Here is a 72,089-nt window from a genome sequence, read left to right on the forward strand (position 1 = left end):
GTTACTTTGATTCATCTTCAGTTTTGGTTTATGATTATGATTCGGTATGAATCTTATTCGGTTATTGATTTCGGTATTGGTTATACATTCTGCTTCGGTATTTGCAGTTAGGATTCGATTTCAATACTTGGTGGATTCCTGAATTATTTCAATTTTGGGATTCGGTTCCTGTATATATAAGCTACCGAATGCAATTGGCCCAACAATCCAAATTTACCGAATCTGCTGGCCCATAATGTTTTTCTTTAGTGGAATAACTGAATCTGGCCCAATAAGCTATTAAATATCAAAATCTGATGAGCCCAACAGGATAACTTCAGTCTAGTTATTGAATTTGATGGAAATTTTCATTGCTTGTCCCTGATAGGTTTCAAGGTTTTGCAAGACCAATCCAAATACCGAATCTGACTCAAATTTGACATTTTTTGGCCCCTGAAAGATTATCAAAATTCACAGGGCTGGTCCCTTACCGAATCTGGACCTCCAAATCATATTTTTTCCACTACTTTTGAGGCTCGGATTTACACGGCTTTTCTCATACACGTTATTTAAGATATTTTGGGGATTTTCTGAGCACGTCAACCATTTTAAACAATGAAGCTTTTTCTTCGTGCAAGCACCATTGTGGGGGAAATATGTATATGGTTGATGTGAGTATGAGTTCAATACACATACGGTATTGGACTCGGACTTCAAAGAGATAAAATCAAAGCATTACTTGTCTGACGAGTGAGCAAATGAATACCAAAGAGACTTCCGCATCCTTAGGGGAGTATTGGAGACATTAGGAACTTTGAAGGAGCCACATCAAGCTACCTTATATTGATACATGAATATAATGATTTATGAGATAATCACGCATGTGATTGAAATCTTACTTGATTGGCCAAGCCTCATATATATTGAGAGGGGAGTTTCCCCGTTTTTCAAGCCTAATAATCAAGGAAAGTGTTGGGGGAGGGTTAAGTGAATTCAAAGAAGATCTTTCTTCACTGGGGTATATCAACGTAGTTGAAAGCCGCAAGACTTCGTTAGATTTTCGATAACCATGCTTAGATCACGTAGGAGCCCACGAATGCTTTAAAGGGGGAGATTCTAAGTATTCGAGGTATTCTTCATCAACATGAAGTGATGCCATGATGAATGTCAAGTTAATGCGCATTTCCGCTATGCAAACTCAAAGATCGTTGAAAGGACAAAGAAATCACGATGAAGTTCAAGTCTCAGAAAGAAGATTGTTAGTGCGAAAATTCGAGGATGCAATGGAAGAGGTTGAAGTGTAATGATTGACCTCACCTTCATGGAGAAGAGTGACCAATCTGACACAATAATTACATCGACCGCAATATCAACACTTCATCATAACCTTCGGCCTAACCGACCATTAAGTCTGTCAACGGCTCATCGGTCATCTTTACCCGTTCATCGCCATTGTAATCACCACTGCTTCCAAGCTTACGGGAAACCTAAGCACAAAATGATCACACCATCACCAGAGTTAAATATTACACTAGCATGTATAAGAAGGCACCTGACGTAGTGTCATGCAGACTCCCTCCACTATCCATCGAAATTAGAAATCAACCCTTGGGTTCCATACACCCGATGTCACCCATCTCACCACAATAATGACCCGAAGTCATACCTATCCGACTAACCTTACAGTTTTGTAGGACCTACGATCTCATGAATATCAATGAATGTGAAGATTAACCATTAAGATTGAGAGAGAAAGTCAATCATCAAGATTGACTTTTCACGGCTCTCTTGATATCTCTACATAACAGTGGCTAAACTTAGTGAATCTAGGGAGCCTTGGATCCTTTATATAACCCTTATCTAAAGGATCCTCCATAAGGCTAGGGAAACACGTTTTACTCCTTTCCAGGGTTCTAACAATCTCCCCCAGGATCCTCCATAAGGCTAAAAACTAACTCCCTAGGAAAACATACAATATTACAAGGAAAGAATCAACAATTGCTAACTAACTCCCCCCTGTGATGCCCCATCAAATACCCTTAACGGCTTCGTCACTTGGTCCCACAGCTTGATCATCACTCTAAATGAATTTAATAAATAACCTTGCATTCTTTATTTAAAAATGATTTCCTATAAAAGAAACCTACCCAAAATATGTAAGTTTAGAAAAACCATCCATAAATTCTTAACCAAAAGTTGACCAAAACAAAGTCAACAAACACCCACAATTTAATGTTTCAAAATAGAATGCAAGTTAATGTTTAACAAAAGGTGCCATCATAAATATGTAGACTCTCTAAGCACATCGGAAGCAATCAATCATGAACCTGAGAATAAAACATGCGAGTAACTGTCAACAAAAATGTTGAGTGAATTATAGGTTTAATATTGCAAACAATATTTAATTTAAACCATAAAAATTTATGTTTGAAAACATAAAAACTCATCTTGGACCACAAAATTATATGCTCGAAAACATATAAAAACATTATTCCATTAACCCGTGAGCCACCTGGTAATTCATTTAACAACTCCATACCCTTAACAAACCAATATAAAAATATACACTGAAGAGGTGTATCTTCCAAAATACGAAGTACTAATACATTCCGTCTGTAACTGCTAGCGCGACTAGCACGAAATGGGGCTGTCAAGCCCGATAGATCTATCCATAGGATTCGCGTTCACCAGTAGAAACCAGTGATTAAAATTACCAGATTAGAGAATATTTTCGTTCGACTCACATTGAATAATTTAAACCAATTTCCACTTGTGTCCAAAATATAAAATAAATTGCATGTATTCTCATCCCAAAAGATTTAAAATAGAAAAATGGGACTATAACTCACCTTAACGTAAACGAAGTAATAACACAGAAAATGTGAACTGTAGGAAGTAAAATGATCAAGAATGATCACAACGCCGACCTATAAATAAAGCAGGTCGATATAAATAACTAACTTAGGTCAAGTCTTAGTATGATAGCTATAGTACTTGTTGTAAGTAAACATAGAACAACACTTAGTATGCTTCGGTTTGATCATGACAGCGTATAATACGTACTTTCTATTTTTGGAAGGTTTCCATTTTTGAAAAAATTTCTATTTTTTGAAAGTTTCTATTTTAGGAAAGTTTCTATTTTAGGAAAGTTTCTATTTTAGAAAGTTTCCATATTTAGAAAGTTTCTATATTTGGAAAGTTTTTAACTTAGGAAAGTTTCCTTAATTAGAAAGTCAACAATAGTCAACTGAAAGTCAAAGTCAACCTTGGTCAAACATAGTCAACATTAAATTTTAAAGTATAAGTTATAATAATAATATAAGTTATAATGTTATCTAAAGTCATAAATGTATATTATGTCATAACATAAGTTTAATCAAATTAAATTGAATTAATAAAGTTAACATAAGTTTAAATGATATAATTAATATAACATAAGTATTTAATTTATTAATTAAATATTAGTCATAACATAAGTATTATTAATTAATAATGAGTTTTTAATCATATCATAAGTATTATTAATTAATAATGAATTATTAATCATATCATTAGTATTTAATTATAATTATTAAACCATAAGTATTTAATTTTAATAATTAAATTATAATTAAATAATAACTAAGCCTTATAATAATTAAATAATTATTTAATCATTATTATAAGTCTTATAGTAATAATCTCATAACATAAGTTTATCATAAGTATTTTTCATTAATAATAAAATTATTATTAATCATAAGTTTAATTAAAAGTTTAATTAAATCATAAAGTAATTAAATAATTATATATATATATATATATATATATATATATATATATATATATATATATATATATATATATATATATATATATATATATATATATATATATATATATATATATATATATATATATATATATATATCATAAGTCTTAAATTAATTTAATTACTTTTATATCATAAGTAATTTTAATAATAATGTAAATCATTATTTATATCATAAGTTAAATGTTATAATCATAAGTTCTAATTAAAACATTCGCCGGGTCATATCTTGAGCATCGGGTGTCAGTTTTCGACGAGTCTTATATATATTCTCGTCTAACCAAACCAACCGAAACATTAGTGACCTCAAGAACACCCTAAGAACAGCCCCCAAGTCGTGACCTATAGCCATGAATCAACTTGAAGCTTTAATCCGTTCAATAACATGTTTTAGTCATACCGGGTGATCTGTGGCTCGGATTTCGATGAACCGAACATGAAAGTTCATACAATCATCAATCCTAACACACTAGTACACCCTAGAGACTCCAAAAATAGTCACAAAGTCGAACCAAAGCTGAACACATTCGTTTTTATATTTTAATTTCATGAAAACACCATTTTAATCATAACTTGAGTTCCGGGAATCGAAATAACATGAATCCGAGGTCTAAAATCAATGTCTTGATGAGAGGAACACATCTAGACACTTTAGTTTAACAAAAACATCAGTTAAGTTTAATGAAATGGTCGAATAGTCTGCTGTCCACAATCAATCAAATCGAAAACATGTGATAACGAGTGATTCTATGCATACAATCAATAATCTTACAACACACAAGCACTATACTATAATAATAATAATCATCATCAAAAATAGAAAAATTAAGTAAAAATCAAAAATTTAGGGTCAGGGTTTATACCCTAATCAAGAAATCAAGAAGAAGAAGCTTATAGATCGCGAAATGGAGAATCCGATTGTGTCACTAATCTTGCAAAATGATGAAGAATAGTATATGATCAAGAGGTGGCTAGTTTTTATGAGTAGGGAGGCTAGGGTTTCAGCTAAGAGAGAAGTGAAAGAGATGAGAGAATGTGTGTTAGGGTTATTAGGAAAATGACTGTGTAAAATGAATGTAAAATGGAATAAAATGCAAAATAAGAAAAATATGGATAAGGAGTGGGGATTTCGGCCAATATAGGGTCATGGGGTGGGCCTCACTATCCCAAAATATTATATTGATAATTTGGTTTGGACCGAAAGTTTGAACGAAGCCCAAAACGCGAAAACGCTACTACGCGATTGAATTTTCGGAGAGATAACGCACTTGCGACAAATAAAATATATAAACACTATATACAATCATATGACATCAAAATATCATATTTAAAATAATTTGGATTTAAAAATCCCAAAAGTTTGACCGTTGGTATGAAAACCGAAAAGATTCGCCGGATAGAAATCCACGACACGTAGAAACGTACAACTTTAAATATGAATACAAATATTCACATAGCACATAATAATTAATATATTATTACAAAAATAATAATATAGGTCATAGAAATGACGTGGCACGAATAACAATTAACGGACATTAAATAATAAACGGTAAAAGATAACGGAAAAAGTAGGGTCGTGACACCCCCCTCCCCCCCCGGAATGATGTACGGCCATTGATGAAGATCTTGAATCTTCACTATGAATCAACAAATGGTTCGTTGAGTGGAAGGTCGGGTGATCTCGACTGAGAAGCACAACTGATTAAAGAGAGTGGCATAGGCCTAGGCTTAGAAGCGTATGTAGGACTTTTGTGGGTTAGCTTTATGAATGATGAAGGGCTAATAATTGTGATTTATGGTATGAAGGTGCGATGGCATCGCGTGTACGACATCTCAAGTGATTTTGTATGTCGGCTCTGAGAGCCTGAAGTGAATTCGTGGTGATTTGGTGTATATGACCAACGATGAGAATGGTGATGTGTGTCGAGGAATGACAATTCCGCGGGGCGTTATCATCTTGGCGGTGAGAGTGTGGAGCTGAATCCTAAATGAGGGAGTTTTTACTGCCGCCCAAGGAAGCTCCGGTGGTGTGATGTTTAGTGAAGTGTTTGAGTATACCGTGCTAGGCCTCAATAGGGATTCGGAGTTCCTAATGAGTAAGAGTGACGGGTTGTTGATGCTGACTCGAGATCGTGCGTTACGATTGTAAGTTACGATTCCAGAATGTTATGCATGGAGTTTGTGACGATGGGATTGAGTGAAAGGTAAGTCTCCTTATGTAAGGTGGTCGTGAAGTACCAAGAGACGGTACGAGCCCTAATGAGAACACTTAAGATTCCAGAGAGAGAATAAAAATGTCATTACGGGTGCTCTCGTAATGTAAATGTGGGTTGTCGTGAAACTCGGATAGTAGTATTGAGTATGTACGAGTTCGATATTTTGGTGTATACTGTATTTTTCGTGTCGGGAAACGTGTTCGTGGAAATCGTCGGTGGATTTATTCCACTTTATGGACGATTGTGAGGCGGGAATGTCGGTTCCGATTGTCTCACATAGAGACATGCGGGTGTTGTATGTTTGCGAGGGTGTGTTCCCTAGTGATGCGACCTGTTGGTTGCATTGAAATGTCGAGGCCATCCTTGATGGATGGTCAAGGGGAGAGGATTCACCCGGCGTTGGTGGATATTTTTGTGGGTCGTGTGGTGAAGTGCGAAATTATTGTAATGATAATTCGCTGATGATGGGATTCTAGTATACGAATAGATTCCATGATAGTACTAGGGACCCGTCTTGTGTGGTTGTGTTTTAGGGTTTAGAGGGGAAACCCTGTGTCAAGTGCTGATGTGTTGTCTAGCGCGTGGTGTACTGTTGCCGTCCTGGATTAATCCAGAGACAGATGGTCGTGTGCAGATCAATTGATGGGAATGTTTGCGTTCCTAGTGTGATAATTTGGTGATACCGAAATTTCTTCGTTGAATGAATAACCCGATTGTGGTGACGGGGGAAGTTGGTTCTTGAATTAGAGAAAATTCATGATTGATAGGTTGAGTGGTGTGTTTATGAGCCGTTGAAGTATGGATTATTATCGCGGCATGAATCATTCTCGAATTGGATTAATGCAAGACTTGGGGAACGTCGTAGTGAATATAGTAGATCGCGTTGGGGGATTTAGTTATGGACGTGGCTTGTTGCAGATTGTAGCCCGAGGGAACCTGAAGGGATATATGATGTTCTACATATTTCCTAAGTGGGTATTCTTGGACGTTGAGTGTATGAGATACCGCTTGTTGCGATGATGCACGCTAGTGATTATTAGCGTGTGGTGAGATCCTCGGGTTAACGAAAGATGTTATGGGCGTCAGGCTTGGTTGTGTTCGTAGGATCATGGGGTGTGGTTTCTAGTTGTAAGTGAGTGTGAAGGCTTTGGAGCACTTACATCTTAGTAAATGATGAGGATCACGGGGACGTGATCCAGTCTAAGTGGGGAAGAGTTGTAACATCCTGTTTTTCAGATAGGAACGATGTTCCAGAAGCAAGAACGATGTTCCAGAAGTAAGAACAGCATCCCAGAGGTAAGGAACAACGTTGTGTAACAAGGCAAATTGTAAAACCTTAACAGAATGGGTCTAGAGGTCGTTTGGGGAACGGCGTTCCTCTTTATCGAACGGCGTTCCATTTGTTCACAGAACGACATTCCTGAAGCCCCAAAGCAGATCTTATCTTCATTTCTCACCAACCAAACCCTTCTTAGAGAGAGGAAGTGGGTTTTTAAAGAGAGAAAGTTGAATGGATGAAGAAGATGATGATTCTTGCCCAAATTGTAGTGGATCTTGGTGCATCTTGATATTTCTAGCTACCAGGACTTGTTTTGGTACTAAGGTAAACCCTATATTCTAAATTTAGTGGTTGATTCTTGGTTCGAGTTAGGGTTGAGTTAGTGTTGGGTTATAAACCCCATTTCGTATGAAATTGAGGGTTTTGTTGTATGTATTGTGTAAGTAAACTCGACTATTATGGGTTAAGGGTTAGATGATGAATTTGGAAGTATTTGTCATGGTTTGGGTGTTAAATCACTAGGTTGTAAGTGTGTTAGTGATTTTGATGTTCTTAAGAACATGTTTCTTAGTCAAAATGGGTGTTGACCATGAGTTGGGGTCAAAATATGAATTGAGGCTAGTGTTGGTGTAATAAGTACTTAAGTACTTGGTTTATGTTGTTAATTGGTGGATTAAGGCCTAATCACTAGCTATTAGTGATTTTGGATTGAATTTGACATAAGTCAAAGGAGGTCAAGTGTGATATGGGTAAATATTGCACGTGTTGTGGTTTTGGTGTAAGTAGCATTTTACAATGATCACTACCTAAGTAGTAATCTAGTATCGGGACCTCGGTTGTGTAATTCGTGTAAAGTATTATTTGGGTTAAATTGTACTTTGTAGAGTGAGTTTGAATTACCACCCGAAGTGGTAATTGGTTTGTGTCAATTAAGTGTTAAATGGGTGGGTTTTGGCGAGCAAGGTGTGATCCCTCGGTTAAGGGATGATTGTGTCGGATTCTCTTTTAGAGAATGTATATTTATGTGAATATTGTGCCTGTGGGAGATATAGGTGACTATTTGCTCGGATGTGTAGACGAAAATCGTGTTACATGACTTGTGCGGGCATTCCAAGGTGAGTGGAATAATTATACCTGTATATATATAGTGTATTTATTTGTGTGTTATGGTATGAACCAAATAGCCTGTAGTACCATAGCATGTTCGAAGGGGTGCTATGATGTGAACCAAAGAGACAGTAGCATCATGGTATGTGTGTTGTAGTGTGTACCAAAGAGCCGGTAGCACTATACCACGAGTTGTTAGCGTGTGAACCAAAGAGCCGGTAGCACCTTAGCGTGAGTATGACTCGTTGTTATCATGTGAACCAAAGAGCCGGTAGCATCATGACAAATGCGTAATGGCGTGAACTAAAGAGCCAGTAACGCCATAGCATGTGACGTATGGTGTGAACCAAAGAGCTGGTAGCACCATAGCGTGGGTATGGTTAAACATATTGTGTATGTGTTGTTTATTTAGAATTTTATATTGTGATGATTATATGATATTGGTGATGCTAGCTTTTTGTGAATTTTGAGTATTTAGCATTATACATTGTGATTGTATGCTAATTGGATTGCTAGCTCGTATGTGGTATTTGTGTAAGTGTTTGCAAGTAAGTAGATATATATGTATATGTATAATTATTGCATTCACTAAGCGTAAGCTTACCCCTCGTTGTTGTTAACCTTTTTATAGGTACCGTTTGATTTGGCGAAGGATTCTAGCTGTTAGAGTAGACGTTTTAGTGTCGCTTGAGCTTATGATGAGGTAGCTGTTGGATATCCGGACGTGGAATAGGAACTTGGTAAATCCCCGGAATTATGCTCTTGGTATCGGGTTGAGTTATTGAGTCTTAACCCGGTTTGTAGTGTAAATGGGTCGTAGTTACCCACTTGTTGTGTATTGGGTTAGAAGGTGTCGAATTGAACGATTTAGACTTGGTCATACGTTAAACATGTGTTTCATTGTATATTGGGTACGTTAAAACCAATGTTAAACGGATCGTGCATTTTGATGTATTTAACTTTGTTTATATATAAAAAAAAATGTTATCGTTTTCGGGTAAACGGATTTGGGCTGTTTCATGCTTAACAATCAGGCAGTACATAACATAAGCCCTGTACAGCTAATCGGGTCCAAAAGCATATTGGATCTCGAAATTGATTATGGCCACCCCACGATTCTTAGATTGTGATCCAGGTCTGCACGATCCATTAACTGGGGAGCAAATAATCAGTCGGCAAACTACCCCTCAAATAGTACATTCTACCTGCACTCGTACGTATATACTTCTTAGTCAAAAATACGCACGAACACCTGGCATTCTGGGTGATGCCCGAGTTCCCGATGTCTGAGGTTTATTTGTGATGGGGGTGCCAATATGCGCGTTCACATGAAGATTACTCATTAAAAAAAAGACTTATTCAATATTTACATATATGGAGTAATATATTTTCATATTCAATTATGCATATAAATATATATATATAGACACATACACTCATTATTAAGTAATTACCATATTAACTATTAGACAAAAATGATAAGTAGTAATCAGGGGCATTTTTGTCCTTTCACATTTTTCTTTTTTATTTTTTTTACTTTTTTTCCCTTTTCGCAAGTAAATCCTCCAACCTTTGTTCAAAAATTAAAACCGGCCCCCAAACAGGGGGCAAAGTATAATCATTTTCATAAAAAATCTTAACTAAACTCCACACAAATATCCAACGGGTCATATATTCTCGCTCGCAACGAGTTAAATTTTTCCGACAACATCGTTAAACTCGAAATAATTTTAGGAACACAATGTCACTAACTATAGGCAAAACGGACGCTTTTTAAAAAACGATAAATAGTTGAGGTACTTTTCATACACGTTGATTTTGCATTAAATTTTTAAAAGTCGACAATTCCATAGCGAAACGCGGAGATGTAAAATAAAATTTAAATCTTTGACGGGTTATACCTTTTAGTTCGACTCGAGTTGCGCTTCAACGACATGATCGTTAGCCACGAAATAATTTTACAAACTAAACGCAATAAAATACATTAAAAATCGAACCCCAGCACGAGATAACTAGTTTAAAATCTATTAAGCTAAAAAAATCACGGACTTGTAGATATATCAGATATTTAGATTTAGATATTTATTTTAAGAAAGGAGGAAATTTACATTTAAAATAGTAATATAGGTTTGTTTTTGTACAATAAACAGGGAACAGGTCACTCCCGTAATTACAGGGAGTCCATCATCTTTCACTTTCAGTCTCTTTTTTCTCCTGTTTTCTCACCGCCACTTTTGCACCCCCATTTTAATTCTTATCGCAGCTTTTTACCCACTCCCATCTCTTTTTTATTCACAATATTTTACTATCCTTTTCATCATTATTATTATTATTATTATTATTATTATTTTATTATTTATTATTTATTATTTTATTATTATTATTTTCTACTAAAATTTAAATCCATAAAAATTCAAGTTTTTTATTTTATTTCACAATGTGTTACAGTATTTTCTTCATCTAGCCAGTATGCAGTGTTTTTACTAACAAACTATTTTTCAGTTAATGTGTTTATTTTGTTGTTGATTTTAGATTTTAGATTAGACTTTTAGTATTAGTATAAAATTTTAGTATTAGTATAAAATATAAAATATAATGTGTGGTTTAATCGATTTAAACACTATTTCCGACGACGTTACGACGTCGTTAGTTCTCAACTCATCGTCATCGTCGGATTCTAATTACGCATCTCCGGTGCAAACTTCCAGTTCTCCGGTCGAGTGTTCGTCAGCCTTATGGCACGCTTGTGCTGGACCGACGATTTCATTGCCGAAAAAAGGAAACGTCGTCGTTTACCTACCACAAGGTCACCTCGAACGACAACGTCCGATAAATATCTCTCCCGTCCTCGCCGGCGCTAATCTCCGTCCACATGTATTTTGCCGTGTTATCGACGTTAAACTTCATGTATAGATCGTTACATATATAAATAGCTTGTTTACTTAAAATGATTATTACATAGGATTTCGAGTTTTTGGATAAATTTAATTATTCTAATTTTTAATTTTTTGTTAAATTAGGCTGAAGAAAGAACTGATGATGTGTTCGTACAACTTTCACTACTTCCTGATTCTCAGGTAATCTTTCATTTTTTATATTAATATATATTTATATTTTATATTTATATTTATATTTATATTTATATTTATATTTATATTTATATTTATGTATGAAAGTGTTTGTGTTCCAATTAGATTGTAAGAATTTTCTAAATGGTGAATTATGTATTTTGAAGTGATTCTAAGATAAATTTAGTTAGGTGGATTAACAAGAGGCAAGTTTTAGAAAGTTTTAGATCGTACCGTACGTATTTAACTAGTTATTAACTAAAGCTAAGTTGATTTAATTAACAGGTGGAGAAGGAATTGAGTGAATCAGAAGATGAAAATGGAGGTATTGATGAAAAAACCTCAACACCACACATGTTTTGCAAAACCCTAACAGCTTCAGATACAAGCACACATGGCGGTTTCTCTGTTCCACGTCGCGCAGCAGAAGACTGCTTCCCTCCCCTGGTACATTTCTCTGTTTACAAACTAGGAATGTAGATTGTGGTTGTTTATTGGAGTCAAATGTAATTGATTTTCTCTTGTCTGGTCGTTATGGTGTGGTCGCAGGGCTCTCTTGTGCTCTCTTGTGACGCCTGAACTTCATATATCATTCTTTTATTATTTTTAATAATATAATATTCGCCGGATAAACCCTTTACCCAAAAAAAAAAAAAAAGTATTTCACATTTTTCAATTTTGGGTGTTTGGTTAAAAATGATTAGGTCATTATATTATTTAAATGTGATATACATTTTAAAAGTAGATTATTCAACATCAGCTTATTAGCTAATTGTATTATCTACATATAGCTGTTTTAATTTTGATAAATTAAATTATTTTGGTAGGATTATAAACAACAGAGGCCTTCACAAGAACTTATAGCTAAAGATCTTCATGGACATGAATGGAGATTTCGCCATATATATCGAGGCCAACCACGGCGACATTTGTTAACAACTGGATGGAGTGCCTTTATAAACAAAAAGATGCTTGTTTCTGGAGATGCAGTCCTTTTTCTTAAAGGTGATGATGGAGTATTACGATTAGGCATTCGTAGATCAATTCAAATGAAAACCGCACCTGATCTTCGGCCCAATGATTTTGACTTTGCCAATGTCGTCAATTCCATATCTAGGAGAACTGCTTTCAGTGTCTGTTACAATCCAAGGTATATAAAAAGCTTACTCTCGAGTTTCGACCATGTAGTTCACTAAATAATGGAATTGTGATCTATAAATCTTGTTTACTTTTGGCAGGTGTGGTTTATCGGAATTCATTGTACCGTATCATCGGTTTATGAGGAGTTTTGGTAGTAACTTTGAGCCGGGAATGAGGTTTAATCTTCGTTATGAAAAAGAAGATGCTGCAGAAAGAAGGTGTTCTGGGATCATTACTGGGATGAGTGATATTGATCCTGTTAACTGGCCTGGATCAAAATGGAGGTCCTTAACGGTGAGTTTTTGAACCTTTCAACAACAACAACAACAACAAAACCCAATACCACATAAGTGGTGTATGGGGAGGTGAGATGTAGACGATCCTTCCCCTATCCGAGAATAAAGACAAGTCATTTCTCCACTCAGAGTGAAAACACTCTCAAAAGTAGAGAAAATCATCTCTCTCCCAGTTCGACAGATAGAGAGATTGCTTCCAAGTGGACCTCCTGCCAATAAGTAGGAATAAATTAAAAAACAAAACAAAATTAAATTAAGACGCCATGAAAATGGTAAAATCAAATTTTCATGGGTTTTAAATCCTGCATGAAATTTAATTTGGGCTCTAAGAGTCAGTCAAGTCGCCAATAAATCGTCGTTTGCTAATGTTTTATCGTTCCTGAGGTGATTGCTTGTTTTTTTTTTTTTTTTTTTTTTAATATGTGAATTGTAATTATCAGGTAAGGTGGGATGGTGGAGACGTTACAATGCAAAACAGAGTTTCACAATGGGAGATTGAGCGGTGTAACTCGGTTTCTGGATCTAGCAACATTTTGTCGCCCGTGGCGAAAAGGTTAAGGACCGATTTTCCGACTATCAGACCCGAGTTTCAAGTCCCTAAAGGTATTTTTTCAGAGTAATATCTATTTTTATTTCCTCTAGTGAAGTGCATAAAGTTACAGGGTTGGAAGTGTCCAAAGGGGTTGTAACATGTATCATTTTGGGTACATACATGACCGTCTCACTTAGGTATGTTCATCGGTTCGGTTGATTCAGTTTTGAAAATTTTGAAGGTAAAATCGAAAACTGAAAACCGAAATCGAACTGAAAAACTAATTCGAATTCGCATTCGATTCGGTTTCAGTTAAAACCTAAAACCAAGAAAGAAAAAAAAAATTAAAACCTAAAACCAAGAAAAAAAAAATCATAATTTAAGTAAAATAATCGTAACAAATCGATTTTAAATTTGACTTTTGACTTTAAAAAGCATCTGTCGTCGTCTATATATATTAAAAATGTTAACTAGTTCGTTTATCTTCTCAGATGGTGCTGGAGGAGCATTAGACTATGAGAAATCTATGAGACATCAGAAGGTCTTGCAAGGTCAAGAAATATTCTATTATAATGGAACTTATAACGGTGTTGGTGCCCAAAACAAGCGTCCCTCTGAAGCCATTGCGTATCATTGGGGGTCAAAAAACACCATATTATCATCCCCTTTAAAGAGCGATTTTGGAAACCTCGTTGGCTTTGGCCATGGTGAAACATTAAGATCCAATGAGGTCTTGCAAGGTCAAGAAATAATTATGAAACGTCAAAATTATAAAAATGTTTTGCCCTCAACACCTTTTATACAACCGTCATATTCGCCATCATCTGTATTACATTTCCAGAATGTAACCGTTCAAGCTCCTCATTCTCATCCCGTTAACGTTACCAATAATTTAGGGACACCTAATTTTTCTAGAGGATATTTGGGGCAGCATAACATTAGGCCACAAGAAGCGGTCTCAACGTGTAAAAGAAGTTGCAGACTCTTTGGTTTTTCATTGACTGATGGTACAAGTCAATGTTCATCTCCCTATGCTGAACAAGTTCATCCAGAAAGGCCAATAATGACTGCAAAATTAGGTGGGATTTGTGTTATGGTAAGTTAACTCTATGCTTGTAAAGTTACGTCTAACTTGGTATTTACTTTTTACAGGGAAGGGTTAAAATAGAGAATGGCATCTTACAAGGATTATGAAGATAATTAACATATTTAAGGTTTGAAATTTACTGGTTTTTTCTAATGTGACAGAATTTTCATGTTCTGAACTTAGCTATGACAATATGATCTTGTTGCAGGAACAATAGACCCTTGCTAAACGGACTATGGAATGGTTTTTGTGCTCGAGTTTAGGTAAATGTTGTAGGTATTTCTAGGTGTAGTGAGGTTGAGTTAGAGATTGCAGCCTTAAAAAACAAAGGGCTGCTGAATCAAAGATTTGTATTTTCATTTGAAACAAGATGTTTTTGAATTCTCATCATTTAGTGGACACGGCAAGTTAACGAGTTGTAATTCCTTGCATCCATTAATTTGCTTGAAATCCAAGGAACCAATGAGAGCGCGAAAATTACATGTGATTGAAAAAAAAAAAATTCAAAAAAAGTTTTTTTTTCTGAATTTTTTTTTTTCGAAATTTTTTTTTTTTCAAAATTTTTTTTTTCGAAATGTTTTTTTACAATCAAATGTGATTCTGCTGTCAGATTCAATCACCAGTGATTGTACAATTCAATCACATGTGATTGTGCAGGTAAATCAAATGTGATTATAAAAAAAAAATTTGAAAAAAAAAATTCGAAAAAAAAAATTAAATTTATTTTTTATTTTTGAAAAAAAAAACTTATTTGAATTTTTTTCAATCACATGTGATTTTTCTCGCCACATGGTGCGATCTCATTGGTACTTGGATCTCAACTTAATTTATGGATTCAAATAAATAGCATGAATTGATGTGTACTTTAGTGGTTTTAGTTTACTTAATTATTTGAAAGGGAATAAATATTTGGTCAATGTAAATTAGATCAAAACAGGCAACTTAATTAGATCAAAACAACATCAAGATCAGTTTAAAAAGCTAGAGGGGTAGCATAAAACAATAAATCATTGGTACGATGGAAAAAGATCATTTCTGAGACTCCCCACTGAAGCAGCAGGAGCTATAATTGGCTGACGTTTATGGCTGACTGATACGGAATTAATCACTTTCCCCCCGTAATTCTCAATTTAGAGAATTTAAAATTAACAAATTGATTTCATACAAGAGTTTAACAAGATCTCAACCCTTGCCAACAAAAACATAATCAAGAAAAGTTGTCTTCAAAGAATGCTATTAAGAATGTGAAGTTAAAGACAAAGCGGGGTGAAGATCTGAACAACAAAGAAAGTGCTTCAGATCAATAATCAAAAGATTTCTAAGTAATCAAGCATTAATGTCAAAATTGAAGATAATCATGTTTTAAGACCAAGTCTATCATCACATCATTGTGTTGTTTATTTTTCAATTTGCAGAACTTATTATTATTAGATGGACTCCCTATTAGACTAGTTATAGATTACATGTATTATTATTGGCTCATGTTCTATAAGGGCTCATTCTAGCCTATTAGGTTTTGTAGTTACTTATCTCTATTTATTGTAACCGATCAATTGGGAAATCAATAACAAAACACCTTTACCTGCTTACCTGATTACCGATTAACATGGTATCACATCGCCAGGTCTTATCTTCTTCTCCCTAACCCTAATCGCCTTTTACTGCTTCCTCTTCTTCCTCACGTCATCTTCTTCTCTATCATGGCAACCACTCCAAATTATGACAAACTTTACACAGTAACCTCGATACATCTCCTAATAGTCTAATACCCCTCAAACTCGATCTCACGAAATTGAATTACACCCACTGGAGCACTCTTTCACAAACCATTGCGCAGCCTTCAATGTTGCAAGCTTTCTTGATCAAACATCCACCTCAGACCCGCCATCGGAAGAGACAAAAAAAGTCGATGCTGTCGTATTAGGCTGGATCTATATCACCATCTCCAAGCAACTCTTGGAACGCCTTCTTAATACTCAACCGAAATCCTCATATGAAGCCTGGGAATTTCTAAAAAAAGTTTTTCTAGATAATAAACGCTAAAAAACAATTGTACTCACCGCTGAACTTCGGTCTCTAGATATGGGTGATCAGATCTTTATATTCACTGTCTCACTGTCAAATCTAGTCTGACACGTGTACGTGATGTGTGTTTTATACTCTAAAAATAACTAGTAAATATCACCCAATAATTATCACACAATACAGGCAACTAGTCCCGATCGTATAGCAATTTATAAGTAAAATTGACCAGTTCGTCCACAGAGAGTAGTTTTATCAGAAACTTTAACTTGTAATTATTCTACTAAAATTAAGGTTGTTTTGTTTAGAGTTTAAAAGCGTAATAAAATGAATTAAAATCAATAAAGACAAAGGTATCCACTTAGATTCAATTACTTCGGATCAGGATTGCTGTTAAGTTCATTTCAAACAATTGTAATGGTGGTAACACTATGATTATCTCTCGATTCTCACAGATTATCAACTAAATCATTAGCCCAACTCTCGTTGATCCTAATTCTCTAATCTAGTTACAATGTATTAAACAATATATTAATTTGACTTGAATTGCTTAAGTCTCCCTAAGAATTCCACAATTACTAAGTTCTATCACAGTTTAGTTACTAATTAATCAATTATACTGGTCTCCCGTATATAATCAACCAAAGGCCTAAGTTATTCACGTTCAATAAGCTAGTAAAGATCACCACTTACTCAACTCTCGTTGACTAGTTAATAATCCGCGCAACTTCAACTAATGATAAATCACAATAACAGTCGTTCTTAGCCAAACAATACATGAAATAATAAGATCTAATTATTCTAATCATAAAGATAGCAACCCTTCACCTTAGTTCAATCATCTAAGTGACTACAACTAATTTAGCTACTCATGATAAAATAAAGAACACAAGACCATGCAAAATAAACCATTGAATCCATTAACATAAATAAGAATAGAAGTAATAGCAAGATTAAACTAACCACAATTGTTGTTATGTTGCAAAGATAATAAAAAATTGAATGAAAGACTTGGAAATTCGTACCCTAATGGCTGGAACAATATAATTCATAATTAATAAACTGCATATCCTAAAAAGGGTTAAAAAACGAGTATTTATACTAATCAAAAAATCTGAGTTGGCTGCTAAATCTCGCGACCGCATTAGAGGAATCGCGGTCGCGAGCCTTCATCTCAATCGCGGCCGCATCACACTAAATCGTGACCGTGAGATTGCCTTGTTCCTGTTTCCGAAGTTCTGTTAACGTATTCCGAACGCGAGACTTTTATCACGAGCAAAGGTCAAACTCCCGACCGCATTAAGGTGAATCGCGGCCGCGGGATGCACTTATTCGACCAGTATTTTTTTCTGTGTTAAGTCTTCACTTGGTACTCCGTTTCAGCTCACAATTTCTTCTTCAAAACAACAGAACTTTTAACCAAATAACTTCAAAAACCATATAACTCTTCTAACCATTTCATAGGAACGTTTCAACTAAAACATTAACATTTCCTTCACGATTTCCTCAATTATTAACCAAAACTCAATAGAAACTAACCGATATTGCGAGTAAAAATATGTATGAACGGAGTAATATCAAAATCCCCCACACTTGAACCTTGCTTGTCCTCAAGCAAGTCTATCTTCAAATAATAATAACTCGAACAAAGATAAACAAACTTGAACAATTCTTCAAAAGTAATGGAATCAAGAACATACCGATATCATCTTCAAAAATCATTAACTCCATATCGTGTAGTCTTCACAAAATTAGTACAAGGCTCAAGTCTTCAATCAAAACCATCAACATTGAACACCTGTTCAAGCCTAAGTCTACCCAACACAATCATTCCCCCCGGTCAAAGTCAACTACATCTTCTAAAAGGTCATCAAAACATCAATCATCAAGTAAATACTTTTCATATATCAAAAGTTAACCTCCTTGACTTTGACCAATTACGTAGGATTCACGGGATAGCCATTGACTCAACAAATTACCAATCAAAATCACCCTCAATATTGTTAACAATTTACTCAATTTCACCAAAATAAGTTCAAGGTATCAATCAATATGTATCATGAATTATAGTCACCTTGAAAATCATAAAGTATAACCAAAATGAGTAAAACTTTAAGCATCATAAAAATTACCATTCATCAAGTGTACGCCTCCAAAAATATGCTCCTCTAATCAACCCGTATTGGCTATCCCTTTTTCACCTCCATGCCCCCAAAACACCAATAATCGTCAATTCCAAATATAACCGTCAATTCCAAAATCTGGGTTAAGGTGGGTGCGCCAAAGCGTAGGGGAGTGGTTACCCCTATCTTTATGGTCAATCCGGGCACATGATGACCGGCACTCATCAAGCTTTCTATCACAACTCTATGGTTTCTATCATAGTAGGGCGAAGGCGTTGACGGAGGTTCGTGGAATTAGTGCCCCACGTGGCTAATTAAGAGGTCCATCAATTTCATGATTTAGCTCAAAAGCCGGTGTACATACAAGCATTCTCGATTATGGGACAACTGCACGGGTAGTTGCACCGAAGCGAACTACCTTGGGTGTAAATTTTTCGGAGGGTCTATTGCACGAAACCTGAAAGACTTTACTTTCAAGCAATGGTCTTTTGAAACAAGCATAACTTGTAAGACTTTACTTACAAGTTCGGAAGACTTTACTTCCTAAGAACAACATGAGAGGACTCGATTCTCCCGGAAGTGTTTAAACACTTGTTTATTTAATTTAAGGTCCTTGGACCTCACTTCCCACGCATATAGCTTTTATGCTAGTTTTAAGAAAATGTAGGAAGCAGATACTACATTCCCGTATTTTAAAGGTTACCATGACTTTTGACCATGGCATGCGCTGTCTAAGCAAACGCTAGCACGAAGCCATTGCTCTTACATAAAAAGACAGCACGGTTGAAACTCAAGGCTCCTCTTCCCACAGTACGATGCATCGGTATAATACATCGTGAAATGAAGTATTAACCAATGTCAGTATGAAATGATGTAGATTAGGAAGACTCCTACACCAAGTAAGACGGGCATTCGAAAGACTTGATTTCCTTTATGGATGCACTTGAATCATCCAACAATTTTTGAATTTTTTTTTTTAAATCCTGGAAGCCTTTGAATGGAAGACTTTGCTTCATTATTTTTTTTTTAACAAAAACTTAATCAGAAAGTCCATAAAATTTTCAAATTGGCGACAAATGTCCGTGAGGATTTATCTTCCCCCCCCCCCCCCCCCCACACACACACACACTTAAGATCATGTAATGCCCTCATTAACATGAAATCAGATAAAAAAGATAAATTCGAGAGGACAATAGCGAAAAGGGAAAAAGAAAAATAAACTCAGAATTTTTAGATCCGGAGATCATGGAGAGACGGTGCACGATGGCGCTGAACTTACTGCCAGCATAAGAACATCGGCATCCACTCGAACACCAATCACACAATAATCATCAAATGCAATAAAAATTGTTGAACTTAATGCCAGTCTTTGAAAAGTAAGAGCATGTGAAGCATCCAACCCTGCAAATGTTATACTCCCTCCGTCCCAATTTAATAGTGTACAGACAAAAAACACACATTTTAAGAAAAAGTGACTGTCACATGTACTTTTTGTCTACTTTTTCCACACTTTCCAGTTTTACCCATTACTTTTTACCTGTACTTTTGTCTTACTTAAATAAAGCAAGGTTATAAAAGTACTTTAACTAATTATTCTTTTCCATTTATGAAAGTGGACTATTAATTTGGGACGGACGAAAAAGGAAAGGTGAACTATTAATATGGGACGGAGGGAGTACAAAACAAAAACGCAGGAGATGGGGTGGTACCACCGAGGTACCTAAACGCCCCATCATAAAGTATCAAAGTACAAAGTTGTAAATAAAAGTTATTACAGTCATCCGAAAATACTACGAAAGAAATAAAATAGTTTTAAACCAACACACACAAACGCGCACACATGCGCGATAACCATCATTTCAAAAGCTGCTCAAAAGAGTCCCCAGAAGGACCCATCACTTAGTCCCGGGGTTTGCTGATCCTGGTTCTGCTGCGGGTACTGGGCCTGCTGGTTCATAGCGAGTTGGTGAGCGGCTTGGGCCTGAGCAAGGGCTGAGTCCTAATCATAAGAAGGCCTAGGCATCCCCGGGCGAACCTAATCAGTCCAACCAGGACCAACCGGGCATACGAAGTTCTGCAGATCCTGGCGGTAAAGATAAAAAGAATGCCCATACCACTGCATGTTCGCTCGAATACCCGCTTGGTTATACCAAGTCCGATCATTATCCACATCAACATGCTCACGTAACAACCTATTCTGTTCATCATAATACGATCTGTCATCCCTACGATGATCATCAACATAAGTCCTCAAACCCTGAAACTGCCCATCACTGTATATCTGCATTATACTAAACTGATTTGTAATAAAGTCACAAGTCAAACCAGTGGCACTAGAACTCTCAGCCTGAGCCATCTCTGTATCCGCCGCAGGAGGGTCTTCCGCTTCGGGATATGTCAAATCACCCTCTTCCAGCGCATGAGTACCCATATACCTAACAAAGCGATTTCTCTCACGTACCAACACCATACAGCCTTCATAGAGTTGAGCACCAACTATCCTAAGCTTAATATCTGTTGTGATATCCTCCGGATACACTCTCCTTGTCCCCTTAGCTGTAGGAGAACTCCCAAAAACTCAGCCAACAAAGTAACATAAACACCCTCACACATCGGACTGTTCGGACGAAGACCCGAACTTTGCATGCAAAGAAACTCAATGACACAGTAGGGAATGTTGACATAACGCTCCGGATCATGAATACACATAAGGTAGAAAATGTCCGGAATGTTGACTTTCTCAGTATTATGTCCATGCCGAGAAATGGTATGAGAGATGAACCGCTGAATAACACGAAGACGAAAATCCTTGATCTGAGTGTATGAACTAACACTAGCCACCAACCTATCTTTGTTTGAAATCAACTTCCAATCGGCATGCTTGTCACCTTTTCCTGTATAAATATCACCTGAACCCATATAATTTTTGAAATGAGGGGCCCTCATCTCATCAACAGTGTAAATACTCATAGCTGCGGCAACCTCACGCAAAGTCATAGAGTGAAAATTCCCACCAAGTTGAAAGGTAACAAAATCTTTAGTATCAATATCACGATTTCCTCAATGTAGGAACAAGTACTAAAGAACTCGAAACACCAAACCTTATAAATCGGACGATCCAAATGGAAAAAATTAACCCAATCATTGTACTGAAACTCATTCCCCCAGTCATCAACATAAGTTTGCACTAACTTAGCTCTTATCTCATCCTCGACACCAACCTCGGCCAATGGGGCCCAATCAGGATAACGAGGAGCAATGCACTCATGCTCATGAAGCATTTGCAAAAGGTTCATTCGATGATAATAATTAGGCACCCTATGCTCCCATCTCTAGAATGGATGCATACGGTCCATGATTAGGCACTCAAATGGATGAGGAGGGTGTTGTTCATTCTCATCCGCCGCAGTTGATGCGGAAGGCTTGCTTCGTTTCAATCCTTATAAAATATCAAACAACCACAAAACAAAGTTGCACAAAACCATTAGCGTTAGTGAAACGTATAAACCTCATGTCAACTTTATTCTCAAACCCTCACTAAATATGTAAAACAATAACTCATGAATTTTAGCTTGCAAGTGACCTTCAAACAAATCTCACCTTTACTAACCAAATTTCAAACAAAGACTTAATCCAAAGTAATGAACTTAATCATCAAAGTAAACAAGTACTCTTAACTTGTATGAACTAACTTAACAAAATAACATAAGGTATACTTGACACATTTTTCAAACATTATACATGATAAATATATAGGAAAAACAAGTCAAGCATATAATCAATCATAAACAGGAAGTCAAAATGAGTCAAACTCAGTCAACACATCATAAACCCTAGATTGCTCATGAACCCTAAAATCAAAAATTTAAACAATTCATCAAGACATGGGAATTTCTACAACCAAAACAAGCATATAATCATGACGATTCCTCTAATGCAGTCGCGAGATTTAGCAGCGGCTAAGATTTTTGGATTAGTATAAATGTTGGTCTCTTGATAAACAACAGGAGTATTGTAGAGGGGGGTGAATACAATTCTTCTTTAATTAACTTAAGCAGTTTAGACAGTTTAGTATTCAAGGAATTAAATTAAATAGAATCAAAGGTAATTTTTCAACGGTTTATTCTTTATTGATTAAATCACAAAGAATTATAACTATCCTCGGTGAAATGATAGTTGGTTGATACAGATTTACCTAAGTATAGCTACAGAGGGTGTTATAAGCTATTACATGTTTTGGACTCTAAATAAACAAACCCACATCACTAGTTGTTACGATAGTGGATACATCAATTTATAGTAGTCCTATTAATCGTGTAATTGTTCTATTGTCCACTGGTACATAGGATATCTGTACTTGTGGAGACAACTGCATCAGAGAGCATGCTCTCCTCTTTCCTCTTTGGTAGCTATTTGCAGGAACACCACAATTCAGTTTGGTAGCACTATTTGATTAAACAAATAGAATGTCGTGTTCCCTAGGCATTGATAAAGGATAACACATGTTTGCACATGCGTTAAACTTCTGCATTCCCTCGTGGTCTTGTAAGGTTACTTGTCAGCCACCGACACATGTTCTTTTCTGTTCAACTTTGTCTTTGACTTCTGTTGAATAGTACAATTGATGTAGACCACTCAGGAAACCACTATGCTTGTAATGGAGCATATCTGTCTTGTGTAGTAAGCTGCATTCTAGATATGCTGGTTCTTCATTGCCTAGACACTTGGTATTCTTAAATTGCTAGGTACACATCCTGTGCTGATTGAAGAATGATGTCTACCTTGTGCTGGTAGACTAGGAAGCATACTAAACACTTGACACAGTGAAATCTGCTGTCTATACATAAACAAACTTGTGCTGGCTGCACATAACATTTTAGTGCAAATAAATTCTGTTTTTTCATAATTAAATCCTTAATTAATTTGGGGACTCAACAATCTCCCCATATTTGATGATGACAAAACCTATGGCATAAAGGGAAAACACTAAAGCCAGCACTAAGGGACCTAAGGAAAAATAGGCAGTAAATTTATCCCTTTTAGGTTTGTTTTGGGATTTTTTACTGATTTATCTATATCTTATAAATTGATATGATTTTTGAAGATAAAATCATTTCATTTTCATTGCAACAGAGTATATGCAATAATTACAGAATATTATAATGAAATATGAAATAGCAAAAGATACAGTTTAAGCACTAGAAGACTATCTGTCCTTGTCTTTATCTTTTTATCTCCAGATAGCTCTTCTTCATTTACTTTGATGGCTGCCCAGGCTTCAGGGAACAAGATAGGTAGCTCAGCAGGGTCATATACTGGAATTTGAGGGGGTAGAATGATGGGACCTTTTCTGTGTGGGCTAGCACCAATGGATTTCTTTCTTTTAGGCTTCTGTGAAAGAACTTCTTCTACATTCACTTCTGGTGCATTCCCATACTTGAATGCTTTGTTGAAAAGCTCTTGAAGACCACGTTTCAGTGTGTCTTTTAGAGCACTTTTACCTTTATCAATGAAGTACTGCAGTATCTCCATCCATTCACTGAACCCAAAAGACCTTAGTTCAGTGTATTCTACCCTCTCATAAATATTGTTTTCCCTGCTGACACTGAAAGCCCTTTTTGTGCCTTTTTGCACCTTGATGATCTTACTAGGATTTGATCTTCTGGTCAACACATCACCATACTTGCTCCTATAGTAATGATCAGATAGCTCTATTGTTCGTTCAGTTTCTATAGGAGCTACAGTAGGTGCTTTCTCAGCTGATTCCTGTTCATCAAGTGCCTTATCCTGAGCTTTGACAATGGCTTTTGCTAACTTTAGAGATTCAGCTTCTTTTTGTCTGTCAGCAGCCAATTTGTCTTCTTCTTCCTTAAACCTCAGCCTTTCAGCAAATTCAGCATCATCCCTTCTTTGCTGTTCAAGTTGAACACTTGCAAGATAATCATTAATCATGATGTTCAGGGATTTTCCTGTGGCAATCAACTGTCTGCCTTCATCAGTAGTCATGGCATCACAGTATTGATTTAAGTTCATATCCAGCTGCAGAGCTTCAAGAGCTTTCTCTTGATCATTATGTAGTCTTTGACCACTGTTGTATAGATACACATCAACCTCAATGCTGAATTCCAATGCATTGATATAGAATTGCTGATCAAGTGGGTGATACAGCAATCTAATTTGGCGTATCCTTTTAGGTATAGCTGATGCTCTTTGTTCCAGCAGTTCAAGAACAGTGATCTCAAGCCTGTAAGCTTCTCTTTCATCTGGATTCATCTTTCTTAAATCGGGTTCTCCTTGTGCAGTTGAATCATCTTCCCAAGTAGTGTGTTTATCATTACATTTTAGGGAAGATGGAGGATATTTGAAGAATGATTCTGCTGTGCCAGAAGGACCCACGGGTTCAAAGTCGAGTTCATCCCGTGTCCTATCAAAATAAGTAAGAGTCTTTGCAGGAATTGGTGATAGAATAAACGTTGAGCTGCCCCTACCCCCAGACTGTAAAATTGGCAACATCAGCAGAATCGTTATCATGTTTAGCACCCAGCTCATCCTCCTTTGCTGGGTCTTCAAAACTTGTTACACCCAGAAGTGTGGTCTTCAATTACAGCACTCCTTGCTATGTCTTCAGTACCAGCTGACTGATTAGTATCAGCTGGTACAACTGCCACAGTACCTTCACCAGCTACCTCAAATAAGGGCTCTTTCTTTAGGGGCTGGTTGTTCCTAGGGGCAGATTTTACCCTTTGTTTATTGATTCGCTTGGGTTCAGCTGGTGATTCTTGTGTTGATACTGGTTCTTATGGAGGCAGATAGGGAGTGATTGCTAGATACTCCCCCTCAGCTGATTCACCATCATCAAGGCTGATGATATCTACTGGTTGTAATTGTGCAGCTGGCTGAGCAGTAGATGCAAGTCGAGAAGATTGGCTGGTTTCCAATATAGCATCTAGCCATTTCATAAACACATATGTTCTTTCTCCTCCTGATCTATTTGAATCTAAATATCTTTGCATTTCTTCTGGTGTCATCTTTTTGATTCTTTCTGCTCGATCAGCATACAGCTTGGCTTTCTTTTTGTCATACTTCACCATGAACTTAGCATGTCTTTTTAATTCAGCCCTCTTATGTTCATCTATGCTGAGTAGTTCATTATGAATTTCACGCTTATCAGGAGTGAGGGTTCATCTATGCTCAATTCTATGTCTTTTTCGAGCAGCATAGGCCTCAAATCTAGCGTTGAAAGCATCATTTAAATCCTGCTGCCTCTTCTGATGCCTCTCTATTTTTATTTTCATTTTTCGTTCAATTGTTTGAGAGACAGCAAAAGATTCAGCTACATCCAGTTCAGACACATCACTGGGCTTACTGCCAGAACTAATATCATTCACAGATGTGGCAGGCATACTGGGTTGAGATTCACCACAGCCTTAACACCTGCTTCAGTATGAGTGTTGCTGGGCTTAGGGCCAGTACCTTGATCAGCACCATCACCACCATCATCATCCCTCCTTTGCTGTTTTGGGGCTTTCTCATGCTCATGCTCCCCCTCAGATTGTTTCTCTTTTTATGCTTCTTAGCTTTCTTCTCCCCCTTTTTGTCATCAGCAGGGGCAGAAATAGCAGCTGGGGAAACACGTGCATCGAGATCACTACCTGACTCTGGAACAAAAAAGGAAAAGTTATTCCAGTCAGCATCAGCAGGAGAGAGATGTGCACCGGTATCCACACCATATTGTCTGAGGCATAGGTTTAAAGATCGAACTTCATTCCTAGCAACACCCATGGCCATTTGATTTACGCTTGCTCTTACATCAACTTGAAGAGCAGCCATGCATTGCATTACCTCCACCATTTGAACATAAGCAGAGGTACGAATCATTGTAGCCATCTGCTGTTCCTGCGACTCCAACCTCTCTGTCAATACCCTATTCTCTTCATTTAGGAAAAGATTCCTTTAATTAGAAGCATCACGTTCAGCTTGAAGATGGGTAATATGATCAGCATATTCATTATGAGAGAGGATTCGCTTCTTAAGATTCTCCTCAGCTTCATGGTGTTGGACAATGGCATCCACTGCTAGATCTGCAAAGGCACATACTTGTTTGAGCTGGGCTTCACTAGTAGACGTTGTAATGTACCCAGCTCTGTGAATAGCTTTAGCCATGCAGTCAGTAAGAGTGTCGTGGATGGTTTTCTGGATATCTGGTGTGATTCTGGCAACTGTACGATAAACAGCCAGAGTAGATACCTCAGCCACCTCATAGGGAACAGATCCACTGGTTGAGGGGAGATCACTAGCAGCTGCAATAGGAGTACCTCCGTGGGGTGGTGGAGGTGGAAGGTCAGAATCTGACTCATCACCATGATTACCATCATTTTTACCTTCACTTGAAGGTTTAGAACCACTAGTATCCTTTGCAGTATCATTTTTATCATCATCATCACTGAGATCCACTGGTTTGTCCTTGGAGCCAGTCATATTATCATGAATGACTGGCTCTTCCTTACCAGTACCTTTATCAGCATCATCATCAGAGGAAGAAGATGATGAGGAAGAAGCTGATGAATTAGAAGGTACTGGCGAATCAGGAATGTTTTGCATTACACATTTACCAGTAGCAAGATCAATGATGAACTTGAGGGGCCTCCATATACTAGGTCATGGAGAAGCAGCAGGAGCCATACCAAAGTAATGGTAGTATGGCTGCTCATTAACTTGCTGTAGAGTGGCCAGCCTCTCATATACCTCTTCACGGGCTGGTTGATCAAGCTGAGACAGTAGTTCAGTCAGCTCTTCTTTGGGTAACTTGCTGGCTGAAACTAATGCACTTTGAGGAACAATAGTCAGCTGATCCACCAGCAAGGCAATTTTGAGAGTGATAGAGGCTCCCCTGTAAATTAAGTTGGGCACAACTTCATCTGGATCTGGTACCTGGCACACGTACTTGGGCTTTTCACCAGACACAGAAGCCGGAGTAGTGTCAGTAGTAGCGGCAGTAGTGGTACCAGCATCCATAGTGGGTTCTGTAGAACCAGTAGCAGCAGTAGGTGACTGTGCAGTAGGTAAAGAAGCAGTATCTGCGGCACCTTTAAAGAAAGTATCTGGTGTTGACTCAGACACCTGTAGATTACCAGCAGGATCTACAGTAATAAATTGTCTCGATTGAAGATCAGCAACATCTGGAAAACCAACAGAACTAGTGACATGTCCAGAATATGTAGCATTTGTTGTAAGAAGCTCATTAGTAAGCACCACGTCATCCTGGTCACCACATTTAGTGATTTCCTCAAGAACCTCCTGAGCAATATTATCAATAACTTTTTCAAGAGCAGGAGGAGGTTCTGTTATCATCTCATCAACCACCTCAGAATCAGTAGTTGAAGTAGCAATACTGGGAATAGGAGGAGGAATAGCAGTAGCAGTATCATCAAAAACCATCTCCTCATGACCAATAGGAACAGTTAAACCATCATCAACGTGATCCCCAGTATGACCAGCAGCAGTAGAAGTAACAACACTAGTATCAGCATCACCAGTAGGCAAATCAGGAGCACCAACACCAGTAGTAGAAATAGAGAGCTCATCAGTAGAAACAATAACATGCTTTTCTTGCTCCCCCTCTTCCTGTTCATCTACCCTACTAAGAACTGAAACAAAAGAACATTTTATGTTAACAACTGCAGAACCAAATAAATTTGACTCAACAATTGCATCTGTTGTTGGTCTCTGGGGACAGACTGGTGATTTAATCAGCCCTTTGATTGAGACAGAGTGAGGTGTCTGTGAGTGCAGCTGTGACTCTGCTGACTCATTGGCAACACATGTTGACCCAGATTGTGTAAGAGTTCTGGCTGGTAATGATGTAGGAGTATGACTCTTATCATGATCCAAGTGATATTTAGGTTGTGCAGTAGCCTGAGCTGATTCAACACGATGAGGACCCAGATCAAGTCTGCATTGGGGGTCAGTTATGTTCTCTGCTAGTTGTACTGTCAGCAGAGGATATTTATTGAAGTATAATTTTGAAAAATGTGGAAGTACCTGGTTAGAAGTGTATGGGTTGCTACTATTCTTAACACTAGTTTTAAAACCAGTCAGCTTGGGAGTTAAGGTTATACCTTTAACTCCGCGTTCATTTTTCAAGTCAGCAGTTAAAAAAGTTTTAATTAAGTTAGAGATTTCTGCTGTTTGGTCTAGAGACGCACCAGGTTCCATATCAGCATTCTTTTCAGAAGCAGCAGTTGAGACTGGGGCAATCTCCCCTGTGGCATGCTTGGAGCCAGTTTTCGCCCATTTGGATTTGCCTGTTACCAAGAAATAGATGAGCAACGGATTCCAACACTAGAAGTGGGTAGTCAGTATATAGGACTAGGGCTGTTCCTTATTATCAGAGAGCACTATATTCTAATACAACTACTGCTTTACTAGTATCTGAGACGGTGGCTGTTCTAGTTGAGGTAGCTAGCTTCTTCCGTTTAGCAACTGGCTTACGTTGAGGTCCCTCCCCCTCAGCTGGGGCACTACCAGAGGTAGTTGATTGGTGAACTCCACCCCGAGCAGCAAGATACTCGAGCATTCCTGGTGTCAAACCAGTATATGGAGCAGCTGGTGCTTCTTTCGTCATCCCCCCTTGTTTCTTTAGAAGGTCAAACGATTCGTCAGTAATCTGCTGGTAAGCATCACCCAGCTCGTTTTCAAACACAAGGCTTAAGAACCTTAGAAATGGGATTAAATGTGTTCTTTTGGGTGCAAGCACCATTTCCCTTAATCTCAAGAAGATTTCAGCAGCAAAATCAATATTACGGTTGAACAACAACCCATAACCGATCTTAAGCTCAAAATCTGAGCACTGATCGAAACTACCAGACTTCTGGCTAATGCACTGTGTCAGCAATCCAAAGAAATAGTACCAAAGTGGTGGCATATGCTTCCTCAAGGGCGTATGAGCTACTGGACCATTAAATCCAATAATATCGAGCACCTACCTCCTAAATTCATCACTTATTGGTGAATTAACAAATGGTCCACCTGGTAGTTGAAGAGCACGTATAATGGCATCAACGGTGATTGAACAATTTAGGGTTTCAGTAACCATGCAACGAATACATGGAGCATTATGTTGAGTGGTGGCCATGGTGGCAGTGTACCAGGATCTGGCTAAGCAGGCTGGATAAATTCAAGAAGGAACACCAGTGATTGCTCGAGCAAGTGGTGATTTCCTTATGTAATTGATTAGAGTATCGTAGCCCATGTTGGCTTTAAAATTTGGGATTAAAAGAGCATGAGCAGCATTGCCTTTAGATAGGCGAATGAGTGCATGATCTGGTGCATTAGCAGCCTTGACAAGGCTTGGATGAAGATTGAATAGTGGTGCCTGTGCAATCGGTTCCTCCAGTGCCGGTGGAGGTTGTTGTTCTGGTTGTTGTTGTTCCTCCGGTTGTTGTTTCTGTTGTTGTTGTTCCTCAGGTTGTTGTTGCTGTTGTTGTTGTTATTCCTCAGGTTGGTGTTCGATGGGTGGTAATTGTTGTTGGTCTGCCATTGATGGATTATAAAGATGAATGTTTGAAGATATGAAAATTTGAGGATTTTGAGAGAAGAGTGTGTTTTTAAAAGTTGAATAACTGAAGGGTATTATGGAAAATGGATCGCCTTATTTAACATTTCGGATTGGTGGAACAAGTGTAGGTGAGAGAAAAATGACAGCTGTCATCTGCATGCGCGTGGACAGATGTGACAGACTGGCACGTTTTCGAGGGGACACAGACTATTGACATGACGTATAATCGGCTTAAACACTCATACCTCCCATTACGCATTAAATGTAGCAGGTTTTAATTCAAAATGAAGTTAAAGACAACAAAATAACGTTTGTATCAAATATAAAAATTCTTTGTTACATTTAATATATCATGAATCTAATTTAAATCATTGGGAGTAAATGAGTTTCAATTTTAAGGTATCATTTAACGTTGTGAGCTATTTATTATTTTATTTTAGACATTGAATAACCATGATATAACAGACCTTGTTATGCTGATTGTTTGTCATGTAGGCAGTAAGTAAAGAATTTGTGACATACTGGTTTGCCCTACATGTTGTAGAACCAACACACTGAAATGTCCCGTTCATATTGATTATAAACGTTCCATATTAATTGATTTCGTTGCGAGGTTTTGACCTCTATATGAGACGTTTTTCAAAGACTGCATTCATTTTTTAAAACAGCCATAACCTTTATTTTATAAATAAAGGTTTCAAAAGCATTACGTAGATTATCAAATAATGATAATCTAAAATATACTATTTACACACGACCATTACATAATGGTTTACAATAGAAATATATTACATCGACATATGTTTCTTGAATGCAGTTTTTACATAATATCATACAAACATGGACTCCAAATCTTGTCCTTATTTTAGTATGCAACAGCGGAAGATCTTAATATTCACCTGAGAATAAACATGCTTTAAACGTCAACAAAAATGTTGGTGAGTTATAGGTTTAAACTATATATATCAAATCGTAACAATAGACCACAAGATTTCATATTTCAATATACATCCCATACATAGAGATAAAAATCATTCATATGGTGAACACCTGGTAACCGACATTAACAAGATGCATATATAAGAATATCCCCATCATTCCGGGACACCATTCGGATATGATATAAATTTTGAAGTACTAAAGCATCCAGTACTTTGGATGGGGTTTGTTAGGCCCAATAGATCTATCTTTAGGATTCACGTCAATTAGGGGGTCTGTTCCCTAATTCTTAGGTTACCAGACTTAATAAAAAGGGGCATATTCGATTTCGATAATTCTACCATAGAATGTAGTTTCACGTACTTGTGTCTATTTTGTAAATCATTTATAAAACCTGCATGTATTCTCATCCCAAAAATATTAGATTTTAAAAGTGGGACTATAACTCACTTTCACAGATTTTTACTTCATCGGGAAGTAAGACTTGGTCACTGGTCGATTCACGAACCTATAACAAATATGTACATATATATCAAAGTATATTCAAAATATATTTACAACACTTTTAATACATTTTTATGTTTTAAGTTTATTAAGTCAGCTGTCCTCGTTAGTAACCTACAACTAGTTGTCCAACGTTAGATGTACAGAAAAAAATTGATATATATTATGTTGAATCAATCCACGACCCAGTGTATTCACGTCTCAGGCTAGATCACAAATCAAAGTATATATATTTTTGGAATCAACCTCAACCCTGTATAGCTAACTCCCACATTACTGCATATAGAGTGTCTATGGTTGTTCCAAATAATATATACACATGGGTCGATATGATATGTCAAAACATTTGCATACGTGTCTATGGTATCCCAAGATTACATAATATATTAGAATACATGTATAATACAATATAAGTTAGCTAGGATACGATTAATATAGATTTGTTACCAATTTTCACGTTGCTACAACAAGAAAAATTATCCAATCTTGTTTTACCCATAACTTCTTCATTTTAAATCCGTTTTGAGTGAATAAAATTGCTATAGTTTCATATTGAACTCTATTTTATGAATCTAAACAGAAAAAGTATAGGTTTATAGTCGGAAATATAAGTTACAAGCCGTTTTGTAAAGGTAGTCATTTCAGTCGAAAGAACGACGTCTAGATGACCATTTTAGAAAACATACTTCCACTTTGAGTTTAACCATGATTTTTGGATATAGTTTCATGTTCATAAGAAAAATCATTTTCACAGAAGAACAACTGTTAAATCAAAGTTTATCATAGTTTTTAATTAACTAACCCAAAACAGCCCGCGGTGTTACTACGACGGCTTATGTCCGGTTTTACAGTGTTCTTCGTGTTTCCAGGTTTTAAATCATTAAGTTAGCATATCATATAGATATAGAACATGTGTTTAGTTGATTTTAAAAGTCAAGTTAGAAGGATTAACTTTTGTTTGCGAACAAGTTTAGAATTAACTAAACTATGTTCTAGTGATTACAAGTTTAAACCTTCGAATAAGATAGCTTTATATGTATGAATCGAATGATGTTATGAACATCATTACTACCTCAAGTTTTCTGGATAAAGCTACTATAAATGAGAAAAATGGATCTAGCTTCAAAGGATCCTTGGATGGCTTGAAAGTTCTTGAAGCAAAATCATGACACGAAAACAAGTTCAAGTAAGATTTCCACTCGAAATAAGATTGTTATAGTTATAGAAATTGAATCAAAGTTTAAATATGAGTATTACCTTGTATTAGAAAGATATCTTACTATAAATAATAAAGATTTCTTGAGGTTGGATGATCACTCTACAAGATTGGAAGTAAGCTAGCAAACTTGGAAGTATTCTTGATTTTATGAAACTAGAACTTGTAGAATTTATGAAGAACACTTAGAACTTGAAGATAGAACTTGAGAGAGATTAATTAGATGAAGAAAATTGAAGAATTAAAGTGTTTGTAGGTGTTTTTGGTCGTTGGTATATGGATTAGATATAAAGGATGTTTAATTTTGTTTACATGTAAATAAGTCATGAATGATTACTCATATTTTTGTAATTTTATGAGATATTTCATGCTAGTTGCCAAATGATGGTTTCCACATGTGTTAGGTGACTCACATGGGCTGCTAAGTACAGATCATTGGAGTGTATATATCAATAGTACATACATCTAAAAGCTGTGTATTGTACGAGTAGGAATACGGGTGCATACGAGTAGAATTGTTGATGAAACTGAACGAGGATGTAATTGTAAGCATTTTTGTTAAGAAGAAGTATTTTGATAAGTGTCTTGAAGTCTTTCGAAAGTGTATGAGTACATATTAAAACACTACATGTATATACATTTTAACTGAGTCGTTAAGTCATCGTTAGTCGTTACATGTAAGTGTTGTTTTGAAACCTTTAGGTTAACGATCTTGTTAAATGTTGTTAACCCATTGTTTATTAAATCAAATGAGATGTTAAATTATTACATTATCATGATATCATGATGTATTAATATATCTTAATATGATATATATACATTAAATGTCGTTACAACGATAATCGTTACATATATGTCTCGTTTCAAAATCATTAAGTTAGTAGTCTTGTTTTTACATAAGTAGTTCATTGTTAATATACTTAATGATATGTTTACATATCATAATATCATGTTAACTATATATATATATATCCATATATATGTCATCATATAGTTTTTACAAGTTTTAACGTTCGTGAATCGCCGGTCAACTTGGGTGGTCAATTGTCTATATGAAACCTATTTCAATTAATCAAGTCTTAACAAGTTTGATTGCTTAACATGTTGGAAACATTTAATCATGTAAATATCAATTTAATTTAATATATAAAAACATGGAAAAGTTCGGGTCACTACAGTACCTACCCGTTAAATAAATTTCGTCCCGAAATTTTAAGCTGTTGAAAGTGTTGACGAATCTTCTAGAAATAGATGCGGGTATTTCTTCTTCATCTGATCTTCACGCTCGCAGGTGAACTCGGGTCCTCTACGAGCATTTCATCGAACCTTAACAATGGGTATCTTGTTTTGTTTAAGTCTCTTAACCTCACGATCCATTATTTTGATGGGTTCTTCAATGAATTGAAGTTTTTCATTGATTTGGATTTCGTCCAACGGAATAGTGAGATCTTCTTTAGCAAAACATTTCTTCAAATTCGAGACGTGGAAAGTGTTATGTACATTCGCAAGTTGTTGAGGTAACTCAAGTCGGTAAGCTACTGGTCCGACACGATCAATAATCTTGAATGGTCCAATATACCTTGGATTTAATTTCCCCCGTTTACCAAATCGAACAACACCTTTCCAAAGTGCAACCTTAAGCATGACCATTTCTCCAATTTCAAATTCTATGTCTTTTCTTTTAATGTCGGCGTAGCTCTTTTGTCGACTTTGGGCGGTTTTCAACCGTTGTTGAATTTGGATGATCTTCTCGGTAGTTTCTTGTATTATCTCAGGACCCGTAATCTGTCTATCCCCCACTTCACTCCAACAAATCGGAGACCTGCAATTTCTACCATAAAGTGCTTCAAACGGTGCCATCTCAATGCTTGAATGGTAGCTGTTGTTGTAGGAAAATTCTGCTAACGGTAGATGTCGATCCCAAATGTTTCTGAAATCAATAACACATGCTCGTAGCATATCTTTAAGCGTTTGTATCGTCCTTTCGCTCTGCCCATCAGTTTGTGGATGATAGGCAGTACTCATGTCTAGACGAGTTCCTAATGCTTGCTGTAATGTCTGCCAGAATCTTGAAATAAATCTGCCATCCCTATCAGAGATAATAGAGATTGGTATTCCATGTCTGGAGACGACTTCCTTCAAATACAGTCGTGCTAACTTCTCCATCTTGTCATTTTCTCTTATTGGCAGGAAGTGTGCTGACTTGGTGAGACGATCAACTATTACCCAAATAGTATCATAACCACTTGCAGTCCTTGGCAATTTAGTAATGAAATCCATGGTAATGTTTTCCCATTTCCATTCCGGGATTTCAGGTTGTTGTAGTAGACCTGATGGTTTCTGATGTTGAGCTTTGACCTTAGAACACGTCAAACATTCTCCTACATATTTAGCAATATCGGCTTTCATACCTGGCCACCAAAAATGTTTCTTAAGATCCTTGTACATCTTCTCCGTTCCAGGATGTATTGAGTATCTGGTTTTATGAGCTTCTCTAAGTACCATTTCTCTCATATTGCCAAATTTTGGTACCCAAATTCTTTCAGCCCTATACCGGGTTCCGTCTTCCCGAATATTAAGATGCTTCTCCGATCCTTTGGGTATTTCATCCTTTAAATTTCCCTCTTTTAAAACTCCTTGTTGCACCTCCTTTATTTGAGTAGTAAGGTTAGTGTGAATCATTATATTCATAGATTTTACTCAAATGGGTTCTCTGTTCTTTCTGCTCAAGGCGTCGGCTACCACATTTGCCTTCCCCGGGTGGTAACGAATCTCAAAGTCGTAATCATTCAACAATTCAATCCACCTACACTGCCTCATATTCAGTTGTTTCTGAATAAATATGTGTTGAAGACTTTTGTGGTCGGTATATATAATACTTTTGACCCCATATAAGTAGTGCCTCCAAGTCTTTAATGCAAAAACAATCGCGCCTAATTCCAAATCATGCGTCGTATAATTTTGTTCGTGAATCTTCAATTGTCTAGACGCATAAGCAATCACCTTCGTCCGTTGCATTAATACACAACCGAGACCTTTCTTTGATGCGTCACAATAAATCACAAAATCATCATTCCCTTCAGGCAATGACAATATAGGTGCCGTAGTTAGTTTTTTCTTCAATAACTGAAACGCTTTCTCTTGTTCATCCTTCCATTCAAATTTCTTCCCTTTATGCGTTAATGCAGTCAAGGGTTTTGCTATTCTGGAAAAGTCTTGGATGAACCTTCTGTAGTAACCAGCTAGTCCTAGAAACTGGCGTATGTGTTTCGGAGTTTTTGGGGTTTCCCACTTTTCAACAGTTTCTATCTTTGCCGGATCCACCTTAATACCTTCTTTGTTCACTATGTGACCGAGGAATTGAACTTCTTCCAACCAAAATGCACACTTTGAAAACTTAGCGTACAATTCTTCCTTCCTCAATACTTCTAACACCTTTCTCAAATGTTCACCGTGTTCTTGGTCATTCTTTGAGTAAATAAGTATGTCATCAATGAAAATAATGACAAACTTGTCAAGGTATGGTCCACACACTCGGTTCATAAGGTCCATGAACACAGCTAGTGCATTAGTTAAACCAAACGGCCTGACCATAAACTCGTAATGACCGTAACGTGTTCGAAAGCAGTCTTTGGAATATCATCTTCTTCCGGTTCCTCTTCGAGAACTTGTGAATCAGTCCACGAAACATTCCAATTTACATTTGACTCTTCATTATTATTAGGTGAGTCAATGAGACTTGTTCTAGAGGTAGACATCTATCACATAATATCAAACACGTTAAGAGATTAATATATCACATAATATTCACATGTTAAAAATATATAGTTTCCAACAAAAATGTTAAGCAATCATTTTTAAAGAAAACACGGTCGAAGTCCAGACTCACTAATGCATCCTAACAAACTCGATAAGACACACTAATGTAAATTTTCTGGTTCTCTAAGACCAACGCTCGGATACCAACTGAAATGTCCCGTTCATATTGATTATAAACGTTCCATATTAATTGATTTCGTTGCGAGGTTTTGACCTCTATATGATACGTTTTTCAAAGACTGCATTAATTTTTTAAAACAACCATAACCTTTATTTTATCAATAAAGATTTCAAAAGCATTACGTAGATTATCAAATAATGATAATCTAAAATATACTGTTTACACACGACCATTACATAATGGTTTACAATAGAAATATATTACATCGACATATGTTTCTTGAATGCAGTTTGTACATAATATCATACAAACATGGACTCCAAATCTTGTCCTTATTTTAGTATGCAACAGCGGAAGCTCTTAATATTCACCAGAGAATAAACATGCTTTAAACGTCAACAAAAATATTGGTGAGTTATAGGTTTAAACTATATATATCAAATCGTAACAATAGACCACAAGATTTCATATTTCAATATACATCCCATACATAGAGATAAAAATCATTCATATGGTGAACACCTGGTAACCGACATTAACAAGATGCATATATAAGAATATCCCCATCATTCCGGGACACCCTTCGGATATGATATAAATTTCGAAGTACTAAAGCATCCGGTACTTTGAATGAGGTTTGTTAGGCTAAATAGATCTATCTTTAGGATTCGCGTCAATTAGGGTGTCTGTTCCCTAATTCTTAGATTACCAGACTTAATAAAAAGGGGCATATTCGATTTTGATAATTCAACCATAGAATGTAGTTTCACGTACTTGTGTCTATTTTGTAAATCATTTATAAAACCTGCATGTATTCACGTCCCAAAAATATTAGATTTTAAAAGTGGGACTATAACTCACTTTCACAGATTTTTACTTCGTCGGGAAGTAAGACTTGGCCACTGGTCGATTCATGAACCTATAACAAATATGTACATATATATCAAAGTATATTCAAAATATATTTACAAAACTTTTAATACATTTTGATGTTTTAAGTTTATTAAGTCAGCTGTCCTCGTTAGTAACCTACAACTAGTTGTCCAATGTTAGATGTACAGAAAAAAATTGATATATATTATCTTGAATCAATCCACGACCCAGTGTATACACGTCTCAGGCTAGATCACAACTCAAAGTATATATATTTTTGGAATCAACCTCAACCCGGTATAGCTAACTCCCACATTACTGCATATAGAGTGTCTATGGTTGTTTCAAATAATATATACACATGGGTCGATATGATATGTCAAAACATTTGCATACGTGTCTATGGTATCCCAAGATTACATAATATATTAGAATACATGTATAATACAATATAAGTTAGCTAGGATATGATTAATATAGATTTGTTACCAATTTTCACGTTGCTACAACAAGAAAAATTATCCAATCTTGTTTTACCCATAACTTCTTCATTTTAAATCCGTTTTGAGTGAATCAAATTGCTATGGTTTCATATTGAACTCTATTTTATGAATCTAAACAGAAGAAGTATAGGTTTATAGTCGGAAATATAAGTTACAAGTCATTTTTGTAAAGGTAGTCATTTCAGTCGAAAGAACGACGTCTAGATGACCATTTTAGAAAACATACTTCCACTTTGAGTTTAACCATGATTTTTGGATATAGTTTCATGTTCATAAGAAAAATCATTTTCCCAGAAGAACAACTTTTAAATCAAAGTTTATCATAGTTTTTAATTAACTAACCCAAAACAGCCCGCGGTGTTACTACGACGGCGTATGTCCGGTTTTACAGTGTTCTTCGTGTTTCCAGGTTTTAAATCATTAAGTTAGCATATCATATAGATATAGAACATGTGTTTAGTTGATTTTAAAAGTCAAGTTAGAAGGATTAACTTTTGTTTGCGAACAAGTTTAGAATTAACTAAACTATGTTCTAGTGATTACAAGTTTAAACCTTCGAATAAGATAGCTTTATAAGTATGAATCGAATGATGTTATGAACATCATTACTACCTCAAGTTTTCTGGATAAAGCTACTATAAATGAGAAAAATGGATCTAGCTTCAAAGGATCCTTGGATGGCTTGAAAGTTCTTGAAGCAGAATCATGACACGAAAACAAGTTCAAGTAAGATTTCCACTCGAAATAAGATTGTTATCGTTATAGAAATTGAATCAAAGTTTAAATATGAGTATTACCTTGTATTAGAAAGATATCTTACTATAAATAATAAAGATTTCTTGAGGTTGGATGATCACTCTACAAGATTGGAAGTAAGCTAGCAAACTTGGAAGTATTCTTGATTTTATGAAACTAGAACTTGTAGAATTTATGAAGAACACTTAGAACTTGAAGATAGAACTTGAGAGAGATTAATTAGATGAAGAAAATTGAAGAATGAAAGTGTTTGTAGGTGTTTTTGGTCGTTGGTATATGGATTAGATATAAAGGATGTGTAATTTTGTTTACATGTAAATAAGTCATGAATGATTACTCATATTTTTGTAATTTTATGAGATATTTCATGCTAGTTGCCAAATAATGGTTTCCACATGTGTTAGGTGACTCACATGGGCTACTAAGTACTGATAATTGGAGTGTATATACCAATAGTACATACATCTAAAAGCGGTGTATTGTACGAGTACGAATACGGGTGCATACGAGTAGAATTGTTGATGAAACTGAACGAGGATGTAATTGTAAGCATTTTTGTTAAGTAGAAATATTTTGATAAGTTTCTTGAAGTCTTTCAAAAGTGTATGAATACATATTAAAACACTACATGTATGTACATTTTAACTGAGTCGTTAAGTCATCGTTAGTCGTTACATGTAAGTGTTGTTTTTAAACCTTTAGGTTAACGATCTTGTTAAATGTTGTTAACCCATTGTTTATTAAATCAAATGAGATGTTAAATTATTACATTATCATGATATCATGATGTATTAATATATCTTAATATGATATATATACATTAAATATCGTTACAACGATAATCGTTACATATATGTCTCGTTTCAAAATCATTAAGTTAGTAGTCTTGTTTTTACATATGTAGTTCATTGTTAATATACTTAATGATATGTTTACTTATCATAATATCATGTTAACTATATATATATCCATATATATGTCATCATATAGTTTTTACAAGTTTTAACGTTCGTGAATCGCCGGTCAACTTGGGTGGTCAATTGTCTATATGAAACCTATTTCAATTAATCAAGTCTTAACAAGTTTGATTGCTTAACATGTTGGAAACATTTAATCATGTAAATATCAATTTAATTTAATATATAAAAACATGGTAAAGTTCGGGTCACTACACACACCAACAAAATTGTCTTTTATTTTAGAGTTCAAGCATACCCAGCTCAGAGATGAGATAGTTAAAACGTTTCTCATCTAAGGACTTTGTGAAGAGATCTGCTAACTGCTGGTCCGTTGAAATAAAATGTAGCTCCACAACTCCTTTTTAAACATGATCCCTTATGAAGTGATATTGAACATCAATGTGCTTAGTCCTTGAATGCATCACAGGATTGTTGGTGATAGCAATCGCACTGGTGTTATCACAGTAGATTGGAGTTTTTGTTACATGAACACAATAGTCGTTCAGCTGGTTTTGCATCCATAGTACTTGAACAGTACAACTACTAGCAGAAACATATTCTGCCTCAGTAGTAGATGTGGACACAGTATTTTACTTTTTGCTCATCCAGCTGACTAACCAACCACCCAGTAACTGGCAACCACTAGAAGTACTTTTCCTATCTATTTTACACCCTGCAAAATCAGCATCTGAATACCCTATTAGCTCAAAATCCTGGTCTTTGGGATACCAAAGACCACGTTTAGCAGTACCTTTCAAATACCTAAATATCCTTTTTACTGCTAGCAAATGTGACTCTTTAGAATCAGCTTGATATCTGGCACAGAGACAAGTGGCAAACATAATGTCTGGTCTGCTGGCTGTGAAATAAAGTAGGGACCCAATCATACCTCTATATTCAGTGATATTGACTGGTTCACCATTGGGATCATCATCAATTTTGATAGATGCTGTCATTGGAGTCCCTATATCTTTTAAACAGGTCAGACCAAATTTCTTTAACATATCTTTGATATATTTATCTTGACTTATAAAAATTCCATCATCAAGTTTTTAATTTGCAATCCTAAAAAGTATTGCAAATCTCTTTGTAAGCTCATTTCATATGTCTTTGACATAAGTTTCAAAAAGTCTTAACAATGTTTTTCATTTTTAGATCCATAAATAATATCATCCTCGTATATCTGTACCAGGAAGAGATCACCATCTATCTCCTTTGAGAATAGAGTGGTATCAATTGTTCCAACTTTAAAACCTATACCAGTGAGATACACATGAAGTGTCTCATACCATGCACTTGGTGCCTGTTTTAGGCCATATAGAGCTTTGTCTAACTTGTAGACATGGTCTGGATATTTACTACTTACAAAACCAGGAGGCTGTTTGACATAGACTTCTTCTTACAGCTTCCCATTTAGAAATGCAGACTTAACATCCATCTGGAATACCCTAAAGTTCATCTTAGCAGCATATGCCAAGAACAATCTAATAGCTTCCATCCTAGCCACTGGTGCATATGTCTCTCCATAATCTAATCCTTCTTCCTGTTTGAAACCCTGAGCTACCATTCTAGCTTTGTTTCTGATTACAATCCCATCTTCATCCATCTTATTCTTGAAAATCCTCTTGGTACCAATGATCTTCTTAGTTTCATCATCAGGTTTAGGTACCAATATCCAAACCTTATTCCTATCAAACTGGGAGATCTCTTCTTGCATAGCTCCTGCCCTGCTTAGATCTTTGGTTGCTTCTTCAGGATATGTAGGTTCAATGGTAGATACAAAGTTTACATGCATACAAAAGTTGCTGGTTGCATGTCTTCTTATTTTAACACCCCTGGCCAGATTACCAATAACTTGTTCAATTGGATGCTCCTTTGTCCATCTAGTGTTATGAACAGGTGAGCTTGTTGTGGAACACACAGCATCTTGATCATCAGCTGGTTTAGAGGTATGAATAGTAGTGGGAGACTGCTATTCATTGTGAGCGTAACTAGTACCAGCTTGTGATCCTTCAGAAGCAGTAGACCTATGCTCAAGTTGTAAAACTTCAGTAGAGCCAGTGGGTCTACTTGGTTTAGACACAGATGGAATAGAGTGTTCCATCTCATCATCAGAGAACCCACAAACATGGATTGGTGAGGGATTTGCTGCTGGTTCTTCTTCATCAGCTAGAGCTTGCTGAGTTGGCTCTTCAAACTGTAACTCCTCATCTTCTTGACTAGAAGATGAAGTAGGGGCAGTTTCATCAAATGTAACATTAATAGATTCTTCAAAACAACTCCTTCTCTTATTTAAAATCCTATATGCCTTTGACATGTTGGAATATCCAAGAAATATACCTTCATCAGCCTTAGCATCAAACTTGTCTAACTGATCCCTATTGTTTAGAATGAAACAGGGAGTGCCAAATACATGAAGAAATGAAATTGAGAGTCTTCTGCCTTTGAGAACTTCAAAAGCAGTTTTATGATGTCTTTTTACTATTAAAGATCTATTCTGGGTAAAACAAGCAGTGTTTACAGCTTCTGCCTAGTATGAATTTTTTAGCCCAGACTCAGCCAACATAGATCTTGCTGCTTCAATGAGAGTTCTGTTTCTTCTTTCTGCAACACCATTTTGTTGAGGTGTTCTTACAGCAGAAAATTTCTGTGAAATACCTTTGTCAGCACAAAATTCTTCCAATATAACATTTCTAAATTCTGTACCATGATCACTTCGAATTTGCTTCACTAGTTTCCCATTCAGTAGTTCATTCTTTTGATAAAATTGATAATTTCATCAGCAGCTTCACTCTTTTGCTTCAAAAAGAATACCCAAGTGTATCTGGAATATTCATCAACAATCACCAGTGTATACTTCTTCCCACTACAGCTGGCTATATTAACAGGACCAATAAGATCCATATGAAGTAGGTGAAATGGTTTCTCAACAGATGAAATCTTCTTTGACTTGAATGAGGCATGGTGATGCTTTCTTTTTTCACATCCAGAACACAATATGACCTTCACATAAGACATTGTGGGTAGCCCAGACACCAAACTTTTACTAGATAATTTGTGAATATCTTTAAAGTTGAGATGTGAGAGTCTCTTGTGCCATAACCACTTGAGGTTGTCTGCTGCCTTTGAATAAAAACAAGTATCAGTTGTTGTGACTGCTGTGTTCATGTCAATTTGATACATGTTCTCATGTCTTTTAGCTGTCAGCAGTGGCTTCCATGTCTTATAAAAAATAATACCAATTTTTCTTCTAAATTGGACTATCTTACTTTTGCTTGTCAGTTGGCTTATGCTGAGTAAATTGTGTTTAAGCCCAACGACATATGCTACATTTGAAAATGTAACATTCCCATTTGTTAAAGTACCAAAAACCTTTGTGTAACCCAATGAATTATCTCCATATGAAATAACTGGACCATCCTTTTCCTGATAGTCCATTAGCATAGACTTACATCCGGTCATATGTCTCGAACATCCACTATTGAGATACTAGATTTGCTTGTTTTGAATGCCCTGCGTAGTAGCTAAGAGATTAGTTCTTTTTGGGAACCCATCCAAGGATGGGTTCTGGAAGGGTCTATTGGAAATATGTTCTCGGGTTGGCTACAGTTCGACCGTGGTACATTTATTCCGAAGATATGCCCATGAAATTAAATAATAAAAGTCCATTTATCATATTCGGTCACACACAAAGGCCAATCGTAAATTGTTTGATATACCTTCTAAATGGAAATTAATTTATTAATCATTAGTTAATGGTTTAATAAATTAAGTAAGTTTTTTTTATGTGTATACATATACTTACAAATCTAAATATGTAGAGATTTGATTAGATTTTGCAAATCATATTTTATATAAGATATAAGATTTGATTTGATTTATAAAATATGATTTGATTTTGTAAATCTTATTTTATATAATGATTTGATTTTGCAAATCTTTGCAAATCTTTATTTATTTATTATATTTGTACTAGATGTATTATTGTATCAATGATGTACTTTGTTCTATATAATACCAAGTCTTGGTATTGGGAAAAAAAAAAGAAAAGGTTACGAGAGATACAAAACACACATACAAAAAATGCTATTTCTTTTTCTCATTTTCAAGTAACCAAAATACTTGAGATCTATAATTTGATTTGGTTTTTGGTGGAAATAAGGAAGAAGAAAAGATCCGTTAAATAGAAGGTATAGATTGAAGCAAGGTTGGAACTTTGGGTGTCTACCATTTAGAGAAAATCTTCTTTGGGTTTTCAAATTCGATCTCCAAAAGGCTACAAAGGTTGTATTCTAATCTTCTCTTGTTCGATTTCATTAATTTTTTTTGTTTACTAAAGTTTTGTACAATGATCCGTGGAAGAGTATGATTTTGTAAAGTTTTTAAAATGCTTCCGCTCGCTTTGAATTTTTATCATACTCCAACAATGGTATCCGAGCCATCTTGTAAAAGTTTTAGCAAACTAATGTATTCTATGATAGTCGGTTTTGATGAGTGTGTTGTGCATGATTCTGGGAGATGATTATGCATAACAAACATGCAAAAGTATTATCATGATTTGTGTTTTTATATTTCCTAAATTACATTTGAATCTTGGCTTTTGGCAAAATGTTAAATGGTTAATCTCATTTTTTAAAAGTTTTTCCAGCTTGAACAGTCTGTCTTTCATAGATTGTTTCGAGGCTTTAAACTCAATACTTTCGTATGAGACCAATTGCATTTGAAAGCTAACTGAAAGAACTTAAATTTTAAAAAAAATTCATCGAAAACGGATTAGAAATGAGTAAGATATGACCATTTAAAGTTGCATGTATGAATCAGCCAAAATCCAGAAAAATTTAATAGTAGCTTGCATGTTGACAATTAAAGATTCAATGTTTAGGAAAATAAAGTACATAAATTATATTCATGTTTTACATGAAATGAGAAAATTAAAATTGTTAATTTTAGACTTTATGCCTTGTTAAAAGTGAATAAATCTCCAACATGTTTTAATTCACTTGATATGTTTATTTGGATGGTTTTGGCATGAAAACCATACTTACAAAATATGAAGTGGGTTTACATACATATATTATGTAAACAAGGATTGATTATTATAAGTGCCATTAAGTGTCGTTTGAATCAATCCTTATCGAAACATGTTATATGAAAATGGATGGTTGGCACTCCATTTGTTATGTGTGATTGTTGTATGAAATCGGTAGTATTTGCCTCTATATGACCCTTGTGTGGATGTTTGGTTGTATGATTTAATTTATTATTTATTCGGGATGAATGTAATAATTTATTTAACGGCTTGCATGTCGTGTTTATTATTTATTCGGGATGAATGTAATAATTTATTATACGACTTGCATGTCGTCTTTCTATTTATATTGTATTTGTAATATTATAGAAAATAGAATAGTTATTTTTGTAAGTTAATGCAACCAAGATTGAAATCAAGAAGATGATATTCACAAGGCGGCCCATCCGAGCATATAATGGAGATGGCGGTTTTAGTGGGAACCAATTCTCACACAAGGTTATGTCCCTAATTGACCATGTTTTTTCGTGTGTTGGCTCATCGGAAAAATGCATAGGATTTGAGGCATACTACCGATAATTGTGTGTCATGATTATTATTGTATTCTTATTTGTCTATGCCATGCTAGCTAGAAAATTAGTATAGAAACAAAAGATAATAATCACTTAAAATGGTTTGGTTAAAATTAGTTTAACAAACGCAATACGTAATACATAATTAGCAAATGTTTTAAAATGGTGTAAACTACTTTTGCTAAAAGAAAACAAAAACCCGTTTTAAATGTAAACTTTACGCTATCCATGAGTAGTACACACATTCGAACCTTCTACCTGTTAGAGTTCGCGATACCCGAGAGTCTTGGGCCAGACTTTAATTGGGTGTTGGGAAGGGTGAGTTGAATTTCGCGATACCCGAGAGTCTTGGGCCTGATTTCACGGGTATCTATCACGGACGGTTTACAATCTAAAATCGTGGTTCGCGGCAAACCCGCCGCGAGAAAGGATTAGCATCGAAGGGATTAAACATGCCAAGTGAAATAATTGATTATCACTAAATTCCGCAGAACCTAAGAATTTCATAATGGATGAAATTGGTAATACAGTTACCTACCTAAATAGTTTATAATTAGCGATCCGCGGCAAACCCATCATTACCATAAGTGAAATATGGATCTTAGCCTTGTTAATTATAATTGTTTGAATATTAAACGCACTTGGGTAATTATCTTAACAAGGATTAAACATATCAAACTAACTAATACAACTTACTTAAAAAAAAATATGACAGATGTCTGCAACAAACACAAATCCTACTCTGTCATCAATCACTAATTTCTGCCTTAAAGGGCCTCTCGAAAAGGATAAGCTTACGGGCTTGAACTACATGGACTGGCTTTGTAACCTAAAATTTGCTCTTAGGATGGAAGGAAATATCATGGCAATTGAGGAACCCTTACCGGCAGAACCCGGATCGAAAGCTACTCAAGAGGCTAGGGATGAGTTTGAAAAATGGCGTTCCGAGTCTAATGAGGTAGCATGCTTGATGTTGGCGACCATGTCTCCAGAGCTCCAAAAGGGCATGGAGAGCTTAGGGTCGTATGACATGCTTAACCAACTCAAGGACATGTTCCAACAACAAGCTAAGCAAGAAAGGGTTGACAGCGTGAAAGCTCTCGTATCTTGCAAAATGACAACGGGAAGTAGCATTAATGTCCATGTACTACAAATGAAAGGGTACATAGACCGGCTGGAGCGCCTTGGTTTTTCCATAAGTCAGGAGCTTGCAACGGATTTTATCCTGAACTCGCTGACTAGTGCATATGAAGGATTCATTATGAACTATAATATGAACAATATGGAGAAAACAATCATGGAGCTCCATGGCATGTTGAAAACCGCTGAGGCTAACATGGCCAAAGCTAAACCCGCAACTACCATCCTAGCTATTTGTGAAAGTGAGATCAAGAAGAAGAAAAACAAAGCAAAGGGCAAGAACAAGGGCAAGGGTAAGTTTGGCACGACCAACTTCAAACCTAAACCTAAGGGTATTGCTAACTCTTCTACTTCAAAGATCCCGCAAACCAAGTCTCCTAAAGAAGCAATATGCTTCCATTGTGGGGATAAAGGACATTGGAGGCGCAATTGTACCAAGTGCTTGAAGGAACTTAATGAACTATGGGCTAAGGGAGTCGCCGTACCTTCAGGTTTGTTCATGATTGAACTAAACAATACTACTATTTCTAATTCTTGGCTATTGGACACGGGATGTGGTACTCACATTTGTACCAATGTGCAGGGACTTACAAGAAGTAGGAAGCTGAAGACCGGAGAGCTCAATCTAATCATGGAGAATAAGAACGTTGCCTCTATTAACATAATTGGAGAATACAAGCTTTCTTTTGATTCTGGTCTATGTATTATTTTATCTAATGTTTGCTACAGTGCCGAAATGGCAAGAAACATTATATTTTTTAATGCTTTATTTAATGATGGTTTTGATTTTACTTTTGATAATGGATCAATACTTGTTCACAAAAATGAGATGTTTTATTTCAAGGCTAGTTCAATCTACAATGTTGATTCATCCAAAGATGTTTTGGATAAAACGTATCTATGGCATTGTCGTTTAGGCCACATAAACAAGAAACGCGTTGCCAAACTCCATTCAGATGGAATTCTAGAATCATTTGATATAATATCGTATGATGAATGCGAATCTTGCTTATCAGGAAAAATGACAAAGGCACCTTTCACAGGAAACTGTGAACGAGCAAAGGATCTATTGGGGTTGGTACACACTGATGTGTGCGGGCGGTTCAGATCACCTACTAGACACAAGGAACGATACTTCGTTACATTTAATGATGACTTCAGTAGATATGGCTATGTTTATTTAATTAAACAAAAGTCTGAAACTTTGGGAGTGTTCAAGGCATACCAAAACGAAGTAGAAAATCAACTGAATAAAAGAATTAAGATTCTCCGATCTGATAGAGGTGGTAAATATCTTAATGATGAATTTCGTGATCATCTACGGGGTTATGGGATAATCTCACAATTAGCTCCTCCTAGAACACCACAAAATAATGGTGTGGCTGAAAGGAGGAATCGAACATTACTTGATATGGTTCGATCCATGATGAGCTGCACAATGCTTCCAATCAGTTTTTGGGGTTATGCCTTACAAACTTTCGCAAGGATCCTTAACCTCATCCCAACCAAGAAGGTTTCCAAAATACCTTATGAGATATGGCATGGTAAAACTATGTCTCTCTCGTATCTTAAAATCTGGGGATGTGAGGCTTACGTTCATCGTGAAGCTCAAGATAAACTTGAACCCAATCCGAAAAGTGTTTATTTGTTTGTTACCCGACCGATTCTTTTGGATATTTGTTTTACAACCCTAATGAGAACAAAGTCTTTGTGTCTCAAAGGGGAGTCTTCCTTGAAAAGTATCTCATATCAAAAGGAACCAGTGGGAGCAAAATTGACCTTGAAGAAATTCAAGAATCAACCGACATGGAATCAATATTGGAACCGATTCTTCTCAAGAGGTTTACGACCCTGCTGTTGAGAGAGAAACTGACCTACAACCACCACCCATACGTAGATCTGATAGAGTGCTTCAAACACCAAAGAAATATAGTTTACACATATTTGAGGGTGATGACGAAAATATAGATTCTGATGAACCTATTACGTATCAGGAAGCGATTACAGGCCCCGAGTCTGCCAAATGGAAGGAGGCTATGGACAACGAGATCCAATCCATGTATGATAATCAAGTCTGGATCTTGATTGATTATATACCAGGTAGTAAAACCATTGGGTGTAAGTGGGTTTTCAAGAAGAAGACCGATATGGATGGAAATGTACACACATTCAAAGCCAGACTTGTGGCTAAGGGTTACACACAACAATATGGTGCAGACTATGATGAAACTTTTTCAACAGTAGCTATGTTGAAATCCATTAGAATACTTCTTGCCATAGCTGCATTTTATGACTATGAGATATGGCAAATGGATGTAAAAATAGCTTTCCCTAATGGTAAACTAACAGAGGATATGTTTATGACACAACCTGAGGGTTATGTGCATCCTAATTATCCTAATAGTGTGTGCAAGCTTCAAAGGTCCATTTATGGACTTAAACAAGCTTCTCATACCTGGAATCTTTGCTTTAATGAGAAGATCAAAGAATTTGGTTTTATTAGAAGCGAAGATGAGCCACGTGTCTATGTTAGGTCTAGTGGGAGTGTTGTAGTCTTCCTTGTACTATATGTCAATGACATATTACTCATGAGAAATGATATCCCGACATTGAAAGATGTCAAATCTTGGCTAGGGAAATGTTTCTCCATGAAAGACATAGGAGATGCATCATATATTTTGGGAATAAATATCTATCTAGATAGGTTAAGGAGATTAATTGGGCTAAACCAAAGTGCATATATAGATAAGATACTGAAGAAATTCGGTATGCATAACTCCAAGAAAGGGTGCGTTCCTATAAACCCTGGAATGATATTGAGCAAGTCTCAATGTCCTAATTCTGACTTGGAGTCAGCTACCACGAGTCGGAATCTATATGCTACAGCTATAGGATCGATCATGTATGCGATGATATGCACTAGGCCTGACGTGTTGTATGCACTAAGCATGACTAGTCATTATCAGGCCAATCCTGGTGAAGCTCATTGGATAGCAGTCAAGAACATTCTAAAGTATCTTAGGAGGACTAAAGAGATGTTCTTGGTCTACGGTGAAATGTCCCGTTCATATTGATAATAAACGTTCCATATTAATTGATTTCGTTGCGAGGTTTTGACCTCTATATGAGACGTTTTTCAAAGACTGCATTCATTTTTAAAACAACCATAACCTTTATTTTATCAATAAAGGTTTTAAAAGCATTACGTAGATTATCAAATAATGATAATCTAAAATATACTGTTTACACATGACCATTACATAATGGTTTACAATAGAAATATATTACATCGACATATGTTTCTTGAATGCAGTTTTTACACAATATCATACAAACATGGACTCCAAATCTTGTCCTTATTTTAGTATGCAATAGCGGAAGCTCTTAGTATTCACCTGAGAATAAACATGCTTTAAACGTCAACAAAAATGTTGGTGAGTCATAGGTTTAACCTATATATATCAAATCGTAACAATAGACCACAACATTTCATATTTTAATACACATCCCATACATAGAGATAAAAATCATTCATATGGTGAACACCTGGTAACCGACATTAACAAGATGTATATATAAGAATATCCCCATCATTCCGGGACACCCTTCGGATATGATATAAATTTCGAAGTACTAAAGCATCCGGTACTTTGGATGGGGTTTGTTAGGCCCAATAGATCTATCTTTAGGATTCGCGTCAATTAGGGTGTCTGTTCCCTAATTCTTAGATTACCAGACTTAATAAAAAAGGGCATATTCGATTTCGATAATTAAACCATAGAATGTAGTTTCACGTACTTGTGTCTATTTTGTAAATCATTTATAAACCCTGCATGTATTCTCATCCCAAAAATATTAGATTTTAAAAGTGGGACTATAACTCACTTTCACAGATATTTCCTTCCTCGGAAATAAGACTTGGCCACGGATCGATTCACGAACCTATACAAATATGTACATATATATCAAAGTATGATCAAAATATAATTACAACACTTTTAATATATTTTGATGTTTTAAGTTTATTAAGTCAGCTGTCCTCGTTAGTAACCTACAACTAGTTGTCCACAGTTAGATGTACAGAAATAAATCGATAAATATTATCTTGAATCAATCCACGACCCAGTGTATACGTATCTCAGTATTGATCAAAACTCAAACTATATATATTTTAGAATCAACCTCAACCCTGTATAGCTAACTCCAACATTCACATATAGAGTGTCTATGGTTATTCCGAAATATATATAGATGTGTCGACATGATAGGTCGAAACATTGTATACGTGTCTATGGTATCTCAAGATTACATAATATACAATACAAGTTGATTAAGTTATGGTTGGAATAGATTTGTTACCAATTTTCACGTAGCTAAAATAAGAAAAATTATCCAATCTTGTTTTACCCATAACTTCTTCATTTTAAATCCGTTTTGAGTGAATCAAATTACTATGGTTTCATATTGGAATCTATTTTATGAATCTAAACAGAAAAAGTATAGGTTTATAGTCGTAAAAATAAGTTACAAGTCATTTTTGTAAAGGTAGTCATTTCAGTCGAAAGAACGACGTCTAGATGACCATTTTAGAAAACATACTTCCACTTTGAGTTTAACCATAATTTTTGGATATAGTTTCATGTTCATAATAAAAATCATTTTCCCAGAATAAAAACTTTTAAATCAAAGTTTATCATAGTTTTTAATTAACTAACCCAAAACAGCCCGCGGTGTTACTACGACGGCGTAAATTCGGTTTTACGGTGTTTTTCGTGTTTCTAGGTTTTAAATCATTAAGTTAGCATATCATATAGATATAGAACATGTGTTTAGTTGATTTTAAAAGTCAAGTTAGAAGGATTAACTTTTATTTGCGAACAAGTTTAGAATTAACTAAACTATGTTCTAGTGATTACAAGTTTAAACCTTCGAATAAGATAGCTTTATACGTATGAATCGAATGATGTTATGAACATCATTACTACCTCAAGTTCCTTGGATAAACCTACTAGAAATGAGAAAAATAGATCTAGCTTCAAAGGATCCTTGGATGGCTTGAAAGTTCTTGAAGCAGAATCATGACACGAAAACAATTTGAAGTAAGATTTCCACTCGAAATAAGATTGTTATAGTTATAGAAATTGAATTAAAGTTTGAATATGATTATTACCTTGTATTAGATAGATAACATAGTGTAAGTAACAAAGGTTTCTTGATCTTGGATGATTACTTGGAATGGATTTAGAAAACTTGAAAGTAAACTTGCAATCTTGGAAGTATTCTTGATTTTATGAAACTAGAACTTTTGGAATTTATGAAGAACACTTAGAACTTGAAGATAGAACTTGAGAGAGATCAATTAGATGAAGAAAATTGAAGAATGAAAGTGTTTGTAGGTGTTTTTGGTCGTTGGTGTATGGATTAGATATAAAGGATATGTAATTTTGTTTTCATGTAAATAAGTCATGAATGATTACTCATATTTTTGTAATTTTATGAGATATTTCATGCTAGTTGCCAAATGATGGTTCCCACATGTGTTAGGTGACTCACATGGGCTGCTAAGAGCTGATCATTGGAGTGTATATACCAATAGTACATACATCTAAAAGCTGTGTATTGTACGAGTACGAATACGGGTGCATACGAGTAGAATTGTTGATGAAACTGAACGAGGATGTAATTGTAAGCATTTTTGTTAAGTAGAAGTATTTTGATAAGTGTCTTGAAGTCTTTCAAAAGTGTATGAATACATATTAAAACACTACATGTATATACATTTTAACTGAGTCGTTAAGTCATCGTTAGTCGTTACATGTAAATGTTGTTTTGAAACCTTTAGGTTAACGATCTTGTTGAATGTTGTTAACCCATTGTTTATTATAACAAATGAGATGTTAAATTGTTATATTATCATTATATTATGATATATAATATATCTTAGTATGATATATATACAGTTAAATGTCGTTACAACGATAATCGTTACATATATGTCTCGTTTCGAAATTATTAAGTTAGTAGTCTTATTTTTACATATGTATTTCATTGTTAATACACTTAATAATATATTTACTTATCATTTAACATAATTAACCAAGTGTATCATTATCTTAATATGATTCATATGTACCTAGTAAGACGTTGTTATAACGATAATCGTTATATATATCGTTTTCGAGTTTCTTAAATTAATAGTCTCATTTTTATGTATATAACTCATTGTTAAAATACCTAATGAGATACATACTTATAATAAAATCATGTTAACTATATATATATAACCATATATATGTCATCGTATAGTTTTTACAAGTTTTAACGTTCGTGAATCACCGGTCAACTTGGGTGGTCAATTGTCTATATGAAACCTATTTTAATTAATCAAGTCTTAACAAGTTTGATTGCTTAACATGTTGGAAACACTTAATCATGTAAATAACAATTTCATTTAATATATATATAAACATGGAAAAGTTCGGGTCACTACAGTACCTACCCGTTAAATAAATTTCGTCCCGAAATTTTAAGCAGTTGGAGGTGTTGACGTATCTTCTGGAAATAAATGCAGGTATTTCTTCTTCATCTGATCTTCACGCTCCCAGATGAACTCGGGTCCTCTACGAGCATTCCATCGAACCTTAACAATCGGTATCTTGTTTTGTTTAAGTCTCTTAACCTCACGATCCATTATTTCGACGGGTTCTTCAATGAATTGAAGTTTTTCATTGATTGGGATTTCGTCCAACGGAATAGTGAGATCTTCTTTAGCAAAACATTTCTTCAAATTTGAGACGTGGAAAGTGTTATGTATAGCCGCGAGTTGTTGAGGTAGCTCCAGTTGGTAAGCTACTGGTCCGACACGATCTATAATCTTGAATGGTCCAATGTACCTTGGATTTAGTTTCCCCCGTTTACCAAATCGAACAACGCCTTTCCAAGGTGAAACCTTAAGCATGACCATTTCTCCAATTTCAAACTCTATATCTTTTCTTTTACTGTCCGTGTAGCTCTTTTGTCGACTCTGGGCGGTTTTCAATCTTTGTTGAATTTGGATGATTTTCTCGGTAGTTTCTTGTATTATCTCCGGACTCGTAATCTATCTATCCCCCACTTCAATCCAACAAATCGGAGACCTGCACTTTCTACCATAAAGTGCTTCAAACGGCGCCATCTCAATGCTTGAATGGTAGTTGTTGTTGTAGGAAAATTCTGCTAACAGTAGATGTCGATCCCAACTGTTTCCTAAATCAATAACACAAGCTCGTAGCATATCTTCAAGTGTTTGTATCATCCTTTTTGAAAGGACCCGTTCATATATATTATAAACGATTCACAATAGTTGATTACATCGCGAGGTATTTGACCTCTATATGATACATTTTACAAACATTGCATTCGTTTTTAAAAGACAAACTTTCTTTACAACGAAAGTTGACTGCATGCACACCATTTGATAATACATCCAACTATAATTGACATAATAATAATCTTGATGAACTCAATGACTCGAATGCAACGTCTTTTAAAATATGCCATGAATGACTCCAAGTAATATCCTTAAAATGAGCTAATACACAGCGGAAGATTTCTTTAATACCTGAGAATAAACATGCTTTAAAGTGTCAACCAAAAGGTTGGTGAGTTCATAGGTTTATCATAACAATCATTTCAATATATTAATAGACCACAAGATTTTCGTTTATAAATATATGTACACTCGCAAGTGTATAAAAGTATTCTATAAGCTGTAGGCACCCGGTAACAAGCCTTAACGTTCATGTTTTACCCTCTGAAGTACACCAGATCAGGTGTGTTTAAAATAACCTCGAAGTACTAAAGCATCCCATAGTCAGGATGGGGTTTGTCAGGCCCAATAGATCTATCTTTAGGATTCGCGCCTACCGTACATAGACAAGTAGTTTAATGTTACCAAGCTAAGGGTATATTTCTGGTTTAAACCCACATAGAATTAGTTTTAGTACTTGTGCCTATTTCGTAAAACATTTATAAAATAGCGCATGTATTCTCAGCCCAAAAATATATATAAAAAGGGAGCAAATGAAACTCACCATACTGTATTTCGTAGTAAAAATACATATAACGTCATTTAACAAGTGCAAGGTTGGCCTCGGATTCACGAACCTATATTAATTATATATATTTATATGTTGGTCAATATTTGTCTAACAATTTTTGGTCAAGTCATAGTGTACCACAATCCTAATGCTCGAGACTAATATGCAAAAGTCAACAAAAGTCAACTTAACCCAAAATGACTTCTAAAATTTATACGTGTTTATTATATAACTTAACTATAGTCGTTTTATATATTTAAATATATTTATTAGATTTTATAATAATAAAAGTCATTTATTAATAAAAATTTATATTAACATTTATATATAATATATACTTTTATATATCTTAAGTAGTAAAATTTATAAAGTTCACTTAATATCGTAAAACTATAGTGGTAAGTATTATTAATGTAATTATATTACGCGTGGTGAAAAATATCTTTGTATCCCCTATTTATTTGATAAAATAATATTGATCATAATAATAATAAGTAAAAGTTGTATTATTTTGTAATAATAATTATTATTATTCTATAACAATATTTATATTTACTAAAAATGGTATTATGATAAAATGATAATACTAACATAATAGTAATAATGATATTTTATAATAACAATGATATTTCTATTAAAATAATAACGACGATAGTAATAATAATCATTTTAACAATAATACTAAAATTCAGTCGACTATAACTTCTAATCCGTTCATCGAAACCATTCGATATCTAAATGAAAAGTTCTTAATTTTTCGCTAGCTTTCCAATGACATGCATATCATATACCCTATCTCAGTAGCATATGTATCTAATTCAGGATTCAACAAACCTATCTAAGGACAATATCGAATGTACAAGCATGCATAATCCTATATACTCGAGCACTAGTCAGGGATACACTATTGATATATAAAAGTTAAGTTATGAGTGCTCACGTATCAATATTGCAGGAAAGTACGTAGACGCAACGGAGATGATAAACACTAGATTGACCTCACGAGCATACCCATGAACCATACCCATCACCTCCATAGCTAAAACCCATAATTTCCTTAGCTTCAACTCATTCAAAAAAACTATTTTGAAATCACTCGGACATCACTCCGTCGTAATATTTTATGTATACTAATAATATCTTGAAATAATACAGAGCAATATATATATATATATATATATATATATATATATATATATATATATATATATATATATATATATATATATATATATATATATATATGTAATACGATTGAGAGAGTTTAGAGAAATATATTTTCAAGTTTCTATGAAATAATGAAACCTATTGAATTCTATTTATAATAGATTTTTGAATTATTAAAGTGAATTATTAAAGTATGAATTATTAAAGTGAATTATTAAAGTATGAATTATTAAAGTGAATTATTAAAGTATGAATTATTAAAGTGAATTATTAAAGTATGAATTATTAAAGTGAATTATTAAAGTATGAATTATTAAAGTGAATTATTAAAGTATGAATTATTAAAGTGAATTATTAAAGTTAAAGTAAAGTAAAAGTAAAGTAAAGGTAAAGTTAAAGTATAGTAAAAGTATAAAAACTATGTATGTATAATACGCGTATAAATATATATAATATTAATTTAAATCGTTATATATATATATATTTAATGAAATAAAATATAAATATCGTTATATTTATTATACTGGTTAAGTAATGAGTTGTCAAAAGTGATTCTAGATATTTATAAAAGTTATATACGTTTTAATAATAAAGTTCTTTTTAAACTGAAAATGTTTTTGTACGTTTGAAAATAGATTAATAGAATATTATGGAAACCAATTTTCCACTAGCTTTTGTCTAACTTTCGTAAATGACACTTTTTATTTTTATTTATAAATAGCTTTACAAATTATTCCGAATATCGTTAAGAGGAATAGATTTTCTCAAATCATAGTGGACCTCTCAACAGAGACTTGTAATCATAATTCAATGTTTCTGATAATTCAATCATTTAATATATATTTTTTAATTTCGTCGATAATCATATTGAAACAAATACGTTCATATAAAGCATTATACGTTTAAATACTTTGTTGACATTTTCAATTTATAACATATACACATATACATACATATTCATATATGTTCATTTAATGGTTCGTGAATCATTGGAATTTGATCGAGGTTTAAATGAATGTATAAACATAGTTTAAAATGCTTGAGGTTTAACTTAACAAACATTGCTTATCGTGTCAGAATAATATAAAGATAAAGTTTAAATTTAGTCGGAAATTTCCGGGTCGTCACAGTACCTACCCGTTAAAGAAATTTCGTCCCCGAAATTTGATAGAGGTCGTTATGGCTAACAATGAGAATGTTATTATGACGTAACGATTATGAAGTTTTATCATGTCTAAGAAGTATGGATAAAATAATTCGATTACTCGAAGCGTATGAGGGAAGTTATCGTAAATGAAGGAAATAAGATTATAGTGATTCGTCATATCTTTTGACATCATCACAACTGATCTCCGAATTTAAAAAAAATCTTTGTAATCTATGTTGGATTTGATGCTTCGGTGATTAAGGAGATTATGATTCTCTTCGAATTAATACGATAATCCATCTTGATTTCTCTGTCGGGTATTTCATTATAAATCCACCTCCTTCGTTTTCTTACAACTCACACCTTCTATTCTCTCTCCCTCAACTCATATTTTAAAGTATTTGTCAATATGCTTCATCCAGTACTGATTCTCGATATACTCCTCACTTTCATATCTGTCGTTCTTCTTTTTCATCTGCCTCCGGAAGAATCTATTTACTTCTACTATACTCTCGGTTTTATAGTGTTTTTAGTTCTTCCGTGACTTTATATTGCTATATGCATCGATATATACGGTTTATAATTTTTGGGTGGTTGTTGGGTTTTATATCTTCCCTTATATTTCAAAGCCCCTGCTTTTGTCTTCTATAATCATTGACATCCACAGTTAATGCTCCCTTCTATTTGCTACGATTTATACTCTAATTTCTATTTTGGAGTTTTGTCCTTTCGTTTCTTCTTCTTGCGATTAAGCAACGTTTGTAATGGTCCAGTATTCGCAGATATGAATTTCAGAATGAACATAGTTAATGTTCTAAGAAGGAAATGGTAATGGCACGATCTTGATTATTAATTTACCAGAATACCCTGAAAAGACCGAATCATCAAGAAAATATATTCTTGATATTTTTAGAGATTAAATAGAATACAATAGTCGTGTAACATGGAACATGATGACGGCATGGTCTGTGAATCGTCATGTCCCATTAGAAACTCAGCATGACTTACTGTAATATAATCACGTTGATCAAGTGTCATTATATTATACTAACTCATGCTTCAGTTCCCAACACTACTTCAAAACATTCATAATTTAAACTCGAAAGTTTATAGAATATAGAAACTAATAGTTTCTTATATGATGTAACACTGATAGCGCAAAGAGATAAATGACTTCAGATAAAGAGTAAGGTATTCATTAATGACTTTAGCAGGCACTGAATCATTTGGATTCTTTGAAGGCAGATTTAGTTTTGTGATTTGTCCACAGCCTCCTTCATAGTCTGTTCAATCCGTTTTCCAGTTCCAAACCTTCTCTTTTTCTCAGCTTTACCACCTTACTATTCTTTGTCATCAAACTTTTTTACCGTTAAGATCGTTTACAGTTTTTGATGCTTCGTCAGTATTTCAAGAACTAGTTTGCAGTTCAAAATATTTTTCAGAACTTCACATTCAAAGTATGTAAGTCCAGGAGATAGACGTTTTACGTACACATATAACTGTTGGCGTAGACATGCTGCGAGATTTCAAAATACTGGTTACTGTTTTCCGATGATTCGTATGACAATTCTCGTTACAAGATGCGAATGAGTAAATGATGTGATTTCAATAAATATAATGATTTTTCGAAAAGTCAAAGATAATTGAAGTTGTTGGTAAGTTTATTGCTAAGGTGGCGAGATATGAAAGGTCCCCAGTAACGATGACGAAAGAGCAACGTATCTATCGAGGTTATAATAAGACTAGTCCGACTGAAAAGTCGAAGTTGACTTGCTGGAGCTGTGATAAAACTGTCTACTTTGAAAAGGAATTGAAAAGTCATTTTAGCTAATAAATGCCAAAGGGTCTGACACGGATACGCGTCGAACTATGACTTTGGCTTCGAGAGCTTTTTAGGTACATAAATGTGGGTAATATGTGGTTGGATCATCATCTCGATTGTTCATTGTTTGAAGTGTCTTCGAAAACTTCGGAGAGTTTGAACACAGTTTGTAATCGTTAATATACATATGATGTTCTAACACAGTTTTGAAGCCAAAGTATAGCTTTGAAAGATGTAGGAATCTAAGAGTGATGTCTTCTGTTAAATCATGACTTGGATTTTGATTTGTCAAAATCAGAATGCGTAATCAAATTTGGGTGAGAATGGTTGTTTTGATTACTATACAAGAATGTATATTGTTGTGAGATTTTGGGAGTATAGTTGATGATTTGCTTAATCAGATTCGAAAAATGTAACATATTAATTTTGAATTTATGTATCTCTCGGGTATTACCTACCCGTTAAAATTTTTTTCACAATTAATATTTTGTACAACAGAATATTATTACAGTCTTTATGAAAATATATATGTGCATATTTTCTTCAGATATAACATAGATTTAATGAGTTAATATTAAATTAAACTCATTTGATTTACGGTTGAAACTAGAACTGAATAATCCCTAAAGACTTTAGAAATTACATAACTTTTACGGAGTATTTATTCAATAAAATTGAAATTATGAATTAATACTTCGTTATTTGTTGGTGTTTGTAACCCTTGCACCATATTCTCTAAAGCCACTACTCGAGCGCGAAGCTCGTTGACTTCTTCTATTACACCGGGGTGATTGTCGGTTCGAACGAGCGGATAAATAAAATCTAGAATTTAATGTAGTATATAATCGTGACGAGATACTCTGAAAATGAGAGAGAAAATGGTGTTTCGGACCGGTTCGCCGGTAAGTGCTTCAGGTTCATCTCCAAGAGGGCAATGTGGTGGATGGAAGGGATCACCTTCTTCTTGTCTCCAATAATTGAGGAGGCTACGAACCTATCCCCAATTCATCTAGAATAGATGATGGCTAATTGGTTGATCCATTCCGGTCACACTGCTTTCGGAGCTTGAGTGGGATTTCATATCGGAATTCGAGGGACTTGAACTAATGTCGAATTCCATTTCGTTCGATTGAATAAAGGATTTTTCGATATGAAATGATTTTTCGGCTATCGGGTGGTATTCTAATTACATAGAATATCTATATATATAGCGCAAAAGATTTCGTAGATTACGGAGGAATTTACGTGATATGTCAGGCAAAGTTTACAGTAACAGATACGCTAAGATATGGATTAGCAGATACGCTAAGATATGTATTTTGTCTATACACTATTTATGCAATCAATGCAGTAAGACGTGTCTAGACTAAGAATGATAAGCAGACAATTCCGATAAAAATGATAAGCAAAACTTTTGACATGCAGACACGGTCGAAGTCCAGGCTCACTAATGCATCCTAACGACTATCAGTTAGACACACTAATGCAGACCTGGTTCGCTAAGACCACCGCTCTGATACCAACTGAAAGGACCCGTTCATATATATTATAAACGATTCACAATAGTTGATTACATCGCGAGGTATTTGACCTCTATATGATACATTTTACAAACATTGCATTCGTTTTTAAAAGACAAACTTTCTTTACAACGAAAGTTGACGGCATGCACACCATTTGATAATACATCCAACTATAATTGACATAATAATAATCTTGATGAACTCAATGACTCGAATGCAACGTCTTTCAAAATATGCCATGAATGACTCCAAGTAATATCCTTAAAATGAGCTAATACACAGCGGAAGATTTCTTTAATACCTGAGAATAAACATGCTTTAAAGTGTCAACCAAAAGGTTGGTGAGTTCATAGGTTTATCATAACAATCATTTCAATATATTAATAGACCACAAGATTTTCGTTTATAAATATATGTACACTCGCAAGTGTATAAAAGTATTCTATAAGCTGTAGGCACCCGGTAACAAGCCTTAACGTTCATGTTTTACCCTCTGAAGTACACCAGATCAGGTGTGTTTAAAATAACCTCGAAGTACTAAAGCATCCCATAGTCAGGATGGGGTTTGTCAGGCCCAATAGATCTATCTTTAGGATTCGCGCCTACCGTACATAGACAAGTAGTTTAATGTTACCAAGCTAAGGGTATATTTCTGGTTTAAACCCACATAGAATTAGTTTTAGTACTTGTGCCTATTTCGTAAAACATTTATAAAATAGCGCATGTATTCTCAGCCCAAAAATATATATAAAAAGGGAGCAAATGAAACTCACCATACTGTATTTCGTAGTAAAAATACATATAACGTCATTTAACAAGTGCAAGGTTGGCCTCGGATTCACGAACCTATATTAATTATATATATTTATATGTTGGTCAATATTTGTCTAACAATTTTTGGTCAAGTCATAGTGTACCACAATCCTAATGCTCGAGACTAATATGCAAAAGTCAACAAAAGTCAACTTGACCCAAAATGACTTCTAAAATTTATACGTGTTTATTATATAACTTAACTATAGTCGTTTTATATATTTAAATATATTTATTAGATTTTATAATAATAAAAGTCATTTATTAATAAAAATTTATATTAACGTTTATATATAATATATACTTTTATATATCTTAAGTAGTAAAATTTATAAAGTTCACTTAATATCGTAAAACTATAGTGGTAAGTATTATTAATGTAATTATATTACGCGTGGTGAAAAATATCTTTGTATCCCCTATTTATTTGATAAAATAATATTGATCATAATAATAATAAGTAAAAGTTGTATTATTTTGTAATAATAATTATTATTATTCTATAACAATATTTATATTTACTAAAAATGGTATTATGATAAAATGATAATACTAACATAATAGTAATAATGATATTTTATAATAACAATGATATTTCTATTAAAATAATAACGACGATAGTAATAATAATCATTTTAACAATAATACTAAAATTCAGTCGACTATAACTTCTAATCCGTTCATCGAAACCATTCGATATCTAAATGAAAAGTTCTTAATTTTTCGCTAGCTTTCCAATGACATGCATATCATATACCCTATCTCAGTAGCATATGTATCTAATTCAGGATTCAACAAACCTATCTAAGGACAATATCGAATGTACAAGCATGCATAATCCTATATACTCGAGCACTAGTCAGGGATACACTATTGATATATAAAAGTTAAGTTATGAGTGCTCACGTATCAATATTGAGATTCAATATTGCAGGAAAGTACGTAGACGCAACGGAGATGATAAACACTAGATTGACCTCACGAGCATACCCATGAACCATACCCATCACCTCCATAGCTAAAACCCATAATTTCCTTAGCTTCAACTCATTCAAAAAAACTATTTTGAAATCACTCGGACATCACTCCGTCGTAATATTTTATGTATACTAATAATATCTTGAAATAATACAGAGCAAATATATATATATATATATATATGTAAATCGATTGAGAGAGTTTAGAGAAATATATTTTCAAGTTTTTTTGAAATAATGAAACCTATTGAATTCTATTTATAATAGATTTTTGAATTATTAAAGTGAATTATTAAAGTATGAATTATTAAAGTGAATTATTAAAGTATGAATTATTAAAGTGAATTATTAAAGTATGAATTATTAAAGTGAATTATTAAAGTATGAATTATTAAAGTGAATTATTAAAGTATGAATTATTAAAGTGAATTATTAAAGTTAAAGTAAAGTAAAAGTAAAGTAAAGGTAAAGTTAAAGTATAGTAAAAGTATAAAAACTATGTATGTATAATACGCGTATAAATATATATAATATTAATTTAAATCGTTATATATATATTTAATGAAATAAAATATAAATATCGTTATATTTATTATACTGGTTAAGTAATGAGTTGTCAAAAGTGATTCTAGATATTTATAAAAGTTATATACGTTTTAATAATAAAGTTCTTTTTAAACTGAAAATGTTTTTGTACGTTTGAAAATAGATTAATAGAATATTATGGAAACCAATTTTCCACTAGCTTTTGTCTAACTTTCGTAAATGACACTTTTTATTTTTATTTATAAATAGCTTTACAAATTATTCCGAATATCGTTAAGAGGAATAGATTTTCTCAAATCATAGTGGACCTCTCAACAGAGACTTGTAATCATAATTCAATGTTTCTGATAATTCAATCATTTAATATATTTTTTTTAATTTCGTCGATAATCATATTGAAACAAATACGTTCATATAAAGCATTATACGTTTAAATACTTTGTTGACATTTTCAATTTATAACATATACACATATACATACATATTCATATATGTTCATTTAATGGTTCGTGAATCATTGGAATTTGGTCGAGGTTTAAATGAATGTATAAACATAGTTTAAAATGCTTGAGGTTTAACTTAACAAACATTGCTTATCGTGTCAGAATAATATAAAGATAAAGTTTAAATTTAGTCGGAAATTTCCGGGTCGTCACACTTTTGCTCTGCCCATCAGTTTGTGGATGATAGGCAGTACTCATGTCTAGACGAGTTTCCAATGCTTGCTGTAATGTCTGCCAGAATCTTGAAATAAATCTGCCATCCCTATCAGAGATAATAGAGATTGGTATTCTATGTCTGGAGACGACTTTCTTCAAATACAGTCGTGCTAACTTCTCCATCTTGTCATCTTCTCTTATTGGCAGGAAGTGTGCTGACTTGGTGAGACGATTAACTATTACCCAAATAGTATCATAACCACTTGCAGTCCTTGGCAATTTAGTAATGAAATCCATGGTAATGTTTTCCCATTTCCATTCCGGGATTTCAGGTTGTTGTAGTAGACCTGATGGTTTCTGATGTTCAGCTTTGACCTTAGAACACGTCAAACATTCTCCTACATATTTAGCAATATCAGCTTTCATACCTGGCCACCAAAAATGTTTCTTAAGATCCTTGTACATCTTCCCCGTTCCAGGATGTATTGAGTATCTAGTTTTATGAGCTTCTCTAAGTACCATTTCTCTCATATCTCGAAATTTTGGTGCCCAAATTCTTTCAGCCCTATACCGGGTTCCATCTTCCCGAATATTAAGATGCTTCTTCGATCCTTTGGGTATTTCATCCTTTAAATTTCCCTCTTTTAAAACTCCTTGTTGTGCCTCCTTTATTTGAGTAGTAAGGTTAGTGTGAATCATTATATTCATAGATTTTACTCGAATGGGTTCTCTGTCCTTTCTGCTCAAGGCGTCGGCTACCACATTTGCCTTCCCCGGGTGGTAACGAATCTCAAAGTCGTAATCATTCAACAATTCAATCCACCTACGCTGCCTCATATTCAGTTGTTTCTGATTAAATATGTGTTGAAGACTTTTGTGGTCGGTATATATAATACTTTTGACCCCATATAAGTAGTTCCTCCAAGTCTTTAATGCAAAAACAACCGCGCCTAATTCCAAATCATGCGTCGTATAATTTTGTTCGTGAATCTTCAATTGTCTAGACGCATAAGCAATCACCTTCGTCCGTTGCATTAATACACAACCGAGACCTTGCTTTGATGCGTCACAATAAATCACAAAATCATCATTCCCTTCAGGCAATGACAATATAGGTGCCGTAGTTAGTTGTTTCTTCAATAATTGAAACGCCTTTTCTTGTTCATCCTTCCATTCAAATTTCTTCCCTTTATGCGTTAATGCAGTCAAGGTTTTTGCTATTTTTGAGAAATCTTGGATGAATCTTCTATAGTAACCAGCCAATCCTAAAAATTGACGTATATGCTTCAGAGTTTTTGGGGTTTCCCACTTTTCAACGGTTTCGATCTTTGCCGGGTCCACCTGAATACCTACTTTGTTCACTATGTGACCGAGGAATTGAACTTCTTCCAACCAAAATGTACACTTTGAAAACTTAGCGTACAGTTTTTCTTTCCTCAATACTTCTAGCACTTTTCTCAAATGTTCTTCGTGCTCTTGATCATTCTTTGAGTAAATAAGTATGTCATTGATGAAAACAATGACAAACTTGTCAAGATATGTCCCACACACTCGGTTCATAAGGTCCATGAACACAGCTTGTGCGTTAGTCAATCTAAACAGCATAACCATAAACTCGTAATGACCATAACGCGTCCTAAAAGCAGTTTTTGGAATATCATCCTCCTTTACTCGCATTTGATGATATACAGAACGTAAATCGATCTTCGAATAAACCAACGAGCCTTGTAGTTGATCAAATAAGTCGTCAATTCTCGGCAGTGGATAACGGTTTTTGATGTTAAGTTTGTTCAACTCTCTGTAGTCAATACACAACCTAAATGTACCATCCTTCTTCTTGACAAACAAAACAGGAGCTCCCCATGGTGATGTGCTTGGTCGAATGAAACCACGTTCTAATAGTTCTTGCAGTTGGCTTTGCAGTTCTTTCATGTCGCTGGGTGCGAGTCTATAAGGAGCACGAGCTATTGGTGCAGCTCCCGGTACAAGATCTATTTGAAATTCAACAGATCGATGTGGAGGTAGTCCCGGTAATTCTTTCGGAAATACATCGGGAAATTCTTTTGCGACGGGAACATCATTGATGCTCTTTTCTTCAGTTTGTACTTTCTCGACGTGTGCTAGAACAGCATAGCAATCTTTTCTTATTAGTTTTTGTGCCTTTAAATTACTAATAAGATGTAGCTTCATGTTGCCCTTTTCTCCGTACACCATTAAGGGTTCTCCTTCTTCTCGTACAATGCGAATTGCATTTTTATAACATACGATCTCTGCTTTCACCTTCTTCAGCCAGTCCATGCCAACTATTACATCAAAACTCCCTAACTCTACTGGTATCAAATCAATCTTAAATATTTCGCTACCCAGTTTAATTTCTCGATTCCGGCATATATTATCTGCTGAAATTAATTTACCGTTTGCTAATTCGAGTAAAAATTTACTATCCAACGGCGTCAATGGACAACTTAATTTAGCACAAAAATCTCTACTCATATAGCTTCTATCCGCACCCGAATAAAATAAAACGTAAGCAGATTTATTGTCAATAAGAAACGTACCCGTAACAAGCTCCGGGTCTTCCTGTGCCTCTGCCGCATTAATATTGAAAACTCTTCCGCGGCCTTGTCCATTCGTGTTCTCCTGGTTCGGGCAATTTCTAATAATGTGGCCCGATTTTCCACATTTATAACAAACTACATTGGCATAACTTGCTCTGACACTACTTGCTCCGCCATTACTCGTTCCGACACCATTTGTTCCTTTCGTTCTGTTAACCCCTGGTCCGTAGACCTCACACTTCACCGCGCTATGACCATTTCTTTTACACTTGTTGTAAAATTTGGTGCAGAACCTCGAGTGATACTTTTCACACCTTTGGCATAGCTGCTTCTGATTGTTGTTGTTGTTGCGGTTGTTATTGTTGTTGGGATGATTGTTGTAGTTGCTGCTGTTGTTGTTGTTGTTGTTGTTGTTGTTGTTGTTGTTGTTGTTGTTGTTATTGTTGTTGTTGTTGTTGTTGTTGTTGTTGGGCCATTTGTTGTAGTTGCGATTGATGTTGCGATTGTTGGGATAATTGTTGCGATTATTATTGTAATTGCTGTTGTTGTTGTATTGGTGATTCTTATCACCGTTTTCCTCCCACTTTCTTTTGACTTGCTTCACATTGGCCTCTTCAGCCGTCTGTTCTTTAATTCTTTCCTCAATCTGGTTCACTAGTTTGTGAGCCATTCTACATGCCTGTTGTATGGAGGTGGGCTCGTGTGAACTTATATCTTCTTGGATTCTTTCCGGTAATCCTTTCACAAACGCGTCGATCTTCTCTTCCTCATCTTCGAACGCTCCCGGACACAATAGGCACAGTTCTGTGAATCGTCTTTCGTACGAGGTAATATCAAATCCTTGGGTTCGTAACCCTCTAAGTTCTGTCTTGAGCTTATTGACCTCGATTATGGGACGGTACTTCTCGTTCATCAAGTGCTTGAATGCTGACCACAGTAGTGCGTACGCATCATCTTGTCCCACTTGCTCTAGATAGGTATTCCACCATGTTAACGCAGAACCTGTGAAGGTATGTGTAGCGTACTTCACTTTGTCCTCTTCAGTACACTTACTTATGGCAAACACCGATTCGACCTTCTCGGTCCACCGTTTCAATCCGATCGGTCCTTCGGTTCCATCAAATTCCAAAGGTTTGCAGGCAGTGAATTCTTTGTAGGTGCATCCTACACGATTTCCTGTACTGCTAGATCCAAGGTTATTGTTGGTATGTAGCACAGCCTGTACTGCGGCTATGTTTGAAGCTTGAAAAGTACGGAATTCCTCTTCGTTCATATTCACGGTGTGTCGAGTAGTCGGTGCCATTTCCTTCAAAATAGTCAAATGGAACAAGTTAATCATACAGAATATTAAGAGTAGTTAATAGTATTTCGTAGCATAATATGAACTCATTTATAAAAGCTTTTTCTTCATATTAGCATTTTATAAGTTTAAATTCGGGTAGTACCTACCCGTTAAGTTCATACTTAGTAGCTAATATACAATTCAACTACTACAATTCTATATGAAAAACTGATTATAATAATATTTCGCGTTCAAACTTTTATACAATATTTTACAAACTTACAATACCGCTTATTTTACATAAAGCATGAAATATAGCACACAATAACTTTGATACAAGATAGTTGTGAAGATAATTCTAGCTAGTACACAAGTTGTTCAGCAAAGGCAATAAAGACACGTAATTCATACGTCCAGAAACAAGTCATGCATTCTGGATTTACTAGGACTACTTCCCATCCTTGGTCTTGTGGAACATAACCGTTATGGCCGTTGATAAGACAGCGTGTTGTAACGTCGTCAAAGGGACGATGGTTACGTAATGACCAACAGTCTCGTAATAACCTAAAAACCTCATTTCTTACCCCAATTACCGACTCCGTCACTTGTGGGAACATTTTGTTTAATAGTTGTAGCCCGATGTTCTTTTTCTCACTTTGGTGAGAAGCGAATATTACTAACCCGTAAGCATAGCATGCTTCTTTATGTTGCATGTTAGCCGCTTTTTCTAAATCATGAAGTCCTATATTCGGATACATTGAGTCAAAATAATTTCTTAACCCGTTGCGTAAAATAGCATTTGGGTTCCTCGCAATATATGCGTCAAAGTAAACACATCGTAACTTATGGGTTTCCCAATGTGATATCCCCCATCTTTCAAACGAAAGTCTCTTATAAACCAAGATATTCTTGGAACGTTCTTCGAATGTCTTACAAACTGATTTCGCCGTAAATAGTTGTGCCGAAGAATTCTGACTGACTCTAGACAAGATTTCATCAATCATGTCTCCGGGTAGGTCTCTTAAAATATTGGGTTGTCTATCCATTTTGTGTTTTTATACTGTAAAATAGACAAGAGTTAGATTCATAAAAAAATACTTATTAATACAAGCAATTTTTACATATATCATAAAGCATAAGCACACTATATTACATATATTACACCACACGAATATAACTATCTTATTCCGACTCGCTCGTTTCTTCTTCTTCAGTTTTGGTTTGTTTTGCCAAGTTTCTAGGGATATATGATGTTCCCCTAATACGAGCTGTCGTTTTCCACAACGGTTTAGAAAAACCTGGTGGTTTAGAGGTTCCCGGGTCATTGTTACAACTTAAGGGCTTCGGGGGTTGACGATACATATAAAGTTCATCGGGGTTGGAATTAGATTTCTCTATTTTTATGCCCTTTCCCTTATTATTTTCTTTTGACTTTTTAAATTCAGTTGGGGTAATTTCTCTAACATCATCAGAATTCTCGTCGAAATCCGATTCATCGGAGAATTGGTAATCCTCCCAATATTTTGCTTCCTTGGTGGAAACACCATTGACCATAATTAACCTTGGTCGGTTGGTTAAGGATTTTCTTTTACTTAACCGTTTTATTATTTCCCCCACCGGTTCTATTTCCTCCTCCGGTTCCTCCTCTTCCGGTTCTGATTCTTCTTCCGGTTCTGATTCTTCTTCCGGTTCTTCTTCGGGAACTTGTGAATCAGTCCAATATATATTCGACTCTTCGTTATTATTAGGTGAGTCAATGGGATTTGTGCTAGAGGTAGACATCTATCACACAATATCAAACATGTTAAGAGATTAATATATCACATAATATATACATGTTAATAATATATAGTTTCCAACAAAAATGTTAAGAAATCATTTTTAAAGAAAACACGGTCGAAGTCCAGACTCACTAATGCATCCTAACAAACTCAATAAGACACACTAATGCAAATTTTCTGGTTCTCTAAGACCAACGCTCGGATACCAACTAAAATGTCCCGTTCTTATTGATTAAAAACGTTCCATATTAATTGATTTCGTTGCGAGGTTTTGACCTCTATATGAGACGTTTTTCAAAGACTGCATTCATTTTTAAAACAAACCATAACCTTTATTTCATAAATAAAGGTTTAAAAAGCTTTACGTAGATTATCAAATATTGATAATCTAAAATATCCTGTTTACACATGACCATTACATAATGGTTTGCAATACAAATATGTTACATCGAAATCAGTTTCTTGAATGCAGTTTTTACACAATATCATACAAACATGGACTCTAAATCTTGTCCTTATGTTAGTATGCAACAGCGGAAGCTCTTAGTATTCACCTGAGAATAAACATGCTTTAAACGTCAACAAAAATGTTGGTGAGTTATAGGTTTAACCTATATATATCAAATCGTAACAATAGACCACAAGATTTCATATTTCAATACACATCCCATACATAGAGATAAAAATCATTCATATGGTGAACACCTGGTAACCGACATTAACAAGATGCATATATAAGAATATCCCCATCATTCCGGGACACCCTTCGGATATGATATAAATTTCGAAGTACTAAAGCATCCGGTACTTTGGATGGGGTTTGTTAGGCCCAATAGATCTATCTTTAGGATTCGCGTCAATTAGGGTGTCTGTTCCCAAATTCTTAGATTACCAGACTTAATAAAAAGGGGCATATTTGATTTCGATAATTCAACCATAGAATGTAGTTTCACGTACTTGTGTCTATTTTGTAAATCATTTATAAAACCTGCATATATTCTCATCCCAAAAATATTAGATTTTAAAAGTGGGACTATAACTCACTTTTATTGATTTTTACTTCATCGGGAAGTAAGACTTGGCCACTGGTTGATTCACGAACCTATAACAATATATACATATATATCAAAGTATGTTCAAAATATATTTACAACACTTTTAATATATTTTGATGTTTTAAGTTTATTAAGTCAGCTGTCCTCGTTAGTAACCTACAACTAGTTGTCCACAGTTAGATGTACAGAAATAAATCGATAAATATTATCTTGAATCAATCCATGACCCAGTGTATACGTATCTCAGTATTGATCACAACTCAAACTATATATATTTTGGAATCAACCTCAACCCTGTGTAGCTAACTCCAACATTCACATATATAGTGTTTATGGTGGTTCCGAAATATATATAGATGTGTCGACATGATAGGTCGAAATATTGTATACGTGTCTATGGTATCTCAAGATTACATAATATACAATACAAGTTGATTAAGTTATGGTTGGAATAGATTTTTTACCAATTTTCACGTAGCTAAAATAAGAAAAATTATCCAATCTTGTTTTACCCATAACTTCTTCATTTTAAATCCGTTTTGAGTGAATAAAATTGCTATAGTTTCATATTGAACTCTATTTTATGAATCTAAATAGAAAAATTATGGGTTTATAGTCGTAAAAATAAGTTACAAGTCGTTTTTGTAAAGGTAGTCATTTCAGTCGAAAGAACGACGTCTAGATGACCATTTTAGAAAACATACTTCCACTTTGAGTTTAACCATAATTTTTGGATATAGTTTCATGTTCATAATAAAAATCATTTTCCCAAAATAACAACTTTTAAATCAAAGTTTATCATAGTTTTTAATTAACTAACCCAAAACAGCCCGCGGTGTTACTACGACGGCGTAAATCCGGTTTTACGGTGTTTTTCGTGTTTCCAGGTTTTAAATCATTAAGTTAGAATATCATATAGATATAGAACATGTGTTTAGTTGATTTTAAAAGTCAAGTTAGAAGGATTAACTTTTATTTGCGAACAAGTTTAGAATTAACTAAACTATGTTCTAGTGATTACAAGTTTAAACCTTCGAATAAGATAGCTTTATACGTATGAATCGAATGATGTTATGAACATCATTACTACCTCAAGTTCCTTGGATAAACCTACTAGAAATGAGAAAAATAGATCTAGCTTCAAAGGATCCTTGGATGGCTTGAAAGTTCTTGAAGCAGAATCATGACACGAAAACAATTTCAAGTAAGATTTCCACTCGAAATAAGATTGTTATAGTTATAGAAATTGAATTAAAGTTTGAATATGATTATTACCTTGTATTAGATAGATAACATAGTGTAAGTAACAAAGGTTTCTTGATCTTGGATGATTACTTGGAATGGATTTAGAAAACTTGAAAGTAAACTTGCAATCTTGGAAGTATTCTTTATTTTATGAAACTAGAACTTTTGGAATTTATGAAGAACACTTAGAACTTGAAGATAGAACTTTAGAGAGATCAATTAGATGAAGAAAATTTAAGAATGAAAGTGTTTGTAGGTGTTTTTGGTCGTTGGTGTATGGATTAGATATAAAGGATATGTAATTTTGTTTTCATGTAAATAAGTCATGAATGATTACTCATATTTTTGTAATTTTATGAGATATTTCATGCTAGTTGCCAAATGATGGTTCCCACATGTGTTAGGTGACTCACATGGGCTGCTAAGAGCTGATCATTGGAGTGTATATACTAATAGTACATACATCTAAAAGCTGTGTATTATACAAGTACGAATACGGGTGCATACGAGTAGAGTTGTTGATGAAACTGAACGAGGATGTAATTGTAAGCATTTTTGTTAAGTAGAAGTATTTTGATAAGTGTCTTGAAGTCTTTCAAAAGTGTATGAATACATATTAAAACACTACATGTATATACATTTTAACTGAGTCGTTAAGTCATCGTTAGTCGTTACATGTAAATGTTGTTTTGAAACCTTTAGGTTAACGATCTTGTTGAATGTTGTTAACCCATTGTTTATTATAACAAATGAGATGTTAAATTGTTATATTATCATGATATTAT

The 72,089-nt window shown here is 34.8% G+C and overlaps 1 protein-coding gene across 1 annotated transcript; it reads left to right on the top strand.

Moving 5' to 3' along the window:
* Window positions 1-10,981: 10,981 nt before the first annotated feature.
* LOC139897368 (auxin response factor 15-like) lies at window positions 10,982-14,986 on the top strand. Its single transcript, XM_071880063.1, has 9 exons — window positions 10,982-11,302; window positions 11,416-11,472; window positions 11,749-11,910; window positions 12,291-12,613; window positions 12,702-12,897; window positions 13,340-13,502; window positions 13,923-14,510; window positions 14,584-14,645; window positions 14,727-14,986. Exons 1-8 carry the CDS (start codon window positions 10,991-10,993, stop codon window positions 14,592-14,594), a joined length of 1,812 nt encoding a protein of 603 aa, XP_071736164.1. The 5' UTR covers window positions 10,982-10,990; the 3' UTR covers window positions 14,595-14,645; window positions 14,727-14,986.
* Window positions 14,987-72,089: the final 57,103 nt, after the last annotated feature.

Source organism: Rutidosis leptorrhynchoides, chromosome 3 (assembly GCF_046630445.1).
Source record: "Rutidosis leptorrhynchoides isolate AG116_Rl617_1_P2 chromosome 3, CSIRO_AGI_Rlap_v1, whole genome shotgun sequence".
In the NCBI taxonomy this organism is placed as follows: Eukaryota; Viridiplantae; Streptophyta; class Magnoliopsida; order Asterales; family Asteraceae; genus Rutidosis; species Rutidosis leptorrhynchoides.

Bases quoted from the DNA above. Each gene is read 5' to 3' on its own strand.
- LOC139897368 (XM_071880063.1), top strand. From the start codon at position 10,991: ATGTGTGGTTTAATCGATTTAAACACTATTTCCGACGACGTTACGACG. The intron at 11,303-11,415 runs GTATAGATCGTT...TTGTTAAATTAG, and splicing joins TTATCGACGTTAAACTTCAT to GCTGAAGAAAGAACTGATGA. The intron at 11,473-11,748 runs GTAATCTTTCAT...TTTAATTAACAG, and splicing joins CACTACTTCCTGATTCTCAG to GTGGAGAAGGAATTGAGTGA.